This window comes from Mixophyes fleayi, chromosome 8 (genome assembly GCF_038048845.1).
Source record: "Mixophyes fleayi isolate aMixFle1 chromosome 8, aMixFle1.hap1, whole genome shotgun sequence".
NCBI classification, from domain to species: Eukaryota; Metazoa; Chordata; class Amphibia; order Anura; family Limnodynastidae; genus Mixophyes; species Mixophyes fleayi.
The window spans coordinates 27,677,133-27,749,221 of NC_134409.1; the positions used below are offsets into that span (position 1 = coordinate 27,677,133).

The 72,089-nt window shown below is 38.8% G+C and overlaps 1 protein-coding gene and 1 long non-coding RNA gene across 3 annotated transcripts; one reads left to right on the forward strand and one right to left on the reverse strand.

Moving 5' to 3' along the window:
* Window positions 1-4,387: 4,387 nt before the first annotated feature.
* Window positions 4,388-38,490, reverse strand: LOC142099089 (histo-blood group ABO system transferase 2-like). Its single transcript, XM_075182210.1, has 5 exons — window positions 38,296-38,490; window positions 38,028-38,202; window positions 15,718-15,861; window positions 6,590-6,718; window positions 4,388-5,470 (listed from the first exon to the last, which is right to left on the reverse strand). The coding sequence occupies exons 2-5, from the start codon at window positions 38,093-38,095 to the stop codon at window positions 4,780-4,782; spliced, it is 1,032 nt and encodes a 343-aa protein (XP_075038311.1). The 5' UTR covers window positions 38,096-38,202; window positions 38,296-38,490; the 3' UTR covers window positions 4,388-4,779.
* On the forward strand, window positions 36,370-51,144 carry LOC142099090 (uncharacterized). 2 transcript variants are annotated; one of them, XR_012678472.1, is made up of 4 exons: window positions 36,370-36,567; window positions 37,144-37,216; window positions 44,679-44,922; window positions 50,905-51,144. It is a non-coding gene; the product is annotated as an uncharacterized LOC142099090 (long non-coding RNA). The 2 variants fall into 2 exon arrangements; XR_012678471.1 differs by lacking the exon at window positions 50,905-51,144 and having other exon boundaries at window positions 44,679-45,294.
* Window positions 51,145-72,089: the final 20,945 nt, after the last annotated feature.

Genomic DNA, 72,089 nt, shown 5'->3' on the forward strand with positions numbered 1-72,089 from the left:
AAAGTAGTGTCTCCAAGCCTCCAATGTAAGGCCTCATATTTTAGCACATTATGGTTAAGGAGGCATATTCTTTGAGTAGAGGAGCATGTAATTAATAGTTATCCAATCAGTGTAAATGCCAAGCTAACCGCCCCTCTGTGTAAGGGTGCCAAGATTATTGTTTAAAACATATTGACAAATGTATTATTGTTATCATTCTGATCTGCTCAGTCAGATGGTCCGTGTTCACGTAACTTAATAAACTTGACTCTATTTAAAAATATCAGATCCTCTGACTATCCTCAGACTACTTTATTTTAACGGCTACAACAATCCACATGACGGGTCATAAGTTTCTCTTCATTTGCATATCAGGCATGAATCCTGTAAGTATGGTATTTAAGAAAATATGATAGTTTCCTTATGCCTTATTTCCTTTCATTCAAACGTAGCCCGTCTGTTACTCAGTAGAGATGTCCTGAGATATCAGAGAACCCCAAATAATATGAGGGGTCTGTTGTTGGATATTATTTATGGATATAACTTTAAAGGGTAATTCCAAGAACTTTTAGCATGTACGACCTTCATAAATTGGTATCGGAGACTCTGCAGTTAAGAACACACAGCTGGATCTCTCTATACATAATTACATCATGGGTAGAGCACAAAAATTTGGAACAATCAAAAGATTGGCACCTGGTAGGAATTTTTAATAATCCAGGGAAAATGTAGATCCATTGATTAATCAATAGAAATTATACAAAAAAAAGTTTGGCATCAGCAGTAATGTGATACATTCTAAGTGAAAGAAGGCACAGCTGAAACAACAGGAGGAAATATGGGTCAGAGTGAAAATTGGGACAGTTGTGAGGGTGCATTAGTGTGAATAGTGTTGTTGGGAATAAGGTCACCTATTGAAAAGAGATGGGTTTTCAAAGAGCTTCTAAAGGTTTGAAGGCTAGGGGAAAGTCTAAATGAGCATGGCAGGGAAATCCATAAGTAGGGAGCCACACGGGAGAAGTCTTGTAGGCGGGAGTGAGAGGTGGTTACCAGAGACAAATCAAAGCGAATGTCAGATATAGATCTAAGAGGGCGAGAGGGAGAGTATTTTGATATGAGATTTGAGATGTATGCAGGGGTAGTGTTGTTTTGAGAATTGTAGGTAAGATGAGTAATTTGAATTTGATTCTGGAGGACACAGAGAGCCAGTGTAGGGATTTATAAAGTGGTGCAGCAGATGTGAAGCGGTGAGAGAGGAAGATCAGCCTGGCAGCAGCATTTAGGATGGATTGAAGTGTGGATATATGGGTTTAAGGAATGCCAGATAGCAGGAGGTTGCAATAGTCAAGACAGGAGATGATGAGAGAATGGATAAAAGTTTTGGTAGCATTTTGAGTTAGAATAGGGCGTATTCTGACAATGTTTTTAAGGTGGAGTCAACAGGACTGGGAGAGAATCTGGATGTGAGGAATAAATCAAAAGGTAGAGTCAAGTGTGACACCAAGGCAGTGGTTTTGGGAGACTGAGGAAATTGTGGTGTTATTGACAGTGAGGGAGATTTGAGGGCAGGTGGTGACTCTGGGAGGAGGGGATTATAAGCTCTGTGTAGGACATGTTGAGCTTTAGGTAGCATTGGGACATTTATGTGGAGATAGCAGAAAGACAGTTGATTGCACGAGTCAGTACAGAAAGAGAGAGATCAGGGGAAGAAATATAGATTTGGGTGTCATCATTGTAGAGGTGGTATTGGAGTTCGAATGAGCGAATTAGTTCTCCAAGTGAAGAGGTGTATAATGAAAAAAAGAAAAGGGCCAACAACAGAGCCTTGTGGGACTCCAACAGACAGTGGGAGTGGAGGGGAGGTTGTGCCAGATGTAGAAACACTAAAAGAGCATTTTCTATGGGTAGGAAGTGAATTGGAAAAGAACTGTGTCACAAAGGCAAATGGAGTGAAGGGTGTGTAGGAGAAGAGGTTGATCAGCAATGTCAAAAGCAGCAGACAGGTCCAGGAGAATGAGACTTTGCAGTTAGTAGATCATTGATCACTTTTGTGAGAACAGTTTCAGTGGAATGTTGGGGACGGAAGCCTGACTGCAGAGAGTTGAAAATGGAATGAGAGGAGAGAAAAAGAGATGGGTGTTTATACACTAGTCACTCAAGAAGTTTGGAGGCAAAAGGGAGTAGAGAAATAGGGTGGTAGTGGGAGAGAGAGGCTGAATCAAGAGATGGTGTCTTTAGAATTGATCAGATGAGCACATGTTTAAAGAAGGATGGAAATATGCCAGTGGAGAGAGACAAGTTGAAGAGGTGAGATATAGGTGGGCATGCAGTGGAGGAGAGGGAGCGGAGAAGTTGGGAGGGAATAGGGTCGAGGGGATAGGTTGTAGGGTGAGATGAATAGAGGAGTACATAATCTTCGTCTTCAGTGACTGGAGAGAATGAATTAAGGGTGAATTGAGGAGTGTAGGCACAGGTGGGTAGAGTAGGTGGAGTGAATGGAATTTGGCATGAGGAAATATCTTGCCAAATGGTATCAATTTTGTCTTTCAAATAAGTGGCAAAATCATGAACTTTGAGGGAGCAAGGGGAGAAGGTGCAGGTGGGCAGAGTTGATGGTGGCAAAGAGGCGACGTTGGTTAGAAGATTGGGTGGATATTAGAGATTTGAAGAATGTCTGTTTGGCAATTGAAAGGACAGTGCTGTAAGATGAAAGGATGCATTTTTAGTGGAGGAAATTGGGATAGGAACGAGATTTCCTCCAGTGGCGCTCTGCAGTGGTGGAACGCTTTTGCAGGTAGTGAGTCACTTTGGTGTGCCATGGTTGTGGTGTGGATCTTCGGAGACTATATTTAGTAGCTGGAGCTGCATTGTCAAGGGTTGAAGTAAGTGTTTTGTTATAGAAAGAGGCAGTCTGATTAGGACAGGACAATGCAGTCCTTGGAGAAAATAGTTGTTTTAGTGAAAATGAAAAGTGTATTATTATTGTACTCAGCCTATGCTTGCCACTCCTCCCTACTCCATTCCGCCTCTACAGATGTAAGGACACTTAAGTCAACAATACACAGAAGTCTACATATGGACATATGCATATGCATGTTTTGTGTGTATGTGCAGGACAGAAATGCATAGCTTACAGACATATGTCCAACTCTTCATTTTAAACAAAGCTTAATTACATGTCAGCAATCCTCTTCATCAGATCGCTATTGAAGAGTACTGGAGAGATGGAGTTTGCTACACAGAGTGGGGGATGGTGACAGATCATATCAAAGCAGTAGATGTCCAAAGGTGTGTCCAAAGCTAGCTTTGAAAAAGTCCTAACTCGAAACGCGTCGCTACAGCTACATTTATACTGGATTCTTTAAACCACTCATACTATGTCCCATCCTTTCATCTTATACTGACCGGAATCTTTGTATCGTAGTCTTCTCAGAGCCCTGAGGATTTCAGAACGGAACTCAGGTGAACTACTGCGTGATTACCCGGACAGCTGAGAGGTTAGCACTTTCACCGAGACGCTGAGACTGAAGTTGGAACTTTTCCCTCCGTGTGGACGCTGGAAAATTGCAAGTATTTGCTAAGCACTAACTGTGTGAGGTCTGCAATATAACAGTGGAGGAGATATACATCTATAGGAGCTCCAATGGGCAATTATCCCAACAGTCGGGACAGCTATTTATTAATTTGAAGATTGTGAGATTCTATGGTCTGAGGAAATATCGGAACTGGGACTATTGTAATTGTGGTTATTTGAGATAAATAATTTTTGATATACATCATGCATTTTTTTCAGATTGATTCTGATATTATTATCATTGTGGTTATTTGAGCGGAATTGATACTGATATTAATATCCGGTACATGTCAGCGAGATTCATTATTTTTCCAGATTGATTCTGGCGATCTTATGCATTTTATATAATAAATATTTGTGTTTATTTGCAACCATTGTAGACTTATAATTTATTGAGGAACATTCATGTTCATTGTCATGCAATTTACCTTCTGGATGTTTCATATTAGCGCTGTCTCAATTTTCATAGCGTAGAGTATCATTTAGGGGAGAGACCTTCACCCAGATTAGCGGCGTTTTGATACATCCAAAAAGGTTTTTTCTATACGTTATTTAGCGCCAGGTAAATAGTATTTTTACAGATGTCCAAAGGTGAGCAATCCTTTTAAATAAACAAATTGCAGAACAGATAGAACGCGGGGCTGATTTTGTGCCTTTTCTCTTATGTCTTTCCACTTAGCAGGAACCTGATTTTTCTGGGTGAACCATCATTACAGTTAAAGAAAGATCTACAATATAGTAAGATAAATTGTTGCAGTGAACAGAACAAGATAAAAGAAGTACGTTTCTTTAAATAAAATAACTTACAGCAGACAATATTACAGTACCAGGAAATCATCATCATCAACATTTATTTATATAGCGCTAGCAAATTCCGTAGCACTTTACAATTGGGAACAAACATTAATTAAACAATACTGGGCAATACATACAGACAGAGAGGCAAGCTTACAATCTATGGGAATGTGTTTAATACTATAAAAGGTCCATTTTATTGTGCATCATCAAGAAAAGGCTTCATGGTGATCAGTTCATACCAGACTGTCACAAATATGGTCATATTACTATTCAGATAGTGTGTCCAATAGTCACCTGACAGGGTGTAGAGAGAAAGACATGACATCAACAGCTTCACACTGTGACTCTTCAATTACGTTTCTTTGCTGGGGGAAAGAGTTCTAGAAAATGAGTTCAATTTGGTCCTTTGTTTTGGTTAGAAAACCATTTTAGTTTCTCACTTCATTATGGTTTTTATGTACCGCTAGGAACCGTCTCTTCTTTATATATTCACCGTGAGGTAGATCAGTGTCCCACAGATATTCAGGGGAAAGCACTTTAGTAGGTTTATTGTATACCAGGTACCTGTTCAGATGAGACTCCTCTTGCCACACAGCTTCAATGTTCTTTTTCTTGTCCTCTGTGATACCTTTCTGGCAAGCCATGCTGAGCTTGTAAATTTCTTCCACTTTTCCACCATATAAAGCTGCCATGTAATAGAAATCTCCTTGGCCATGGGGTACATATGCAGCAGAAATTGGTCGACGCTCATAAGTAAAAGACTCTGGTTCGGACAGGAAAAAAACTGGGTGGAGTGTGGCTACCAGGTCTCCAAGTATTTCAACACCCATATGATCATTAAACACCATATCCACATCAGCACATATCAAGTAGTCTATCTCTTTAGGCATGTGTTCCTTGGTGAAGACTGTGAGGGTGTCCATCCTTCTCATTGACACATCCTGCCAGCGTTGGTCGGCAGTAACTTCATGCAGTTGCAAGATACGACCATTAGCTATTGCTATTGCGGGTTTAACTACATCACTGACTTTGTCTGTGAAGACATAATACGTAACTTTGTGACCGACCATGAAGAAACGTTCTGCTGACTCCAGGAATGGCTGAAGGAACCGAATATACCTGGAAAGAAATACTTCATTATTGTTCAAAAATACTCACCATGAAAGAAACTCAATAAATACTAATACACTATAAATATTCATATAATAATCTATATTTATGTTGTAATTTCCTAGTATTACATAAAACTTACAGGTGCTATCTATGAAGAAACCAAGCGTACCATTATACTCAGTCATTTTATCTTTGTTAGCGATGGCACATGACGAACATCACTAATACATTTAAATAGCCTCAGTTATTACATATAACCAAGCTAAAAAAAAATCTGATGTTATAGGTATATATCATTGTTTGTTGTGAAATATGTTTAGAAATATTGAGAAGATTATATATATATATATATATATATATATATATATATATATATATATATATATATATATATATATATATATATATATATATATACACACACACACACACACACACACCGGTGTCATAAGGGAAATTTTAATAATAATTGCTCTATAATCCTATATATATATATATATATATATATATATATATATATATATATATATATATATATATATATAAACAAAAACAGACATAGATCCTTTGCACTCACCATGTACAGACTGGGGTGCAAGAGGGGGTTGCCCACATTGTATAGACAAGAAAACAGGGATACTCTGCACTCTCCAAACACATAATTAATGCTGTACCAAGTACTATATTAAAAACAGGGAATGTTAGTTCTACGTATTGCAATATATGTTAAGCTGACCAACTCACGCCAAAGTCTTCCCATTCTGGTCAGTCCTAACATGATCAAATGCTATGCTATTGCCGAGGATCTATGTCTGTTTTTGTTTATACAATGTAAGTCCCATGACTCTTGCACCCCATTACATAAGACTTACAGGTATTATATATGAAGAAATCTACAAGCGTACCATTATACTCAGTAATTGTATTTTTGTTAGTGATAGTACATGACAAACACCACTAATAATGTTTCAATAGCCTCAGTTATTACATATAACCAAACTAAAGAAATGTTAACTTGCAGTTATATATCTTTGTTCGATCTGAAATATGTCTAGAAATATTGAGAAGAAAAATCTGAGCTGTTCTCTTCCGTTTACCCTTATTTAGTGTAAAACTACTACTTACTTTTTCACAGCAAATACAAACAATCCTATCCTTGTGTCCTTATATTGGTCATTTAAGATGTTAATGTTATATAATCCTTCCCAGATAACCGGGGCAAGCCAGGGAGTAATGGCATTGAGTCCTGCTTTCCTATAGAAGGAAACACAAGCATACTGTTAGAAAAGTCAAAACTTTGCATAAAGTGATTTTCAAACCAGCGTCAAATAAAAATGTCACTATAGACAGGTTCGAATATTTAGAGTAACATTGAGAGAAGCTGAAAGACTAATAGATGCCATTTAATAGTCAAATTGGGAAGATCATAGCCACATCACTTATGCTCGAAATTTCTTTTGGAGATGTCTATGTTTTTAAGAATAAATATATGGTACATCAACCATTGCAAACTGTTAAGTGATATTTGCTATTTGGAGGCGTGGTGGAAGTGGGCTGATATATGCCATACCGCCACTTCTACTGTTTTCATTTTAAAATTTAAAATTCCATTCACCATAACGCCACTTCTAAATTTCCAAACAACCATTCTGTTACCTCTTTGACCACTGATTTGAAGTAGTGTAAATATGTTGTGATTAGGGATTGAAAGGAATGTAAGAATCAAGGTGCAATTGATCTGAGAGGGTTTTGTACTAACGGGGCAGCAAGTTAAATTTATATAATACTCATTGAAAGGATCCTAAAATTGCAGAAATAGTTACTATTCTATCTGCTCGGATGCAAAACAGCTTATAGCCAGCAGGAGCTATTATACCTATTAGTTGCGATCAGTGTTTACGGATGCATGGATTGCCAGTAACTGAGGAACATTGAGATGGATTGTGGTTCCTGACAATGGAACCCTTGCTTTGTCATTTATCTGTATCAGGTGAGCCATACTGACTTTTGTGTGTGCACATGTTACACAAACGTTTTGGGTCACTGTACTCGGTCAAAGTACAAATAATGAGAGAGACAGACAGACTCCTACTTGAGGCACAGTAAGTTATTATGGGAACAAGTATCTAAAAACAGATTATTAATAGTTAGTTAAAATAAATATTTCTGTTTTCATTAATTAAATTTGCAGGTTTACTTTGTGTTTCACAAACAGTTGTAGCAAGTTACTATAAGCTGTATAATACATTCCTAGTAATAAGCAGAGAACCATGAGGATTTTCATGGTGGAGCTAAATACAAAAGCTGCAGTGAAACATATAGTGAAACAAATATATTTAAAAAACAGAATAAATAAAGTGTACTTTTTTTACTTTAAAAGTTGGCTTTTAAATGACTTTTGTGATCCTGCATATTAGAGGATTCTATGCTAATAACTTCCCATCTGCAAACTTCCCAGATGCACCCTTACATTTGTGTATATTTATTACATTTTGGATGGGTCAGCTATTTTACCTGTCTTTTGGATGGGGTGTAATAATTTATAGGGAGGTCACCTCTGCTCCTGCAAGAAGATTTGCAGATAAACTCATATGTACTAAGGAGCGTTTTACATTAAGTTAGATGGAGAAACCTGCAGCTTCTTTGTTTTGTACGACAATAATTATAAATCATCCAGAAAACCTCAGGGAAAAACCACAATATTTATTACAAATAGTTTAGAAGGAAGATAGTATTTCTGTATTACACACATCACGAAGATCATCAAGACAGCCTATCTTCACCTAAGGTAAACTCACCCTGTGATGCTCTTGTATCTAGGTTGAAGGGTTTTATTAGCGTTACCATTGGTTACAACACTAAGACTGCACTTCTTTTAGTAACTCTAGTTATATGAAATATGCTGTACATTCTGTAACATTTGGCAACATTAGTCGTCAGATAACAGACTGCCGTTGTGTTATATGCTTACAAATTAATATGGGTTTCGTACTGTATAAATATATTCTAAATAGGACAAAGACCTGCTGCATCTGTGGATTTAATGGGCCTGGTGCTGAGTTGGACATATGTTGGACATAATTTCTGCTCAAAAAACCTGCCCAAAGAAATAGCGTATTTACGCCCATACGCAAAGTGGGAGGCATCTCAAGATCATACTTGCCTACTCTACTCTCCCGGAAATTACAGGAGGCTGCCAAATTTCGTGAAGTCCTTCTGGACTCCCAGAAGTCTAGGCATCCTCCTGGATCCTTAGGGGGGGCAGGGCTTAATTAAGTGATTGCGCCATTAAGCCTCATGTCCTAAATGATGTGTTTCATTGAGCACCACCCCCACACGCCCACCTCCACCTAACCCTCCATATACCCCAGATGCCAACTTCAAAATGTTGACAAGTATGCTCAAGATGCAGCCCGCTCTGCAGCTGTAGCATAAGGTCCAGGTTTATAACAGTAATATATATACCCACAATCACATACACACAACCAGGTCATAAGCACAACAACATTTTTTTTACATTTGTTTTGATAGCCAGAAACATGTTCACTATTAGCCTTGATAGAATACCGCTGATATAATATTCCTGCCCGCCTATGAATAGCAATACTTTTACTATTTGGAGTCAGTTACTATGACAACAAACAGCATAACGCTGGGCTTAGCTTTAGCGATAGTTTTATGTGGATCCCCACAGAAGCTGTATTCTCCAATTAATCTCCACCTAGTGCCATACCGCCACTTATCACCATTTTATGTTATTGACCGACAGATGTGCAGACATGTATTGAATAAACATTAACAAAAGGGGGGAGAAAGAAAATGTGTGTACTGGGGTACTCCAAGATCCAGAGTGTTAAAACATATTTCAAACTTTATTGATATGCATTAAAATGTTATTTCAATAGATTTTCTTTGTAAATCTTTAAAAACAATTACAATTAGCGAAATATATAAAATAGGAGTATTCGAACTGTAAGCCAGAGAGAGTAACTGTTAAGAATAGCACATACACACTGCTATACTGTGCCACAAGCCCCTATAATATTACTAATATATATTCCTATATATATAGGTTGTTCTTTATTAGTCGCTTACAGGATATTAATACTGCCTAAATATTACTGGCAAAATGTTTTGTATTAACTCTGGTTAAAATATATATAAAGTTCCAAGAGATATGATCTGCACATTCTCTGGTGTTTTGTCATTTAATAATAGAACCGGAAGAATGGAGCATGTTGTACTAACTGAAACAAATGCAAAGCATAAAGTACTTTGAAAACAAAATTATAAACTGAAGAGCTAAATCAAGCGTTGGTTCTCCACATATATAAAATCAGAACACAGGGGATTGCACACAGTCAAAAAATGTGCATTTTAAAATTTTGCTAATTTGTCCTACGGGCCCGTACTCCCAAAAAACCAGCCAAAATAAATCAGGGTGCATTTGATTGCTCCCCGAACCAAGCAACTATGTCACCAATGCTTCCTTGTCACTCCCCCAACCAATCAGTAGCTCACACCACTTTGCCCGTGGCAAAAACAGGACTTTCCCACCAAAAATAGGACTGTCCGAACAAAAACAGGACTGTCCCACCAAAACAAAAACACAAGCACTCATCGTTTCCATCGCTCCTCTGTTATGTTTTAGACAGCTGAATGGAGAGGAGATGGAAAATTACAGAGAGCATCGATCTTTATAAAGAGACTCTGATGCAGTGCACAAAAGAGACATCAGAGCATGGTCAGTGAAAATTAGAACATTTTCTACTTTCTCCTATCGCTGTTCTGTCACCCGGCTTAAAGATACGGAAGTATGCACAGCAGCGCTATCATTCTATAAGGATCAATGATCTCTATGAGAAATTCTGTTACCCTTCTTTTCAACTGTCACAAACAGAATAGAGTAGAAATTGAACTTATGTTTGCATGCACAATACAACTTATTCTTATAGCTCTAGACTACGATAATTTGTATATTATCACACTTCAACTACCCACCTACTCTGTAACAATATGTGAATTGTTCTCAGTGTTCTATGGAGAAGGCAATGGTGTTTTACACATTTCCTGTTTTTAGGGACAGTTCACCAGGATTTTTTCGTTTTTTGCAGTCTTAATTAAAAATGTATGACATTGTGTATACATCCGAGAGCAAGCTATTGTCTTATTTCAATGAAGGCTCCTTTCATTAGATATACAGGAAGGGCTTACGGTGTACATAGGCTTACCCTGTGATCACATCTGAAATATGTCTAGTTTTACATACATATTTCTGCTATTAGAAGCCATCTCATAAAAAGCTGTGTGCTTTTTAGGATTAGTGGTACCTTAAAGAAATTATAATCTCTCACATTGTGCTTTATTGTTTCAACAGATGTACACCAGGCAGAATTTTATACTCAACTTTTTTTCTTTTAAATTTGAAACCCAAGAACAAATAAAAGATTCTAGCTTGAGATTAAATGCAGAGAACAAACTGGAATTCTACAAAGGGAAATGAACAAATAAAAGAGCTACAAATAAAGCCTGTGTATTAACAATAGAAATCTTAAGGTACAAAGGGTAGTTTCAAAAGAGTACTTGTACAACAAGCATTTCAAATGGGGAATTGTGGATATAAAAACTGATTTGCCATCCTCTTCCACCCAAACCAATCTCAAAGTCCGCAAGTCAGTATTCAAACAAATGATAAGGTATAGCGATAGTATGTTACAGAAGTAATAAAAATAGAAATATAGGTTATATATTAATGACAATTGGCATACACTCATGGTGGTGTTATATTGCATACAATGTTTATAAGTTATGGGAGAGAGAAAAAATGGACACACACAAAATAGATATTCATTTGTGCAGCTTACTTTGGGAATGCAGATTAGTATGAAAAGAAAAAATGTGTAAACGTAAAAAATAAATAAAAATTAAAAATAGAAATGAAGTGAATTTGAAAAATTAATTATGCTTTATATCATATGTTTCTTTTATTCTAAAACAAACTGATAGTGTTCCTTTAACCAGTTCACCACTGAGGCTTTCCTTACCCCTGTGTTGAGTATATTTTGACACTTTATTGGGGCTGCTTCCATTCTAACATTAATATTAATGTGTTTATGCATTACACACACAAATCTTACCTTGGATTTTTTTTCTCATTTGAATTGTCAGAAAATACCATTTGCTTGCTTATACTTCCTGCCATGGCAAAGAAAATGTGCCCAAAATGGCCAATAAAGTGCAAGACAATGAATTAAAGCAAATATATGTATGTTCTTTTCTAAACACCACCAAGGAATATGTTGTCATTTCTGCTTTAGCGTCATTCCACCTTTCCAAAACAGCAAAATGCAGGACACTACACATAGGTTATCATGATAAAATCTGAACTTGAAAAGGATAATGCATTTTGTTTCCTAGTTTACACCGTCTTGAATAAAATGCATAATGGAAAAAAAGATGGCATTTTTCTTCTACTTGCATTGCTTGTTATGTGGAGAGTTTACATTTCACCTGTACAGTTGCAGAAGTTGTCTGGCTTTTTATTGCTATTATTTAGACATTTCATCAGCTTTTTATATGTTTTTTTTTTCTAAATCATAATTTATATTAATATTATTTTATTTTTGTTGAATATATTCACATACAGTGCTCCATCAGGAAGGCATTAAAATCCAATAGGGTCTGATTCAGACTGAGACTTAGACCACTTTTCATAGAGCATCTTTGCATTTTTTTGCACTGCGCAAGCACAGGAATTGAACGTACGCACCTGCAACTGCGGCTAAACTTATTGCCACTTATGACCCCTGTGCCTGAAGAGACAAGGGAGGGAAGAGGTGTTATAACATAGGCAATGCAGAGTAGGGGCATGTTCAAGCAATTGCGCACACATTTAGGCTAGGGTATAGTTGCAGATACAGCTGAAAAGGGGATATATTTCCAGTGGTCAGGGGTAGGTATAGGTAGTGGATAATGATAAAAACGAACACCCAAAATAGTACACCTCTTGTAATTAGAGGTTTGCAAATGCTTCAGTGACACATATTGAGACTTTTGTAGTCACTCAGGCATAGATTAGTATTTGCCGAATGTGCTGTAGGAAAGATAAAAAAAATTATATATATATATATATATATATATATATATATATATATATATATATATATATATATATATATATATATATATATATTCTATATATTTATAATTCTTATATCATAAAAAAACACTAGCATATTCTCAAAAATGGATGAGATTTTAAAGAAAATCTTACCTGAAAATCCAGATATTGTTTTCAGGAAAGCGCCAGATTTTAAACAAGCATTGACTGTCAATCACATCAAAACAAGCAAAATATGACTGAAATATCTGTATTTATGTATTTTCTTTTAGCTATTTTTAAGATGTTTTAAGATTTTTCAAACATAACTGTGGTTTCATATTGGGGTTGTGCAATAGCTTGGTCTGTACTGTGGACTTTAAAGTATTTTTAAGTTTAGCACAATAAAAATTGTGATTTATCCCCATGTTAATTCATTTATGGTACATCACAAACTTTCATAATCATTTACACAAACAAAATAGGACTTCATTCCAATTAGTATGTTTGGTTTGAGCAGTTTTATATGTTTATGTATATTGTCTCAAAGAGTGACATCTTGAAATCTATGTGCACCAAATTAGCGTTTTTTGAAGTTTGAGCGCATCTCACTAAAATAATTTTATAAGTAACATTTATGCCTCTCAATATATTTTTGCTTCAACATTTACAGATGAAGGTTTATGTATTGTTGATACAATTTAATATTTCACATTGTATTTACATTTGATGTGAAACTATTATATATTATCAGGAATTACTGACATGAAGTCTGTGTTGTGTAGGAAAATATCTTTCTTCAGATCACAAGTTTATTTTAATGTGCTGAGCTACAGGGTCTGTGTCCAATTCGGCAACACAATCAGGAGGATGAACTAGATGAGATCTGACAGTTTGGTACCGAGTCTGAGCAGACGTATCTATTCCAACTTCACAGGGCCAGTAAGCATGATCCGAAGATAATCACCAATGTGTGTGGGGCCAAACTTGTCAGTGACCAAGCAGTGCATTAGCAGTTTTGAGTGGAATTTCTTGTATATACAACCGATCAATAGCAAATTTCTTTCCCTTATCTGTAATTTATGCTATACAACACAAGATCTGCAATCAAAATTAGTTAAGTGGTTTAATCAGTGAATATGTGGTGTAATTCCATATTTATTGACTTCCTTGTAGTCCTAGAGGCAGAAACTATAAGCATAATTTCTTAAATGCCTCTTGGAAGGTTATCATCATAAAAATTTACCATGTTGTGTAAAATCAATAGGATTGCACTTTAATTCTTTTTTATTATCATACTATTATCTTGTCATGATGGAACATATGGCCTTTGAACGGTTTGCAAATGTCACAAATCTATGGACAAATATGAAGTTTACATCATCCACTCAAGGTTCCACTCCTGTCAGCTAAGAACAGGAAACTAAGGCTAGTGAGGGCACAGGCTCCCCAAAACGGGGCTCTGACAAATGTGACAAAGCTCTCAAAAATCCTCTGACAAATCTTGATTTCTATTGCGACATGCAGATGATGGGGTAAGAATTGTTAACAACATGGCCACAGTCTACCCATATTCTAATGGCTACTTCCAGCAGGATAGTGTGCAATGTCATAAAGAACACGTCATCTCAAGCTGGTTCCACAAACTTAAAAATGAGTTAATTGTACTCGAATGACCTCCACAGACAACAAATGTAAATGTATCAAGCTGCTAGTTTCCGGCGGGTTTGAAAAGTGGAGATGTTGTCTATAGCAACCAATCAGATTCTAGCTATCATTTATTTAGTACATTCTACAAAATGACAGCTAGAATCTGATTGGCTGCTATAGACAACATCTCCATTTTTCTTTTTATTTCTTTTATTCAATACTTTATTTGTGAAATGTTTGTCACGCATGTTATAAAGATTTGATATAATTCACTAAAGACTTAATTAAATAATACCTTAAAAGGTAAATCGGAATAAAAGGAACAATCCTAAATGAGGTGATAATTATAAATAAATTATGCTAAGAGATATGAGGGTGTGTGACTATATATAAGGTTTAAATAGGGGAGGTAAGAGGTAAAAGGGGGGGAGATGAGACTTAATCTGGGACTCCCGATGAACTGATATTTTGCAATATGATTTTATGTTTATCCATATTCAATATTATTTATAGGAAAATGGATGATATATTTTGAGTTTTGGTCAGGAGATGGTTAGGGACCAGAGGGGTGAGTGTAAATGAACCAATCTTTCCAAACTTGTGAGAATTTATGAGTTTTCCTATTTAATTATGCTGATATTTTTGTCATATATGTCAAGTACCAAGTTTTATTTAGGTTGTTGTCGAGAAAGGGGGATCTGGGTTTTCCCAGTATTTTGCGATAAGGCGTCTGGCTACGTTAAGAATCTGAACAGACAATTTCTCTGAGTATTTATTTAGGATATTGAAAGAAGATCCAAGGAGAAAGGACCATGGGAATTTAGTTATATGGTCATTAGTAATATCGCTAACATCTCCACTTTTCAAACCTGCCGGAAACTCGCAGCTTGATACATTTACCCCAAGATCTTAAACCAATAGACCACCATTGGGAGGTGGTGGAACAGTAGATTTTCGGTATGAATGTGCAGCTGACAAATTTACAGCAACTGCGTGATACTATCATGTCAACATCAGAATCAGAATCTCTAAAGAATGTTTCCAGCACCTTGTTGAATACATGTTATGAAGAATTCAGTCTGTGTTGGGGGCAAAGTGTGTGAGGGGGAGGGGCTACCTAGTACTATAATTTTATACCTAATAAAGTGGCTAATGAGTGTGTTACCTGAACATTATAAAATTACTAAAATTACATTAAATTATTAACACACCTTTTATCTTTAGCACTGATGAAGAATGAACCCTACCAATTCGCTGGGAACTGGTGATACTGTTGAGGCACGGAGAACAATGTCAATATTTCCTATTGAATTAACAAATTGCAGTCTCGTTAACACTAATGGCTGCCTACATTGTGTATAGGAGGCACTTTTAGTGCCTGGTTTAGCAACATGGAATATTTAATTCAGCAACTCTGAAACAGAGGGTCAGTAGGAGGTTTTGGGTTCAAATGATTAGTCATCTAGGCTGTAAACTTGCTATAGATTATGAAGGAAACACCTACCTAACACCAGTGTCCTTTAGAAGTAGTTTCCTCTCACAGTGCTCCAACTCTATGGATTTGTCAATGACTTTTTTTGAACAAATTAGTGACCAATTAATCTGCGGTTCTTGTTTAACTGGAAAAAATAGTTCTGGGTTCTGTATGCTGCAGAGTAAAACAGAGGTTACAAGAGGTTAGTATGGAGATTACCAGATCAAATATAGATTCACAAGTAAAGTTCACAGGCAATTAGTATAATGCATTTGTTGTATGTTCTGTAAATGAGTCACACTATTATATCCATTGATAGGTCATTCTCTTTGATTTACAAAGGGAGGGAATAGCAATGTACAAGCAACACTTACAATTAATAAGTAATAACACTAATAAAGTGTTTGTTCTAACTATAATGTGTTTATTAAAGCTATCACACAACAGTTAAAGCATCCTAGAGGTAGGTTGCATTGAATATTTAGCTAACAAAATGTGTTAAAAATGAATTGCTAGGGATTTTTTTTTTAAAGATTTTATTTTTTGCAAAGATCAATAGTAAGTATCAATCAAAGACGCCATGTGTTACAAACAGCATATGAAAATACACGTAATAAAACAAATAGCGTCCATTAGATAAAATAAAAGGTGCAGATGTTGACCCGATTTTACAATAAAGAAAGATAGGAGAAACTACAAAACAAGACAAAAGAAAGGGGGGTGGTGTAGCGAGGTGGAAAGGGGGGTGGTGTAGCGAGGTGGAAAGGGGGGGTGGTGTAGCGAGCCACTTGAAGGTGAAAGGAAAGAAGTATGGAGGTAGAAGATTGAAAAGAGCAGAGGAGAGATGGGAAGGGTGAGGTAGAGGTTGAAGTGAAAGATCTAGATGGAATGATGTTGAAGAGTCATGAAAAGAAAGGAATTTGAATTTGGAAGTCCACGGTGCTCACACTTTATTAAATGATTTAGAGGTATTGCGGATGATACATGTCATATCAGTGGCGGATCCGGGGGGGGGGGGGGGCGATCGGGGCTAGCAGGGGCTTGCTGCCGACAGCCGCACACTGTGCAGGTCCGTTCAGCAGTGACAGTGTGCTGCCCGGCTGCTCTGATTGTGTTTTAAACACAATCAGAGCAGCGGGGCAGCACACTGTCACTGCCGAGCGGACCTGCACATAGTGTGCAGCTGCCGGCAGCCTTAGAAGTCGGAAAGGGGGCGGGGCCTAAATCCCCCCCCCTACATCGCCCCGGGTATAGCAATTTCCTAGATCCGCCCCTGTGTCATATATTCCCTTTTATATGTGTACCATATTCTGCTGATAATCGTCTGCAGTGTTGGTGAGAGGGCCTGCGTTCAATCAGTGGTGATTTGACACAGGGCAGCAGAAACAATGTGACGGAACATCTTCATTTGATGTTTGGTAGCAGATGGAATCCCAAGAGGGAGAAGGAAAAACCTGGGACAGTAGGGAATGTCAATTTGCAGTAGTTGTGATGCAAAGTTCCATCCAGAATGGGTCAAGTCTGGGACATTGCCAAAAAATATGGAGGAAAGATCCTTCCATCATGCATCCTCTCCAGCATGTGCTGGACGAGTCCAGGAAGATTTTTTATAGTTTGGTTGAGACCAAGTACCATCGATAAATAAGTTTCTATGCATTTTTTAAAAATTTTACACAAATTTACCTGGAGGCTGTGTTAGATCTTATGTCTTCCCAGTCTTCATTATCTAGGGGTCCTCCCAGGCCTTCCTCCCAAGCCTGATCATGAGAACCTCGACCGTCCGTGTCAGGGACCCTTAGTTCCCAGTGTAGTAGAGATATGAGACCACCAGAGGGAAAATGACTCAAAAAGGTCAACGGCCTGATATCTAAAGTTTAAATTTAGTGGTAGAATGAAAATTTCTTAGCTGTAGGTACTGGAAAAAGTGTCTGTTGGGAATGTTAAGATTTGTTTTTAAGTCATTAAATGAGGGAAAAGAATAGCTTTGGTGATATCATTGAGGTAGCGAACATCTTTCCGCTTCCAAGATTTGAAGGATGGTATTATACAACTTGGTGGAAATTTAGGGTTGTCAAAGAGTGGAATGATTGGGCTAAAAGCAGGGGCGAGATTAAATTTTGTGTTTGCTCAGTCCCAGGGAGATAGTGAGTGGGCTAGAACTGGATGATGAGAAGTGGGCTGCGGATGATTAGTGCAAGTGAGTCACAGGAGAGAAGAAATGCCCAAGCTCTCCGCTTCAATCGAGACCCAAATTCTTGAGGAGCTAGGAGAGTTCCATAACACACATTGGGCAAGCTGCGTAGCTAAAAGAAAATGTTTAAAATTGGGGACCCCTAAGGCGCAACCCCATGTCGATCTCTGTAGGACAAGGTGCTGGACTCTTGGGTGCTTTCAGCCTAATATGAATTGTAATGTGTAATCTTGCAGAAATTTGAAGACATATGGAGGGATGCATATGTGTAGGGCTTGAAAAATATAAAGTAATTTGAGTAAGATGTTCATTTTAATTGAATTAATGCGACCTATCCAAGAAATGAGATATTGACTTCAAGTTTCTAAGTCAGTTTTAATCTGGGGGAGAAGTTTTGGGTAATTAGCCTGGAAATGCTGACTATAATGTTTAATGATGTGGGGTAGGGAATTATTTTTATTCAAGTCTGAGTCAAATTGAAAATCAGTTATTAGGACACATTTTTAAAAACCATAATAACTTTATTAAAAATAAACTAAAAAATACAACAGGGAAGGTCTCAACACACTGATTGGTGATTGGCCAGTGCTATCGAACACTTAGGCGGTGTACACAACAAAAACATTTGACCAATTTGTTATCACCAACGATGTTATAAATGACTGAAGATCCAATCAGTCTGCTGATTCATGTGTGCACACTACACACGATTTACCTTCAGATCTGTGCTCTTCATCTAGTCCAAGAGCAGTGTAGTCGGTCATTCCTTTCACACTGCTTTACACACAAAATAAACTTTGACTTTTCCACAATGTCATTATAAATTTTGTTAGCTTCTGTTACTCTGTAACAAAATATTCAGTCTCAGAACGAACGGACAAATTATTACACCTACGGCACTCTCTACATTTAACAACACAGACACAGTGATAGGTTCCTACTCTCTCTCTTGGCCGAAAGTCGTGTGAGTGCGTACACAATGCAGGATTGGGAGGTGTTTGGAACAAGAGTTTAAGTTCTGCTGAACAATCAAATGAAACGACGATTGGTACTTTGGAACGTTCTTTCTGCAAGTATGCACACGAATGCAATATCGGCCCAAACCGTTGTTTATTGGGTGTTTGGCCCGGTAATTGGCTAAAAAACATGTAGTAATCCTTGACACACAACTATCATTTATTCCCCACATGGACTCTATATCTAAATCATGTTACATACATCTAAAGAAAATTTCCAGAATACGCACATATCTCACACAAGACACTGCAAAATCCTTAATTCATGCACTTATCTCCCGCATCGACTATTGCAATTCCCTCCTTGCTGGTCTTCCCAAAATCAGACTTGAACCCCTACAATCTATTTTGCACGCAGTGGCTAGATTGATTTTCCTTGCAAACCGTTCTTCCTCTGCTGAGCCACTCTGTCAGTCTCTACATCGGTTGCCTGTAGTTCAACAAATCCAATATAAAATTCTTTTACTAACATACAAGGCCAATCAACAAAATTGCACCGACATACATCTCCTCACTTGTCTCAAAATATCTCCCGACTCGACACCTCCGTTCTGCACAATATCTGCATCTCTCTTCCACTCTCATCACATCCTCCCATTCCCGATTACAAGACTTTTTTCAGGCTGCACCCACTTTGTGGAATTCCCTCCCTTGCACAGTAAGACTTTCCTCTAGTCTTCAACCCTTTAAGCGTTCTCTGAAAACCCACCTCTTCAGACAAGCTTATAATATTCCTCAACCAGCATCTTAATCTCCCTAGGTTACCCTATTACCACCCTCTACACAGCTAACACAAGACAACAACCCTCTGACCAAAATTGCTGTGTGACTGATCACACAGCCCACTGAAATCTTTTTGCCTTTGCATTGTAGCTGATCCAATATGCAATATGATGTAGTACATGCCCCTGTGTTTCAAACCGCCATTGTCCCATAGATTGTAAGCTTGAGAGCAGGGCTCTCTTACCTCTCTGTCTGTATGTATTACCAAATATTGTTCCCAATTGTAAAGCGCTACAGAATTTGCTGGCGCTATATAAATAAATGATGATGACGATGACTGCACGTGTTTCCTTGCAGAAAACCAAGGTTAACAGAGAAGGAACAATGATTTCAAGCACCACCCTCCTTTATAAGCTTCCAGTCTGTTATACTAATTCAAGTCAGCATGACAGAGTGATCTCCAGCCTTGTCCTCGTCAACACTCTCACCTGTGTTAACGAGAGAATCACTGACCTGATGTCAACTAGTCCTTTTGTGACAGTGCTGAAATGCAGTGGAAATATTGCTTTGGGGATAAAGTTCATTGTCATGCAAAGAGGGACTTTGAAATTAATTGCAATTCATCACTCTTCATGACATTCTGGAGTATATGCAAATTGCCATCATAAAAACTGAGGCAGCAGACTTTGTGAAAAATAATATTTGTGTCATTCTGAAAACTTTTGGCCATAACTGTAGTTTGCTAAAGACGAGGGAAAAGGATAAGAGCTAGAAAAGTGTGTCAGGTTTTTTGATTTTTTTCTCCACTTTTTGAAGTTTTTTATTAATGATTCCTCGTCAGTCCCAAATATACCTCTGAGGACACTATTAATAACTAATTATAGATGGAGAAGTGAAATTTGCTTTCCTTGGTTTGCCAACCTGCACTATCCTGTACACCTGAACATTATGTCTTGAATATTCTGCCAAGGTCAGGTAACAAGTGTAGGGGGTAGTGTTGATGTGATCGCATCACCGTGTCCCCACCCCCCTGCTGTTCAATGCTATAATTCAAGCTCCGCCTCCACCCACTTCAATAGTGAAGTGGGTGATATCCAAGAGGAGACTCCCCGAAATTTGGAAGTCTCCTGGAGTAGACAAGCATAACCTAAATAGATCTCTCCTAATTTTATAATAGACCCAATGCAAATGATTTAATTGTTAGTGAAATAGCAGCTAATGTCAGCTCAAAATGAGCATTGATATTTTAGTAATGCCTAGCAAAGAATAGCTAAGACTCTGCTTACCAGGAGGAAATACCCAGTGACATTACATGATGACCACCTCTTATAACAGCGAAAAAGTTACTTTTGCATTATACAAACATCATCTTGCACATATCTTGAAGCCAGAAACTTAACAGAGTGGTTCCTGGCTTCACCTTTGAACCCACCAGCAGTCATTAAAAGCTGCAGTGTAGTGTACTATTGCTGCTGAAAGTAGCAGCAATGATGTATTTATACAAAGGGGCACTACAATTAATTATAAGACTACTGGGGGCACTTTGTATCAATTATAACTCTATATTTTATTACTGTTCCTAATGGGGGTAATATTATTTATTTGACAAAGGGGCTAACATTTGTTGTGACACAAAAGTGGGTATTTATATTTAACATTGCAATCCTGAACCCACTGGGCAAGTGTACGAGGGGAGCCAGGCCTCTCTAGGTGTAGGAGCCTGAGATCGCCCCCCCCCCACTCCCCGCCCCCCCTTCCCAATCAATACCTTGAGGACTGGACCCAGCGGTAAGTGGTGGCCTTTTGGTACATTAACTTTTTTTTTTACACATTCTGACAAAGCAAGATAGCTTGAACCCTCAAATCATTTGCTGTTTGAGACAGCTTGACTATCAGAAACATGTCTGAAAAACCTGCCAGGTTTATGTGCATTTTAGAAATTACTTTTCATTCCACAAAGTCCATGCATAAACCACCGGGAATTCTGAAGAGGACATGATCAGTACCAAGGCAGGAACTTAATTACTAACAGCCTGTTTTGTCCTTTGGGTCATTAATCTAGGGTAGGGGTTTTCTGGTTAGCTTTCAAATCTCTACAGATATTCTTAATGCATAAAGTGAATAAGGTTTAGGAGACTTTTAATGCTTCTCCCTCAGTACAACATATAGGTCAGCATGTACATTATAGGAACTGTCATACTGATTGTATATCAAAATCTTATGATTGAGCATTATTATTATTATTATTATTATTGTTTATTTGTAAGGCGCCACAAGGTTACCACAGCACCGTACATGGTACAAACAGTAGACTATACAGGGTGAGACAGTACAGAACAATAAACACAAAGTACCAGTACTTCAGAAACTCCAGGCAGGCAGATACAGTAGAGACGGCGCGGAAGAACAGGTATGGAGACAGGGGGAAAGATGGGCCCTGCTCATACGAGCTTACATCCTGAGGGAGGGTAAAGAGAATCAGGTTCATAAGGGAGCCAGTGAAGCAACGGGGAGAGATAAAGGGGGCAGGGGAGAACCAGAAGAGGTGAGAGGTTAAGTGGATGGTTGGTAGGCCTTAAGGAACAGGTGAGTTTTAAGAGCCCGCTTGAAGGAGCACAGATTGGGTGAGAGACGAATGGAGCGAGGGAGGTCGTTCCAGTGAAGGGGGGCAGCACGGGAGAAGTCTTGGATTCTAGAGTGGGAAGAGGTGATCAGAGTGGAGGAGTTGCATTGCCCCTCAAATTAGACATGATGACCCTTGAGACTTTTCTATACACATCCATCTATACACTAAGGGTCTGCCTTTCAAGCTTTCTTCTTCTATATATCTTGAAGTTACCCTAGGCAAGATTAAGGCTAGGTACATACTGAAGAATTTTCTGACCGATGTGTTATCTCAAACAATTGTACCTACGACTGAAAGTCCAATCAGTCTGACGATTCATGCATACACACTGATACGATTTACCTTCAGATTTGTGCTCTTCATCTGGTCCTTCATCTGGTCCTCTAGTCTTCAGAGAATGACAGCACAATATTCAATCATTCATTATTGTCACATTGTCACACTGATTAAAACCACCTTGTTATAGCTATCCACATGTCCTAATGAATTTCATTAGCTACTGTGACTCTGAAACAAAACATTCTTAGAACAAACAAATTAATTGTTCCTTCTACAGCACTCTCTACATTTATTCACTTTCACATTCATCGTTAGCATCGGCTGAAAAGAGCCCGACTCTGTAAACTCTATGGAATTCATGACCATGAGGGCATACACACTACATGATCGGTTGGTGACTGGTCGGAAAATATTGAACCGTACGACCAACCAAATGAGCCGACAATTGACACTTTGGAATGACTTTTGACTATCGTGTCACTATACACACTAGCCCGACTTCCAACCAACCGGTCGTAGGTCGTTTGATTTGCCCGATTATTGGACGAAAACGCTCCAGTGTTTGCCTGGCCTAACCTGACTGTAGCCCCAGGCTATCCTACAGACTAGAATCTCCCCTTCACAGTTTGCACACACTGTGTATTATTTTACACCTGAATGAACAATAGAACCTTAATCTCATGAGCTCAGTATTGGGCCACTCTTTACTTATGCTACATCTAATATGTTATTCATACTTTCTTAGTTAGTCAAGGGTAGCTGACTGTGGATGGATGAAAGCAAGCGTAACAGGTGAAGGTTCATTTTAAAAAGAGGCTGCTGGCATAGCAATAAAGTTACCCAGCTCTGTTAGACAACCTGCAACAAACACTCAAGCCAACTTCTTAATATGCATTTTATTAATAAATGTGCTCAAGTGCTTTTCCCACAAATGTGCCACAGTGCTTTTCTGTATGTACAAGTGCATGTAGTAAGTCAGGTGGCAGTTTACAATGTCAAGTCCTGGTAGAAGACAAATATCTCACTATTCTGAAGACTCCAAACAAGATTCGGGTGGAAGTGAGATCAAGGTGAGACTTTAGCCTTTGACACACCTAGACACATTTATCCCAGGTACAAGAATATGTATTAAATAAATGTTTAAGATTCCCCTGTGATGCCCCCAATTGCAGCAATATACACATTAGGTTAACATCCAATTTAATATTACAAAGTATCCAAAAAAAACAAATAAAGTGTACTGTGCACTATTGGTACATTATAAAATGCAATAAAGAATAGAATATCATTAATTATTCTTTAGCCTACAGTGCTTGGTATTCTCAGGTGTTCTCACATCCAAGTACTAACCCAGCCCAATCCTGCTTCGCTTCCATGATGAGACAAGTTTGGGGTTGATCAGGGTGATGCAGCTGCAGTAGGCTTACATTAACACAATGTGTGCCTTCTTCTTAATAGAGGTGTGTCAATTCCTTTTTCCTGCAGTGTTACAATATAAACAAAAAATGTCCTTTACAATGATGTGTGCCCTCTTCTTAATAAAGATGTATCACTTCCTCCTTTTCCTCCAGTATTACATATAAGGAAACTAACAATAAAAGATCTTAGTGCAAACTGTGCTGGAAAGTGCAAGAACAATGCGGGAGGAAGGATTCTAGTTCTTTATTAGCACAAACAGAATTAAGTTAATATACTCTTTAGGTACATTATCTCCTAGAGGATTAAATAGCAATTTTGAGCTCAAATGGTTCTTTCAGAATTAAACTTATTAATTAATAAATTATTAAAAGGGATATAGCTTGAAAAAATCATTAAATCATTAATCATTAAAATGAAAAAGTTCTGAATGGTTTTTTTGCTTAAAAAATATATGTTGTATGTATCTGTGCATCCATTGATCAAGAAACCTATTGAAGGAGGACTGTAGTATAGAGAGTAGAGGCTCCCGTTGGTATACAAAAGGTTATTAGTGCAACCCCAACAGAAGTAAGCTGGGCGTATAAAATGTAACGAAGTTCCCACATATTCATTTATTTTGTTAAGAGCCCTTAAATAGCAAGTGATTTAGTTTGATGGAAGGTGCATTTCAAGAATAAAACTGCTTTGAGAGGTTGTTGTAATAGTGGTTGAAAGCACATGATATTCTTTTCAATATGCTATATAATATGGGATAACATAAGATGATTGTAAATATTATATTGAATAGATAGATATATTTTCGAAAGAGTTATTTTTTTCACTTGTATACTCAGAGAAAAATTATGCATTTGAATGAACTAGTTCAGAATGCACTTAAAAGTACATGTTGCAAGTATTAAGGAGTCTATGGACTAATGAGTCTGTTAATTGAGCTGTAGTAAAGAGGGTAGATGTTCGAACCCAACAGAAGAAGTTTGGGCGTAGAAAATTTATTTTATGTAATGCTCAATGTCTCATATGTATTTTATTTTAGGATTAAGCCCTCATTATTATGAATTTATTAGACATATGAGCAATATGTTATATGTTTTTTAAGATCAAATACAAGATGAATGTTACTGCAGAGATAAATGTATTAAAAAGAACAAATGTGTAATATAATGGAAAAGATGATGTTAATTAATTAATCAGATTAACCTGTGTAAGCTACATAGTGATTGGTGTATAGAAGTATAAAATATTGGGATAACCAATTCTCCCCCACAACCTTGAGAAAGATTCACAAAAGCGAACTGCGCTGGTTGTGAGAATGGGGGATCTGATATCAGGTAGTAACTGCTCCTGAAAGACTTGTGGGACTGTGAGGCAATGTGGCCGGCACCTGCTGTTATCATCTTGCGCTCCTTACATGCCTGTTATGTATTTAATGGGGTAAGAGTCCACCTTCATAGGGATCGGTGAGAAATTTTAGAACTGGATGTTGGAATGTTTTTATATTTTTTATATATTGGGAAAAATAAAGAATATTTGTTTACTTTTTAAGCAAATCGCACTATTGTGGCTTTATTTGTTTATAAACCCAATCTGTGGACTGACAAGCAAAATGAAACACAGAAATGTTTGGTTCATCTGTAAAAAGTGAATAACTCAAACCTCTCTGAGAGAGAAAAGAAAAAGAGATTGATATTACACTTGTGGATGAGAACATTTATGGGTCTGACATTTAATTGGATTATATCTGCTGTGAAGATTATATCCAAAGGAAGATTGCAGTTGTTTAGGTTTAAGAGTTTGCACTATGATCTTTTTTTGTTTGTTTCTTTATATGTAACACTGGAGGAAAAAGAGGAAGTGATACACCTTTATTAAGAAGAAAGCACACATCACTTAAAAAGGACATTCATCATCATCATCTATTAATATAGCGCTACTAATTCCGCAGCGCTGTACAGAGAACTCACATCAGTCCCTGCCCCCATTGGAACTTACAGTCTAAATTCCCTAACATACACACACACAAACAGAGACTAGGATCAATTTGATATCAGCTAATTAACCTACTAGTATGTTTTTGGAGTGTAGGAGGAAACCGGAGCACCCCGAGAAAACCCATGCAAACACGGGGAGAACATACAAACTCCACACAGATAAGGCCATGGTCAGGAATTGAACACATGACGCCAGTGCTGTGAGGCAGAAGTGCTAACCACTAAGGCACCGTGCTTCCCACGCATTTGTGTTAATATATACCAACAGCTGCACCACCTTGATCAAGCCTGATCTTGGAAACTAAGCAGGATTGAGCTGGGTTAGTACTTGGATGGAAGACAACCTGTAAATACCAAGTGCTGTAGGCTAAAGTATAATTAATGATATTCTATTCTTATTGTATAATGTACCAATAGAGCACAGTACACTTTATTTGTATTTTGGATACAAGAATATGCATGTTCCAGCGATCACACATACTTTTCAGTTAAAAAGGAAGAGTTAAATTTAATTAGGAAATAAAAAATATGTGGCTGAATGTGTTTCTGATCATGAACATTTTAGAGTTAAATGTCCAAACACCTTTCTTTGACTTTGGAAACATTATAGCTGCATTTGCTACAGAGACTCAGTTTTATCGTCTATGGGAATGTCTGCTATCAAGGAGCAATTTCAATTATAATCGATCATAATTAAAGGCATCATGAAAGAACAAAAATCACTGTCCTCGTGAAATAGATTATCATCCAGATGAGCTTTAAACATATGCGCTTTACTTGGCACAAGTAGACAAAGAAAAACTTTAAGGTTAGAGTTCCAGCACAAATATAAAAAGTTGGAGATAGGGTAAACATAAAAAGAAAAGAATCAATGGCAAGTTATATAAACTTATTAGAAGCGTTAAGAAGAAAATCACAATGTAAGTAGAATAGTGCAATACATGACAGCACACCAGAGATCTTTTTAAAGGGGTTCTACCTTTTGTAATTGACAGAGAACTCCTAGATTTACCATCCTCACTTCATTAATGGAAGACCTTTCCATGAGATATCCACCTTCCTTCCTTAACCAATATACCAATACAGGATACTTCTCAGGGGCATCCCCCATATCCCTTGTACTGAAAGTATGCATAAAGCCAAAGAGTCTGACACACTGGTTGAAATGATAGATGATCTGATTGGATGGGTGAAACAGCTACCCAATTATGTGACATCTGTCATCTCCATTAGTGAGTAAGACCCTGTGGTTTTCTACTACATCTGCAGCATCGATGAGTGCTCAAAATTGGAGCTAGCTGTATTGTACTGATGTATTTGTCTAGAAAAGGGAAAGAATGGTGTAACACCTCTAAAGAATCAAATATATTTCAGAGAAATTTAATAAAAAGATCAGTATGCTGTGGACAAAGATGTCGTTAGATACAAACTAAACCCTAAAATAATAAATATGGGGTACGGCTTACATCAATATAACTGAGCACATGCTGTTTCTGTAGAGCATAAATTTATAAGCCCTTAGATTGTACGCTCCTTTGAGCAGGGTCATCTCTCCTCCTGTCTTCATCACTTTTAACTCTGCTCTCCAGCTACCAGCCCTCCTCCTCGAGGACCCTCTTCCCCCCTGTCCCCTCTCGCTCCCTCCTCTCCCTCTGGGAGTTTCCCTGTCACCAGTGCCCTCCCTCCTGGGCTCCGTCGTATGCGGAGCCTCCCCTCTCCCCTCCCTCTACCCTAGCGTTGAGCTCATTGAGTTACTGTGCTTATTGTTTACTGTACTGTGCTGTCTCACCTCGTATTGTTATTTTGTTTGTCCCTGTACGGCGCCACGGACACCTAGTGGTGCCCTATAAATAAAAATTATTAATAATAATAATAATAATAAGCCAATGGTTCATTCTTTAAATCGCACCACTACTACTGGCTTGCTTCAGGCACCTGTCAGTTTGGAGTAGGAGATGATTGATAATGGTATGGGGTATATAATTGCCAACATTCCCAACAGTCAGGACAACTCTCTACCAACTCTCAGAATGGCATACAGTGCCCTCAAACTGGAACCTTCAGTTAGGAGGTATGAGACTAATGTATATTTAAGCTGTTGTGTTCATGATGATATTGCTTCTGTTGTGTGTGAAGCGACACCACTGAGCTTGCATTTCTATAACCGCTGTGGAGAAATCAAAACTGTACTCCAAGATACATGGTAAAAAGTCAGAGGTATCTTTATGGTAACATAGCAATTGCCAAGAGAGATCTAATAACAGTGCATACACTGGACAGTCAAAGGGGTCTTTCTCTTAACCCAGATATCATATACTTGGTATAGGCATATAGTAACAGGCAGTGCTTGAAGTGAGGCGGTATATACCAGTATAACATACCTGCACTTCTTCACATCCTTGCAGGCAGCCAGGGCTGGTGGAATGATTGCCCCATAGGCCTGTAAATACTTCCTTGGTTCTGGTGTCGATGCCCTGCTCACTGACTGTCGGGCGTGACGTTCTCACGTCCCGACACTGTCAGTGAGATGTGGCACAGAGAGGAGCTAGCACACTGAAGAGAAGAAGACAGAAGAGGAAGAGAAGAAAAAAGGTTATAGAAAGTTAAGTAAAGAACAGAGGGGGCACAAGTGTGATTAAAGGGGCACCATTGTGTTGAAGGAGGCACAGTGATGAAAGAGAAGCAGTGGAATGAAGGGGCCACAATGTGATGAAGAAGGGGGCATGATATGTTTTAGGAAGGGGCACAGTGTGATGAATGAGGGGGCACATTGTGATGGAGGAAGGGGCACAGTGTGATGGAGGAAGGGGCACAGTGTGATGGAGGAAGGGGCACAGTGTGATGGAGGAAGGGGCACAGTGTGATGGAGTAGGGATCACAGTGTGATGAAGAGGGGGACACAGTATGAAGATGGAAGATTCGGTGTGATGATGGAGGGGCAAACATGTGAATTCACAAGTGAGAGGCTATAATAGAAGCAGGAACAGGGATAGAAAGAGAAGATCAAGTAGTAAGGGAAGAGCGAGAGAAGAAGGCTGTGAGGCACAGAGGAAAGTGGGTAGGGAGGATACCTGCAATGAGGGACACATAGGAACTGAGAAAGGAAACAGATAAGGGAAAGATGAAGGGTAACATGGAATATATAAGGGAGAGGTGAAGGAACACAGATGAAAGGTAATTGGACACAGTAGAGGTGGGGGACCCAGGGTGGATAGTCAAGTTAATGCTGCAAGAACAAAGTCTATTTTTATAGAACAGCTGGAAAAAAACTGAGATACCCTGATCTCCAGTCAGTGTATGAAGTCTTTTATTATTTAAGTATCTATTTTTGAAAGGTGCGCAATGAAGCAACTATTAAAGTTGTTGTGACTTATCCCACTGAAACCTGAAGCTCATAACGTAATCAATACATTTACAGAAACATTTAACTTTAACATTTCCTTATTTAATATAAAAACTATAAAAATAAACAATTCTAAGCGATAGAAGTGATGTAAATCTCCTCTTTTCTGGACGATAGACAACAACACTGAAGAGCATATATCACATTTGTACCATTACTCCATGCAAAACCATATTTACCCTTATTACTCTTAACATCTTAAACTTGAGGCCACTGTTGTCATCTACACCATCCTTGCGAAAGCTTTCCCTTTCTTCAAACAGAGAATAACCAGTGGTGAGCATCCCCCAAACAGCGGGTTTTCAGTGGAGACATTTGTGTAGCAGTAAACATAAAAATAGGTAATTATGCCTTTAAAACTAGCGTCAGAATTTAGAAACAAGCACTCTACATGTGACCGTAGTACACCTCCCACCAAACCCGCGCAGTAATTGTGGGAATATCAGATTCAATGCTGAGGAATGTGCCTGTGGAATAGTCCATGGAGATACTTCGAGGTGATGTCCAAACTGAAATCTTCACTTGTATTTGCTAGCACCTCATTGAGGAGTGAGCAAAAGTAAGTGAAGACTTCAGTACTGTATTCATCGTAAATGTGCACAGCTGGACATTGTGGTGATGCTCGAAGGCCCATCGACTAGAATTTAATGTGCCCCAATGAGAAACATGAAAGAGGGGGAGGCGACTTCCTGCACATGGGTAGAGCAAGAGAAGAGCTGTTGAAGAAAGCAAGAACTGCTAATGACAGTCATCTACAAAAGGCAACAATTAGTAATAGGATGGTTAGGAGTGAGAAGCAAGTGGCAGCCGTTGCTAGAAAGAAGTGCTTAAAGGATCATTTGGGATATCTTTCTAATTGGGGGTCTTACCTCTCTCTATGTCAGGGTAGGTGACACTCTATAAGGAACTAAGCAGAGTATTCACCATCTACATGAACCCAGCAGAGCACAACAGTGTAAAAAATGATATACAATATGCAGTGTATGTGTGTATATGTGTATATATATATATATATATATATATATATATATATATATATATATATATATATATATATATATATATATATATATATATATATATATATATATACACACACACATATACATAGAGATAGAGAGAGATAATCAGCTAAGGTATCAAATTAAGTTCCTTTTCACACCAAAAACAGGAAACAAAAGAATGGTCAGCAATGTCTAACCAGCTTCGGTAACAGCAACGATTGAGGAAAAAATTATTTATTTAATGTCATTTAAAATTATTTTAAAATAGTTGGGGTTTTTTTCTATTTTTTTTCTATTTTCCTCTATTTTCTATCTGTTTTTTTGCCATTTTCTTTGACTCTGCTACTGAGACCGGGCATCCAGTGAAGTGCGCATGTATGACCTGGCACACATACACAGAAGGGACCCCGACTGGCCAGCGATCTATTGCTCAGTTGCCCCAGCAACCTTTTAATGATAAATAGCAGTGATAGAAGAGTTTCTATTGATGCAGAATTTTGTTAAATACACCCCATACTCTTTAAAAATTCAGACATAGGTAATATTAGTGAATGGTAGCTTAGTTTTTGCACTAAATCCTTCTTCACAAGTGTACTTAAAACGATGGAAATTTCAGCGTGAATGTGCATATGTAATTCACTTTTCAAAGGCAAATTACATTATTGTCTTATAACCTGAGCACCTACATGTAGGTAAATATATGGGCTGCTGTGACACAGGTCCCAGTGGTACCTGTACCATGAACCCTGTGTGAGGGCTGATCACTTCTATTTCCAACAACCTGTGCATCATGGGATCAGCAGCTGTCACAGGTGAGCTGCCAGAGGGCAGGAAAATAGCATGAGAATGTGTGTGTATGGACAGACAGAGGGCGGCTAGGGGCCCACATCTATCTGTATTCAGCACAGCATGAAGAATGGTAGAAAGAACATGTTTGGAGAAATGCATAGTCGAGACTCCCTTCTGGGTTGTGGTATTGTGTGAACTGTGTAAAGGGCAGTAACAGTATACCCTAGGGAGATTAAGAGGGTGGTTGAGGAATTTTATAAACTTGCCTGAAGAGGAGGGTTTTTAGTAGAGATGTTCACTGACCCCCGTGTTTTGTTTTTTTCCTTTTGGATCTGGATTAACTTCATGTTTTGGTTTTGGTTTTGGCAAAACCACCCTCCTGTGTTTTGGTTTTGGTTTTCGATTCTATTTCTAAAATCCTATTTGTTTTGCTAAAATCACATAATTCGGCGCTTTTTTTGTTCCTACATTATTATTAACCTCAATAAAATGTATTTCCAGTCATTTCCAGTCAATTTTTGTCAAGTGAGAAGAACACTACTACCCATCCTGTTTCTGCATGAGCAATGGCACTGGAGACTGGAGAGTAACAAGAACACTGCTACTCCTGTTTCTGTGTGAGCAATGTCACTGAGCAATGTCACTGGAGAATGGAGAGTGACAAGAACACTTCCACCCCTGTTTCTGTGTGAGCAATGGTGCTAGATCTCCTGGGGAGAGAGGTAGTTATGGAATCCAAAACCTGCGAGATCCAACAACGCAACAATTACATTTTGCCTCGATTCAGATGCGAGGACGCACGAAAGTACAGAGCAGCCTACTCGGATCCCCTAAGTTTGGGTGGGTTTGGTTTTCAGAAAATGGAGCCCGAGCATCTCTAGTTTTTAGAGAATGTTTGAAGGTTTGAAGACTAGAAAAAAGTCTTATTGTGCGAGGGAGAGAAGTATACAAAGTGGGTACAGCCTGCAAAAATCCTGTAACCAGGAAAAGGAGCAGGTAATGAGTGTGGATGAAAGACGCACATCTTGTACAGAACAGAGGTGTCAAATTAGGAGATATTTTAAGGCAAGTGAAGAGATGTACGGTATTCATTGCTGTTGATAACAGAAGAGATCCACTCATCACCGTCTCCCCTTGTTAAAATAAATTAGTAAAATAAAAGATATTCCTTTTTAAAGCCTCTATAATAGAGTCAGAACTTGAGTATGTCTAAATAACCTTTCGATAGATAAACTGTTTCTTTGAAGTCGAGATAGGCTCTCACCATATTTGTGCAGGTAGGCATATAATCTGTATACGCACATATAAACAGTGGGGAACTGTGGGGCCCGGTCTTTGTAAACTCAGCTTCTGAATTAAAAGCCAGAATGTACGTGAGAGATTCACATGAAGAAGGATTAAATATGAGTAAATGTTGCATATAACCAGGTTAGCATTCATATATCATATTTTGCATATTGATTTGCAGATGATTTTTCCTTTCCTTTCCTTTGAACTTCCTTTTGTCGTGATGTGTTAATCAACAGCGATGGCCTCATACTGTATGTTTTGCTTGTGCTTCTTTTGGATTACAGAACACTGGAGCATGGGTAAAACTATGTGTTTTCAGCCATTGCAAAACTATTACAGCCTATTAATACCACACCTTATTTCCCAGCCAGCCCCTGGTCCTGGGACCATTACTAAAGAATCAGGCTTCTTTAACTAGTACAGGTGTTTCAAATTATACTAAGCATATATGAATTCTGCAATAATATCATGCTGTACATGCTTTGCGTTGTCTGAATGCATTGCAAAAACGTTTACAGTGCCAACAAGTTGGAATTAAGAACTTTGCTTCATAGAGGTTGATTTTAGCACTAAAATGTTTCTGTTTCATTATGACAGGAACCTCAGATTTCTAATCTGTGATGTGGGTGACCCTGTTACTTCCTGTGGAAATTAAATGAGAACCTTAGGGCTGTATTCAAAAAAGAACTTAACAAGTTTGAGGCCTCCAAAAAGTCTGGGCAGCAGCAGAAGATGTGTATGTTCCAAAGTTGTGGTACTTTGACCATACTTGCCAACTCTCCCGGAATGTCCGGAAGACTCCCGCATTTGAGTCTCATGGACTCCTGGGAGAGTGTGGCAATCTCCCGGATCTGCCCACTTCACTAGGAAGTGCCCCACTTCCTAGTGAAGTGGGCAGAATTAGGTCCCAAATGCCGTGATTACCGGTGAATCGTGGCGTTTGACCCCGCCCCCGCTGCAAAATGACGCGTTTGCGTCATTACGTCACAGGGACGGGTCCAAAATGACGCGCATTTTGGAGCCCGGCCCCCCAACACGCCTACCTCTTCCGGAAACCAACTTTCTAAAGTTGTCATGGATAAATGAAACATTTTATTTCTGTTACTCAGCATTCCAAACGTGTTTTCCGCAACACGCCTAGCTCGTGACAACCTATAATTAAATATCCGCCTTTCGGTTGACAGATTGCGTTGCGGGTAAGGTTTCAATACATTATTGTGTAATGCAAACGCTTCATCTGCTACAAATACAAAATTTAGTCCATATTTTGTGTCACTTCCTGTTGGTAGATTAAGTTCATTGTTTTTTGGTTTGTCATGGAAGGGAGTCTGCTCCAATGCGCCTTCATCTGAGACCTTCCCATTTGTCCACAATTACCAATTCATAGTTGGCATCCACAATGGCCATGAGAGTTATGCTGAAAAAACATTTATCATTGTAAAAATAAGATCCACTTTTGGAGGGTAACATAATTTGTACATGTTTCCATCAATGGGGCCACCACAGTTTGGAAAATTCCATTGACTTTCAAAATCTTCAGCAATAAGTTGCCTTTGCTCTACCATTGCAGGAAACTGAAAGACAAAATGTTTGAAATGGTTAAATTGGTACGTGCATGTAATGTTATACTCACTACTTTACTTTATTTTTCATGACACTCAGCTAACAGCAGGCAGCCAGGACATCACAGACGTAGCAACAGAGCAACAAAGTTTGCAAAAGAAAAAGAAAAAAGGCTCCGTGATCTTGATCAAAGTGAAGCGCTAACAGAAAAGATGGTAAATGTGCAAACCATTACATGTCTGAAAAACGTCAACAAGACTCAGTTGATCTGCTTGCAGCAACGCTAGCAAGCAAAATGAGAAGTGCAAGCAGACCAATACACATACAAATGAAACGTTTGGTGTGAGACCTAATTTGTAAGTCGCATACGGAGGATTTGTGGCCAGACACAGTTTTGACACCATTCAATCACACGCAGGAGCAAAAACATTTCAGTCAGGCACCATCATATACATTTCAGCCTAGTCACATGCAGCATTCCATTATGGGAGGACAATGTGTTACCCCGAAACCCTAGGTGATGTCCACACCAATTCCCAGCACAAGTCTGCAACGGTACATAGGGAGTTAATCCCCAATTGATAATAGCGACCTGTTGCATTATGAACAGCTGTGAACCCCTGTCTTGATTTTATTGTATTGTACATTTTTTAATATAATAAAGTTTCTTTTGTAATAAAATAATATTTAAATATTTGTTTTACCTACCTTCATATACTCTTCACGCAGAACTTGAACTGTAGTGTCACAGGTCTCAGGTATGATTAAATCCAGAGCTTGAGGTGAAATTGAGATCATCCAGTGTCCTTCCTGTGGCCAATGATCTCAAAGTAGCAACCAGTCTCTGCTCTGCAGATATGGGCCTCCTTAAACAGGTGTCCCCCTTCTGGATGTGGGGGGTGACTAGTTGGAGCAGTTCCTGGAATGTGGGTTCATTCATCCACAGACAATTCCTGAATTCATCAGGGTTGTTGTCCTGTATCTCCTGCAGGGTCATATGAGAGAATGAGTCTCTCCTCTGGAACCACCCTTTGGTCCAACAAGACTGATTATTTCTCATTCTTTCCCTTCGGTTCTGTGCTTGCAGTCTTTTTGTCATAGTGATTAGCAAAAGACCAGTGGCTTGCTCTACTTCAACAGTATCCATAGTATTAAAATAAATCAGTGTTGTGCTATTGCAAAGGCATGTACACTGTACACAAAGATGTATTATGGAATGAATGTTACATACATCAGTCAGTTACACACATCAGGCAGTACCATTCATCAGTCAGTTAAACACATCAGTCAGTTACACACGTCAGTCAGCTATACACATCAGTCAGTTACACACATCAGTCAGTTATACACATCAGTCAGTTATACACATCAGTCAGTTATACACATCAGTCAGTTACACACATCAGTCAGTTATACACATCAGTCACTTACATCAGTCAGTTATACACATTTGTGGGCAGCACGGTGGCTTAGTGGTTAGCACTTCTGTCTCACAGCACTGGGATCATGACTTTGATTCCCGACCATGGCCTTATCTGTGTGAAGTTTGTATGTTCTCCCCGTGTTTGCATGGGTTTCCCCTAATAGGTTAATTGGCTGCTATTAAATTGCCTTTAGTCTCTCTCGGTCAGTGTGTGTGTCATATAGGGGATTAAGATTGTGAGCTCCACTAGGGCAAGAACTGATGTGAATGTAATACAACAAGGCGGCTTATGAGATAATACTGGTGGAAGGTTGCAGAGCGAAGAGTCTGTCTTCTTGCATTAACCCTTTTCTCAGGCTCCTGTTTCAGTCATGTGCTAACAGCATGTAATATTGCAATGTCAACAGTCACTTCCAGGGCTGCAATTCTGTGTCTACAACCTCCTGTAACCTGGATCACTGTTTTAAAGACATGCTCATTATCATGAACCTTTATGTTTTTAATGCTTCAGAGAGAATACAGTTTTGTTAAAAAATATATTTTCCCCCTTTACCCTCTCCCTCTCCTACCCCTCTTCCACTTTTTTATCTTTCAATCAAAAGAGAAAAAGAAACAGCAACAACTTGATGTTCCATAACAGCAGAGACCTATACCGCTCACAGCTGGATCAGGTCAAATACTTTGGTTCAGTATTTTCATAGATTAATTTACAGTGAACTCATAACAAACTACAGTACTACGCACAGGCCCAGCACTCCCATTAGGCAACCTTAGGCAGTTGCCTTAGGCGCCAGGACATGCAGGGCGCCGCTGACTAGATTAGAAAATGGGGGAGAGAAGTGTCCGCCGCCGTCCTTTTCACTACAATCAGATGATCACTGACAGACAGTCTCACTGTCCGGTGGCGCCTCAGTGAATAATAGTTTCACACTGTCTGTCAGTGACAGACAGTGTGAATAAAGTTATTTCCCGACGCCCCCCTCCCTTCCACCATGCACCGCTCCGCCTCCTGTGTGATGAAGCCGAGGAGCAGCCATTAAAAAGAAAAGAAAAGAGAAGAAAAGAGAAGAGAAAAGAAAAGTAAAGAGAAAAGAAAAGAGAAGAGAGGAGAGGTTTGAAGAGCCCCCCTGCATCTGCTCACCAGACTTCAGGAGAAAAAAGAGGGAGTAAATACAATCTAATTATTTATTTATTTATTTTTTAAAAAAGAGGGCGCCCAAAGTCCAATCTAGCAAGTAGGGAGGTAAAAAAAAAATGAAAAAAAAAAAATGGGGGGGATATAATTTTTTTTGGCACCTCATGCGCTATATTTGACTTGCAAACTATGGGGTAGAATTCTACCCCATAGTTTGCAAGTCAAATATAGAACATGAGGTGCCAATAAAATTGTAATTTTTTCCACCATAGTTTGAAAATCAAATATAGAGCATGACGTGGAAAATAGTCATTTTGATACCATTTGCCACCTCATGCTCTATATTTTATTTCCAAACTATGGTGGAGAAATGACTATTTTATAGGCACCTCATGCTCTATATTTGTCTTGCAAACTATGGGGTATAATTTGTACACTATAGTTTGCAAGTGAGGCAGAGGGGGGTGCAGTGGTGTGAGGCAGGAACTTATGTGTGATGAAGGGACATGTTAGGGCCGTTCATTGCCTTTAAAAAGTGCATAATTCATAGGCTTATTGTGTCAAGTTTTTTGTTCCGAAATCTAACACCTGGATACCTCCCCTCTAGAAATCCTGTGTTTGCAGTGGAGTCTGGCCAGCGTTCTGCATCAAACATCACTGCATCTGGACCGCTGGAGGAGGTAAGGCTTATCTTTTTTTCTTTTTTTTAAACATGAAAGCAAAAAATCTAGTATGTAAGGGTCTGTGAGGCGGGTATTTGGTGTGTTCACCGGGAAGGGGGGGATTTTGAAATTTTGCCTAGGGCGCCAAGAACCCTAGCACCGGCCCTGACTACGCAGGGTATTCCCCTTCAACCTTTATAGACCCTTAGAGGTTGACCCTCCAGATTCAAATTTTTCCAATTAGAGAGGTAAAATGTATACAGTTTTATGTTCTGTGCTGGGTTTTTACTTTGTATATCCTCAATGACCTGTTATGAGCCTACTGTCTCAGTATACTCGTTGTGTATTGTTTGCAACTCATGTTTTTGCGGAAAATAAAGAGTTTAATATATATATATATATATATATATATATAAATTTCCTCAGCTATAAATCAGTAATGTTTTCATCCAAATCACGTGAAGACAGTAAAATGTAATGGACTGTAATTTATCACTCTTTCTCTGTATTACACTTTAACTACCTTAGTTTAATATTAACTTGACTTTAGTGTGTTTTTTTAGGATTTGATGTTTAGAACATAAATATTACATTTGTTATAATGCAAATTACAAATAATGCATTAATTTAAAATGAGAAATCAAATATTTTCACAGTAAAAGAAAGAACGCATTAAATAATACAAGTATTAATAATACTATCTGGTTATTATACTGTTATATACACATGTCTGACATTACATTTGCTATATGGAAAAAACAATAAGCAAAGAACACATAAGTAAGTATATATAGGATTACTATATAAAAGACATGCACATCTCACTTACTAGAATCCCACGATAAACAGTATCAACACGACCAGGGTTCCAATTACATAAGGTCTGGATGGCAGCATTCTCTTCTTACTAAGTAAATATATAGTCCAGGTGAGTGTAACAGCTGCAGCTTTTTTCCACGTCGATATAGACTATAAATCCAAGTAATCTTTCATAGGGGAGTCAGCTAAAAAAAAACATAAGGTGGCACGTGTGTCAATGAATAATATTATCAAATTATCAGCATTCAATACTGACTACTAATAGTAACTACACATACATGCTCTTCATTGTGCTATTTTTAAATGATCAGTGAGGAAGTGTGTCAAACAATCAGGGCTGAAGGGAGTTAATCTTCTGTATGTACCTCCTCCAGCTAATGCTTCAAAACATTTTTTTCCTAGTATTTAAAAGCACACAAGTACTTGCCAGTACTTGTCATAACTTTTTTCATCTTGTAGCTTGATATAGTATAACCAGGTACAATTCTAAGAACCGTTGCAAGAGTGCCCTGCGGTTTCTAAACCAATTCACGCAAAAAAGGGAAGTGGAACAAAAGCTGGTTATAAAATAATGATAGGATGCTTAAGAGTTAGTGAGCTACAGTGCATAAATATATATTGACAAATTAAGCTGTTTTTTTTCTTTTTCAGTGTTGCTTAAGGTGTGTTGGGAAACATGTCTAAAATGTATTGCAATGCAGTAACGTATTTAACTGGAATGTGCCCTTCGTTATACATGTTAGGCAATAGGGAAGCTGTGGTACAGTAATATGTGGCAAGATTAACTTAGATTAATGCCTATATCTGGGGGGGGTTGAAGGGAGATGTTGGTAGTTCCTGATATGTAGAGTGATATTATTGGTCTAAAGTCTTATATGATGCTTTTATCTACGTATTAGTTTGTGGTTTTAAGAGATAAAATGCTTGCAAAAGTAATATGCCATTGCCATTGTTCTATATTGAATTGAATGGTCTGCATTGCGCATACATAAGAAAGAGAGAATATTCTGAAGAGACTTCGTTTTTGGATTATTTCTGAATATTGCCATAACAGTACTGCCAATTTTTATAAATGTCACCTGCATGGTTCCCTGGAGCTCGTTGTACACCAGGTCTTACCACGTATTGGACAAGTGCCAGATTTTGCCGCAGTGGTTAACAGAGGTAAGCGGTTCGGATTCAGAGAAATCCAACAGATCTGAGATTTGGGCTTCCAAGTGAACCCAAGTCATGACTCGGTTTCGCGTCAATTTTGGATCTCAAAACGAAGCAAAACGTTATTTCTGTGCAAATATCGATGCAAAACTCGCAAGAGTTTTGGATAGATATCTTCCATATATAGCTCTTCCTCATTTTCTCTTCTGCCATTTTACAGCGCGCAACATGTAGGGAGGATGATAGCAGCAGTGCTCTGCTCTGAAAATAGCTTTCAGGGTGAAAGAGGGACAGAGAATCTTGTGATTATTTTAAAGCAGTTCTGTAGAAATCAGTCAGCTAGAACAGTCTGCTGATCAATTGGTTTTAATTTCAATCTGTCAGAGAGTTTACAAGGAGTAATGGCTACTGGTTGTTATTAATTCATATATCATAGTACTAGCATATAGACTGAGTCAGATATCATTCTGAACGCAGTAGTATATTTAGTGGAGAAAAACAGTGTGTTTAGCAGCAGAATACAAAAAACAAATCGATTTATTTATTTTAAAATTTTAAGTTTTCCTGGTGAAAGTAATCTTGTGTGGGGCAGAGACATCTGAATTAATTTTGAAAAAAAATGGATGTGAGTGTCAACGCAGCTGCACAACCCAAAAAAATGCTATATATTCTAAACTTTTTTCTATTTTTCAATACTTGTCAATTTTAAAGGGTCATTTAGTGACATCTATATTAAAAAAAGGGTAAGAAAGTTGTCAGCGCTTATCCTTTAAACTGCATATCTGTGTGTGTCTAGCAAAATGAAAACATGAGGTATTAGTTCATATTTTGATCAAAAGACTTAAGCCTGCATCCCACGTCAAGGGTACCTCATTATATGCAGGTCCTACACTGACCTATATGCTTTAAACACTATTAAAATGCAGTTAAAATCAGATGCACTCACCTCCCAGGTATAGGGGTTTACATCTAACAAAGGCTGGCTTGTGAGCCACACCCAAATGTGCCTTATATAGGCTTGATGGACAGCTGCTATGACAAAAAGGCAATATTTTGAAACAAAACCAGAGAAAAATAAGCCCGCGCTCGGTATATCCCACATTATATATGGTACCAGCTGCTTGGCAACAAGCCAGCGCTCGGTATATCCCATATTGTATGTGGTACCAGCTGCGTGGCAATATAAATGCCCATATATGTATACAAAACAGAAAGAAAGTTGTCAGCGCTTATCCTTTAAACTGCATATCTGTGTGTGTCTAGCAAAATGAAAACATGAGGTATTAGTTCATATTTTGATCAAAAGACTTAAGCCTGCATCCCACGTCAAGGGTACCTCATTATATGCAGGTCCTACACTGACCTATATGCTTTAAACACTATTAAAATGCAGTTAAAATCAGATGCACTCACCTCCCAGGTATAGGGGTTTACATCTAACAAAGGCTGGCTTGTGAGCCACACCCAAATGTGCCTTATATAGGCTTGATGGACAGCTGCTATGACAAAAAGGCAATATTTTGAAACAAAACCAGAGAAAAATAAGCCCGCGCTCGGTATATCCCACATTATATATGGTACCAGCTGCTTGGCAACAAGCCAGCGCTCGGTATATCCCATATTGTATGTAGTACCAGCTGCGTGGCAATATAAATGCCCATATATGTATACAAAACAGAAAGAAAGTTGTCAGCGCTTATCCTTTAAACTGCATATCTGTGTGTGTCTAGCAAAATGAAAACATGAGGTATTAGTTCATATTTTGATCAAAAGACTTAAGCCTGCATCCCACGTCAAGGGTACCTCATTATATGCAGGTCCTACACTGACCTATATGCTTTAAACACTATTAAAATGCAGTTAAAATCAGATGCACTCACCTCCCAGGTATAGGGGTTTACATCTAACAAAGGCTGGCTTGTGAGCCACACCCAAATGTGCCTTATATAGGCTTGATGGACAGCTGCTATGACAAAAAGGCAATATTTTGAAACAAAACCAGAGAAAAATAAGCTCGGTATATCCCATATTGTATGTGGTACCAGCTGCGTGGCAATATAAATGCCCATATATGTATACAAAACAGAAAGAAAGTTGTCAGCGCTTATCCTTTATTGCCACGCAGCTGGTACCACATACAATATGGGATATACCGAGCGCTGGCTTGTTGCCAAGCAGCTGGTACCATATATAATGTGGGATATACCGAGCGCGGGCTTATTTTTCTCTGGTTTTGTTTCAAAATATTGCCTTTTTGTCATAGCAGCTGTCCATCAAGCCTATATAAGGCACATTTGGGTGTGGCTCACAAGCCAGCCTTTGTTAGATGTAAACCCCTATACCTGGGAGGTGAGTGCATCTGATTTTAACTGCATTTTAATAGTGTTTAAAGCATATAGGTCAGTGTAGGACCTGCATATAATGAGGTACCCTTGACGTGGGATGCAGGCTTAAGTCTTTTGATCAAAATATGAACTAATACCTCATGTTTTCATTTTGCTAGACACACACAGATATGCAGTTTAAAGGATAAGCGCTGACAACTTTCTTTCTGTTTTGTATACATATATGGGCATTTATATTGCCACGCAGCTGGTACCACATACAATATGGGATATACCGAGCGCTGGCTTGTTGCCAAGCAGCTGGTACCATATATAATGTGGGATATACCGAGCGCGGGCTTATTTTTCTCTGGTTTTGTTTCAAAATATTGCCTTTTTGTCATAGCAGCTGTCCATCAAGCCTATATAAGGCACATTTGGGTGTGGCTCACAAGCCAGCCTTTGTTAGATGTAAACCCCTATACCTGGGAGGTGAGTGCATCTGATTTTAACTGCATTTTAATAGTGTTTAAAGCATATAGGTCAGTGTAGGACCTGCATATAATGAGGTACCCTTGACGTGGGATGCAGGCTTAAGTCTTTTGATCAAAATATGAACTAATACCTCATGTTTTCATTTTGCTAGACACACACAGATATGCAGTTTAAAGGATAAGCGCTGACAACTTTCTTTCTGTTTTGTATACATATATGGGCATTTATATTGCCACGCAGCTGGTACCACATACAATATGGGATATACCGAGCGCTGGCTTGTTGCCAAGCAGCTGGTACCATATATAATGTGGGATATACCGAGCGCGGGCTTATTTTTCTCTGGTTTTGTATTAAAAAAAGGGTGTCTGCATGTGAGGTTTTTTTTGGGCATTTTCGACATTCAAAAAGCTTTTTAATGTAAGGTGCAAGAGATTAAAATGTTGAAACGCAATTCACACACTAAATTTGGAACAATAAACAGCATTCATCATGGAGAGTGAAGAGGCAGTAACAATCAGATGTCATTAGATGGACAGAGGCACCAGTAGTTATTTAGACAATTGTAAAGCGCTACATAATTTGCTGTCGCTATATAAATGATGATGATAGACAAATGTGGCCTGCATTCATACCAAAAACATTAAAAACTAGTACTATGCACTTGTCGAAGTCAGCAAATTGGATAAAGTAATTTCAATTAATATCTAGCAAACTTGATCGTCTTTGTCTGAAATTATGCGTAGACCACGCTACAGCGTGCAGAAGCGTATCCAGCCACCAACATGTGGCAATAACAAGTTTTACACATTTATACACATTCACACGAACATACACATTTGCAATTAGTACACATTAATTGTAGTTGCAACACATAGTTATTTATGTCAAAATGTAGCAATATTTACGGTTAATATTATAAGTTATATACATGTTAGTGAAACCAAAGGTTCAGGATACAGAAAATATGTCATGTTTAGTATCATTTTAATCCTCTATATATCCTCAGTTGTCCGAATAATTCGCCGAAGAGATCGCACATTGCATACTCTAGCTAGCGATGATAGGGAATAAATGTTTAAAATGATACTGTCTGTGTGATGCAAATAGACTAGTTTAAACTGGATTCTTGGTGGGAAAATTGGAGTGCATCCTCTGGAGAGCTGCCCCCACCTTTGGATATTTTTGTTTGAACTGGCCTATGACCTGCATTACACTGGACCCTCCTTAAGCCTGGACCTATAGAAGCAAGCCACATCATCTGCATTGTTTTACTGTATTCACTGACTGTATATAAGCAGGGGCTCTGGACCTAGTGGACAGTCTACTTGACCACAGCCTTCAGACCTGAATGACTGTACACTGGATCCAGGGCACCTGAGATAAGTAATGGCTGTACTTATTTTATTCTGACTTGTTATTCTGCTACTTTTGGCTATTAAATCACATTGTGCTTTGGAACCACAATACGGCAATCGACAATCGTTATAGGATAGCAAATAGACGTGCATAACACACTTCTTGAAGGGCAGAGAATTTATCATTAACCAAGGTTGGAGCTTTCCTAAACCTTGCTGCTATATAAATGTTCATGTTGAAAGATGAAGGTGGCCTGCACACATACTACAAAACTTCAAAGACTACGCGAACAATATATTTTGAATGTTACAGGGCATCCATCATAGTCAGTGAAGCTATAGAAGCAGGCAGAAGTAATTGGATTAACAGTGGTATGAATGAAAAGAGTTTATAAAAGTAAATAGACAAAAGTAGCCTGCACCCTTACCAAAAACTTCAAAGACTAATACTATGCACTTCTCAATGGGCAGGGCATTCATCGCTAGCCAAGAGTGGAGCTATGAGTAAGGTAGATCTGTGCTGTAATGCTGCCCTTGTGAATCAAACACGGAAATTCTCATATATATGCCATATACATCCAGTTACCATGTCCATTTTCAGATTAAAATGTCACCCTTGATTCATCCTTTTGGCTAAGCTCAAGTGTAGTATCTGACCTAGTATGGTTGGTTTGAGATTAAATGGGCGGGTCCTCTTCATTTAAGGGAGGTGGTGTTTGGAGCTCTAGGATCCTGTGCCTCCAGGGGACAGGGACCGTAGGTTACCTGAAAATGCAGAGGTGGTGGGACTGAAACCCTCATTTTGCAAAACAAGGGAACTGTCCAAGACTTGCAGCGGAGGTGGTCTCCAGGACCTATGTATATAAATATGGAATGTATATAAATAATATTCATATGTTCTATTAGTAAAGTATTTGTGTGCTACATGAAAAAACAGTCAGTATTTAACTTATGTGCAAAACAGAAAACTAGTTTGCACCCCTTGCATTGTAACATGGTTTTGTCCAGGAGACTGAAAGAAGATCCCTCTTCATTTAAGATCCTTAATGAATCAGGCCCCTAGTGTCCATCGCATCGGAAGAATACAATTGTGATGCCATAGGGCAGTTTACATCATTTACTAGATGTAAGTTCACATACTTGCAAATGGTTATAACCATTGATAACGGTCATTTTTCTACATTTATTTTAATTGGAAAATATCTTTTTGGCATTCTTTCCTTGTCAAACACAGCTCTTTAACTAGATAGATATTGTCTTTTATACGAGATATATTTATACTTAATTTTTTTCTGACAAAACCTAAATTTGTGATTTTCATTTTTGCAGCTCCTAAAGAATAACATTCGACGTTGAATAATACAGCATCTATGAAGCAATGCTGAAATTATCTAATTGGGACACTAGTGCAGAAAGTTCTGGACTGACAGCATGAAAAACTCCTGGAATAAAACTATTTCTTTACAAACTGATTTTCTTTATCACCACTTTATAACCATGGAAAGTGCAGCAACAACAAATATTGACACTATCCATCTTCAACTAAATGGATAATTCAAGAATACTTGCTAAGGTAAAATACACAGTATGTTTATTCTTCAAAATTGAGTGGTTTATATACAAAATCATTTTAATCCATAATAAATATAAAGAAAACATTTAAAGATGGACTGCAGTGTTATTTCAGAATTTTACTTGTCCTTTTGTCATACTGTCTACCTGTTTGTGTATGTGTGTTTTTTAAAGGATTATTGGGTCTGGTTTATAATTGTGTAACTTAGTTTCTTATGGCTGCACCTTCCATAATTTCATAATTGCAAAAACATTTGTACGGTATTGATTTGATGCAAAAAAAAAATAAGCATTTAAATTTTTTAAACACATCAATTATTAGATTTTTCCTCTGCAAAATTTTTATTATATTACTGTTCATTAATGCACCTATCCAGATTTATCATTAAATGTAATGTTATATACATTTATGTAATGCTTCCACTAAAAAGTAAAAATAACTTATATGCAACCATTTGTGGAATCCTTTATTTTATTTTTTATAAATAATGTCTTGTATCATTGAGACCATCGTGCTGATCAAGGATCAAAGGCAAAAACTGGGGTACATTGTTTCCAAAACAAGCCAATTAAGTCTTCCAAACATTTTTTTAATTGCACCCAAGATAAATACAATCTGTCTTTTAATGTAAAATTTACCTCTCTTAAGTGCAACATTTTTTTTTCCAAGGTGAAAATTGTATTCCTTTTGATGACTATTAACTCAGTACGAGTCCTGAACTGTTTGCACAAACACATTTATCTCTCAGTCTGTATCATGCCCTCTGAGTTCAAAGAGTACACTGAAGGTTGATAATTAATCTAAGAAACAATGCACTGACATGTCAGGGACAACCTAAACGATGATATATTGATAAGTTTAAGGGTATGCAGCTCCCAGAATAAACTGCGCATGTTTTAAAGTATTGGTAGACAGTGGTTATGGATGGAGCCGTGCTTCCTTATGGTTGTATGTGCAGCCACTTGGTGGAACCTATGTGATGACAGAGGGGAGTCCCCACCCTCCAAGGATATATGTAAAATAAAAATATACAGGAACGCATATGGCTATTGGGTTTCAAAGTATGGATATGGTGTATACCAATATAATATATGTTATAAGAAATGATCTTTATTAACAAATATATAGTACATACATAAATTCTGTCCATAATAAAATAAAATAGAAGTTATAATACATAGATATGAAAACCCCAATGGATGGTAGCAAATCGTTCTAATGGTGTTCAAACAAAGTAAAATTGATAGTACATGAGTCTGAACACTGCGATGGGTGGTTTTTTAATAATGTTCAAAACCTGTGCGTCTGGGTATACATGCAATCACTGTGACGTACAGAGATCAAATAAGCCTCAAAAAAAGATAGGTCCAATTGAGGAATTCCAATATAATATTGTCCCAGAGTACAATGTCTTCCCCTATCCGGATGATTGTCAATGTAAATAACATTCTAAACGGAGCTCGGAATGGTTTGAAACAATCATAGATATCTCCAAGTATAGGAATCATATATGAGAGTCCCATTACATGCGTGATGTAAAGTTCCCAATAGATAACTCATGTTTGTGTGGAGATGTAGATCAGCGAGCTTTAATGCCTCCCTACTGCAGGGACCCTGCAGTAGGGAGGTGAGTATGTTGCTTCAGCCATGGCCCCATAGTTGGTATGCAGTGTCAGGAGGTGTGCATGGTGGGCTGCCTTGTTTAAAACCGGCCTGGCAGAGCATCACCAGGGATGAAACCCAACGTCTGGTGATGTCTATGCCTTCCAGACTTCAGGCTGTAATTGACTGCAAAGGATTTGCAACAAAGTATTAAAAAGTGAAATATTGATGTAGGATTGTTTAGTTTGTCCCATTACTTTTGGTCCCTTAAAAAGTGGGAGGCACATATAGAAACCGTTGTAATTCCTACACTGTTCACCTGATTTGGATGTAAATACCCTCAAATTAAAGCTGAAAGTCTACAGGTAAAGCACATCTTGTTTGTTTCATTTCAAATCCATTGTGGTGGTGTATAGAGTCCAAAATATGAGAATTGTGTCGATGTCCCAATATTTATGGACTTGACTGTATATAAACAGAAATAGTGTGAAACAGAAAATATCTAATAATCTGCACAAATCAAGGTTATGTCCAAAAAGCAATATAAAATACTCTTAAATATGTCCTTCTCGTTGGTTCCTATCCCTCTGTGAAAATACTTACAAGAAGATGAGATAAAGGTAACTTCTGGATACTGGATCAAATGAATAGCAATCCTGGGTAATCATGGCAGCTGGGCTGGAGAATGGAAACAAACTATTTTCTTTCTTTCTGCGACATAGTATGCACCGGATCTCAACGGTCAAAGCTGAACCTCAAAAGGACCCAGGAACATGGATAGCTGCATGCAGTAAAGAAAAAAATAATATAGTGTAACTTCGTAACAATAAAATGTCCAAACTGCTTTATTGAAGCACTCACATAAAAAAAACAAATGGATGCACAAATATCACAATGACCTTCGTACCAGATGGAAAAGGTAGTCAAAGCCAAACAGTAAACACACGGCTGCGGCCCAGGATGCGGTCATGAGAAATGGTTTCTCTGAATGGAATGCACATTGATATAAGGTCTCCACAAAGTTTCAGAATAGATATAGAAATGAGAAAATCCCTGCTGCGCTTGACGCGTTTCAACTTTAACAGTTTTTTTCAAAGTGATGCTGAGGAGCAGAAGGGATGCTATTTAAACTGAACTTATTCCAATCCAAACAACTTCTTGAATTACATAATCAATTCATTCGTTAACTAGAGTAAATACAATATAAAGCATGCATAAAAAACACACGCATAAAAAACACATCTTATCACTGATAATAGGATAATAAGCAATAATAAAAACAAAGATAGTGTTTCACCAAAATGTAAACATAAACATTCATAAAAACATGAAGTGCCCCTGTGGAGAAATAAAGGCATCAGGTGAAAAATTAAGTTTTTGAGTCTGAACATAGTCCAGCAACTAATCTCAGAGGTCACAACCTATTTGGGTAGCAACAAAAGAATGTAACAATGACATTGCAAACGGACCCATATTGACAAAAATAAGAATCAATACAAATGGATCATAAATGGACGAATACAATAATAAAGTCCACAATAAACAACAACAGCAAACCGGGTTGTATAAGAAATTAAATATACAACCAACAAAATTAAACATAGATTGCGTACCTCATACACACAATAAAAGCAATTAGAAAGAGGGTAGTAATCTGATGCTACAAAATTTAAACTTCTGAAAGGATAAAAAATAAATGAGTGATATACAAACACAATAGGATGCATATGCTACATTACCATAAACACATACAATCCGAAGATAGCATGTATTTAAATAACAGGAAGCTACGGATCCTTCAGAAACCATTTCAATTCAAACTCTAAATTTAAGACTTCAGGGGAAAGAGTATTGAAAGCAAAGATCCACTTCATTTCACATTTAGCCAATATAGTAGAGGCATCCTTACACCTCCAATTGTTCTCTATTTAATCAATAGCTAGAAAGTTTTTAAGACCACTAATGGAGCTATTATGGTAAATCTTGAAATTTGAAGAAACGGAATGATTCTCAAATCCTCTTTTAATACTGCGAGCATGCTCCGCCAGTCTTATCTTAAGAGGCCTGTATGTACATCCAACGTAATATAGTCCACACTTACATTCAAGCAGATATATATAACGTTAGAAGTATTACAACTCAGAAATGTATTGCTCTCATGGCGTCTACTATTAACTAAAAAGTGAGTAACTTTACTTTTCTGACCTGAGAAAGTAGCCCTACAACCAGCACAGAGGCCACATTTAAAGAATCCCTTTGAGACAATGGGAATTTGATCCTTTTAAACCAGTTTATCACATAAATTATGGGCACATTTATAAATTAATTTGGGTCTATCTGATACAAAACTCCCCAGGGCATGGTCCTGTCTAAGAAGATGTCAATGTTTACAAAAGAAACATTTTCTATAAACTTATAGTTAGAACTATATTGAGTAATGAACTCAAGATCACACCCCTCAATCTTCTTTTTGGGACGTGTCTTGAACATTAAATTTCTATCAATAGAAGAGACAGTGGCTAAAGCCTTATTTAAATCAGCCTCCTTATAGCCCTTAAGGAAAAAACTGTTTCTTTATCTCTGATGTTTGTTCATTTAAAACCTCGCTATTAGCACAATTTCTTTTCAACCGAAGCAACTGACCGACAGGTACATTTTCCAACCACCTCGCATGATGTTCACTGGTAGAGCATATATAGGAATTACAATCAGTGGGTTTCCTATATGTCTTAGTGCAAATTTGATTTTCTGATATATAAATGGTTAGGTCCAAAAAGTTAATGGAACTTTGACTAATATTATATCGGAACTCCACATTAATATTATTCTGATTTAAAACAGCACAAAATGTATCAAGACTCTGACGATTACCCTTCCAGGCAAAGAAAATATCATCTATATAACGGATCCATGGCACCAGGTTCGCCCCATAGCCACACTCGTCCCAAATATGGCAAATCCTCCTAATATGCCAGGAATAAGTTGGCATAACACAGGACGAACCTGGTGCATATCGCCGTGCCAACCTGAGTTCCTCAAAGTGAAAAAATTGTTCATCAAAATGAACTCAATACCTTCAATAAGAAATTCACTAACAGTGGGTTCAACATTCTCCTTATCTAGAAAATATCTAACTGCTCCCATTCCATCCTCATGTTTGATACAGGTATAAAGAGATTTAACATCATCAATTATTAAAAAATAACGATCCTCCCATGCAATTTCCTAAAGTTTAAGAATTACATCTCCTGTATCTTTTACATATGACCTGTTTTTATAGATAATCGATAAACTCAGATAAACTGGCCGTTATGGATTTTGTACTACCCACTATTGGACGTCCTGAAGGATGTGTGGCATCTTTATGCACTTTGGGTAGGATATATAATACCGGTGTCAAGGGATACGGGATAGTAAGATAATTAACCTCCTCCATACTAAGAACTCCACAAGCACTAAATTTATCAAACAAGCAGGATAAATTAGATCTAATATTGTCAGTAGGATCTGTTTTAAAAACTTTGTAAGTAACCCCATCTTTCAATTGTCTATAAACTTCTTCAATGTAAGATGTCCTGTCCATAAGGAAAACTCCTCCCCTCTTATCCGCTGGCTTTATGACCAGATTACCATTGTCCTGAAGTTGTTTTAAAGCTTCTCTTTCATTTTTAGTAACGTTGGAATTTTTATGTTTATTTTTAATGTTTACTTTTATTCCTAACCCCTGAAAAAGATTTGATTTCAGCCTCAACCATTTTGCCAAAACATTCAACAAAACAACCCCTATTGTTTATAGGGTTAAAGGTAGACTTATTTTTGAAGATCTTATTAGAACCTGCCTGACAATCTACAGAATTGTCGGTATCTTCCAAGAATTTTTTTTTAAAGACACTTTCCTTAGAAATTTCTGTAAACCAACAAATCGTCAAAGGAACTAATATGCATAGTTGGGGCAAACTTGAGTCCTTTCTTAAGAACCTGAGTTTGTTACTCTGTCATAATATGGGTACTCAAATTAAATATTTTGTGCTAGGGAGATTTGGAGGCCCCTTTTTTACTTTTCTTGTATAGCTACGTCTAATCTTTTGTCTCTTAAGTTCCCTAGACGTTCACTACAACCTGTGTAGGAATATCTAAATGTATTCACATCCTTTTTGTCCTGAACAGTTTTCTCTCTTGATGAAAAGAATCTGTCGATCTCTTTCCCCTATTAGTCAGTGGTTCAAAATAATTTTTATGTGTAAAATGTTTATGTTTACATTTTAGTGAAACACTATTTTTGTTTTTATTTATTGCTTATTATGCTATTATCAGTGATAAGATGTGTTTTTTATGCATGTGTTTTTTTTATCCATGTTTTATATTGTATTTACTCTACAGCTGTTGGAGTGAGCTGCCCCCACCTTATCAGAGGAATCCTTTGAACTGACCTATGATCTGCATTGTACTGGACTGACTTGAACCCTGGACAAATAAAGATATACCTTAGTTTATCTTTGTGTACATTGTGACATCATCACTGTATTTTTGTTAACTCAAACAGTATATAAGTAAGTCCCTGGGCCAGTATTAAAGCTCTCTCTTCCTTGACTGCAAACTACAAGACTGAATCTGGACCTGGGCCCAGCAGCATTTGCATAATGTATTCGGATATACTTTCCAGTAAAATGCTATACCTTTTATGAATCATCATGGTTTGCTGTTATCCTGCTATATTTTGCTATTAAATCTCATTGCGCTTTGGAACCACATTAATTGCATCGGACAAAATTTATTGGTAGCGACAACATGAACATTACAGTCCGTTTGGGTGCAGTAGTGTGAAATAGCTCTGTACAGAAACAGACCTTACACCAATGACCGCAATTGCTTGCAATTAAAGTCAGAATGCAAATGACACTTATGCCTGCAAGTTGAGAGATGAATGGGGGAGGGAAGGGGCAGACTAACCTAGGCCATTTACAGTAATGATGTGCCAAGGATGTGCCGAAGCAAATGCTGCAAATTCAAGTCCGGTGTTTCTTGGAAGTATTTTTATATTTCAGCCGTATCACACTTACACTTGCAGGTGTAAGTGCCAACTGATAGTGATGACTGACATGGCATAGTATGCCTGCTACTAGCTAGCACAAAACATGTGTAGGAATTTTGATTATATCAACGCATTGTATGTACAGTACTCATTAAAAGCATATTGATTTGTGTATTTAATGTACACAAAAATGTTTTATTCAAGCAAAAAAATTTTGTAAAATCCATATTTTTATTAATGATTATGCTAATTTATAATTATTCATTTATTTTACAATGTAATTTTGCTTACCTTGTTGACCTTTTAATAGACCCTTGTGCGTATAGTGTAGTCTGTTATACGTATATATATATATATATATATATATATGGTAAATAATGTTTAGGCTGAGCGAACTTCCACCCAGATTCAAATTGAAAAGTATCTTGATATATGTTTGGATTGGAATATAGTCAGAACTACACCCAAGTTCCGTGCTCTTCTTCAAAACGCAACTTGGAAGTTATGTCTAAACATGAATCAGGCCCAAAATGGTATTTTTATGTGTTTATTTTGATTTGCTCATATCTTAAGAGTATTGTATGTTAAATGTGTCTGCATAAAGATATGCTTAAAGTGCATCAAGATATGCTTTAAGCATATTCAGATGCGGCCTCATAGTAGAGACTCCAGTCATCATCATCAACTTGATGTATATATTACACAAAAAAGGGATATGCATCCAAATTTAAATGAGGCCCTTTTAGTTAGAAGAAAATCCAGGTAAGGTGTAAATTTACACCTGCAAAAGCATGTTGCGATGTGAGGTGTGCACACAAATAATTTAATTTACACTGATTTAGAATTGTGCTAGGATGTGCCCTTTCTTACCTCTAAATTTGTCCACACATTTTAATTGCTCGCTCTCCCTTGACAGCACAACATCACACCTTCTAGTTGGAATTACTCAATAATCTAAATGAAGTAATATCAAAGATGTGACTATAAAAAGTTGCTTCTTGTAGTAAAAAGAATTGGCACGCACCAATGTTGAACTTGGTGAATTCAACAGTAGGGGCCCATGAAACAGTTTGTGCTGAAGGGGCATTGCCAGCCAACAGAGAGTGTGTGGCCAGCCACTTGAGTGGGTGTGGTTAGCGGTTATGCCATAAACCTGTGCCCCCCCCCCCCGTTTTATTCCACATAGTTGATAGCTCTGGTGCTCTGGCGTGCCAGATAGAAGGGGTCTGCGTGCCACGTGGTGGGGGTTGCCGACCCCTGCCCTATATAATATTAATAGGGTTGCTTACAGTGATAACCCCTGTTGGTGGAGTCAAATTATTAAACATTGAGGCAGTACTCCCTGTTCTGTTTATGCCATTATCACCAATAATATCCAAAACAGATCCCTCACATTCTTTGTGGTTCTGTGTTATCTCAGGATATGTCAACTGTGTAACAGGAGGCTGAGCAGCTGGGATAAGTTCGAATGAAGTGAAATAAGGACACAAGGAAATGTTATATTTTCTCATATGTCATAGTTACAAAAGTCACATCTGATATGTAAATAAAGGGAAGCTTATGACCTGTTGTGTGGAGGTATCATCATCTTTGTAGGACACATTGGTTAGAAGTTAGGCCAGTATGAAGAATCCCTGACTAGAAATGTGTTTTGAGGGTTGTAAACCTGTTTACACAGGCTTCCTGCCTCTGAAGTATGTTTAAAATGTCCTGTCAATCTAACAGCTTTTGTTCACTTTTGGGACTCAATTTCATATTGAGAAGTTTTACAGTGAATTCCTGCACTACTGACAGACTGAAGTTTGATCATTCATGTGTACAATTTTTCCGTGTTTAATTATTTTTCTTTTACAATAAACTATTGTATTATATCTCTGTATATCATCTTGGGCTGATTTTGATTAACCCTTTGTCACACATACATCACGCAGGCTCTGATGAGTGCTGGAACGTGACAGCCATCATCAGATACTGTTGCATGAACAGAAACATAAAAAATGCTTAATTTTAATAAAAATTTTAATAGACAGGTACAGTTGAGTATCATCTGAACAGCAGTGGTAGTCCAGGACAGACGGGTTTCCATATGGGTTGCAATCACTTTCTCAATAGCTTCCCTAGAAATGGAAGGTTTGATATCAGTCTGTAGTTGTTCATTCAGTCTGGGCCTAAAGAAGGTTTCTTTGGAAGAGGTCTGACAATTGTTTCCTTAAGTGGTGCAGGAAAGATGCCAGTCTGTAAAGAACATTGTTCTATTTTGGCAAGTACTGGGCTGTTTACATCAATACACCCTACTAGAAAGTTTGTTGGGGCTGGGTCTAGATCACAGGAGCTGGGATGCAATTTCAACAATGTCATCTACATTCAGGGGCATTAAGTGGTCCAAGAGGCCAGATAGCCCACATTCGCAAACTTGGGACCTTGGCACCTATTTGACAGCACTTTTGGGATTCCAGCCTGGATGGAGGATATCTTAGCAGCAAAGACAATTGCTAACTCATTGCACTTAACATTTAGAGAGTTGTATCTGGCTGCAGACTTGCTGGTTTGCTAAGCCTCTACACCGTAAGGAAACGGTGAGCTGGTCTGTTTACCGCCATAATCTCACTTGAGAGAAAGTATGAGTTCTTATGTGATTGTTAATTATTCAGTATGTTTGATTGCGTTTAGGTCATCCTCTACAATGTAAGTCTTCTGCCACTATCTTCCAAGCATGTCACCCATTTTCTTCCCCAATACTATTGTCAAACCAAGAAGCTTGGCGGTGTGGTATGCAGAGTCATATACAAATAGGATCAATACCATCCAATGCCGCTGTCACTTCCCTATTATCATAATCAGGGCCGGATTAACCCGTGGTCTAAATGGCTACAGCCCAGGGGCCTCAGGCATCCAGGAGGCCCACAGAGCTCAGCAGCATTATTGATCACTGCTGGGGCGCCCCGAGCCTGTCACTGTTGTCCTTCCGCGGCGCTCAGTAATCTCCATACTGAAGAGATCTCGTGAAAGTGTCATGAGATCTCCTCAGTAAGGAGCTTACAGCGCGCCGCAGAATGACAACAGTGACAGGAGAAGGTAAGCGCTTGGGGGGGTGGCTGGCTAACGGAAGTGGCCTCACAGGGGAGTGGGGGCCTCCTTAGCCCAGGGGCCTCCATTCCCTTAATCCGGCCTTGATCATAATAGACAAGGAAACAAATATCTTTACAGGAACCCATTACACCAGAGAGATCCATGTTTGGTGTCAAAGGTAGGAAAGTAAGACACCTCATCTGATGATACCTGCTCATCTCCAGGGGTAAAGTTCTATTTTGAGGGGTTAAGACTGAGAAGCAAATGGGGTGGTGATCTGATTAGGAAACTGGGTTTATCATTAGGTCAGAGATTTCTAATCTAACCTGATAAACAAGATCAAGTGTGACCACTTTGTAGTAGAGGGAATAACTTGTGTGAGGCCCAGACCATTAATTGTGCAGAGGAGGTCTTGGCCAAGGTGTGAGAGTTTATATTAGACACATGTATTGAAATACCCCAGGATAAGCCATCATTTATACTCCAGGACTAGACTAGCAGAAATGTCTGCAATTTCTTATAGAAATAACTTCTCAGCTCCAGGTGGATGGTAGATGAGAAGGATTCTGAAACACAAACCTGGAATCCTCAGAGCAACAATGCATTCAAATGAGTAAGTAATGCCCACTGGATGGGCCCTACATTTAGACAAATTTTTAAAGCAGATTGTCACTCCAACTCAGCTGCAGTCATGTCTTGAGCAGTGGATCACAGAATATTTGGTCATTACTAGAGCTTCCAAGATAGGTATGGTGTTTTGTCTAGGCTGGTCACTGTGATGCATGCTAGATGTGATAGTTTAATAAGATCATATATGGGCTTCAGATCTACTAATTAAAAAAAGCATTAACAGAAAATATATATATAAAAAATAGATAAAAAAATATTTTCTTAAACACCATGCACTTTTGACCAATGAAAATACTAACTTTTACCTCCACCTGGCTGGCTAGCAAGGCTGCAGTCCAGATATACTGATGTCTGGTGCAGAATGTTGCTCATACTCAACTGCTACCCAGAGAATCTGCAGGATTTCTAGAAGGGGTTCCAAACATTTAATGTTCATGCAATGTTCTTGGCAGAGTACTGCCCCCAATGTGATTTTGGGGCAGTACTCTGTAGCACAATATGAATTGGGGGCACTACTGTGCGGCATAATGGGAATTGGGGGCAATACTGCATGGCATAATGTGATTTGGAGGTACTACTGCGTAGCATAATGTGAACTGGAAGCAATACTGTGTGGCATAATATGAATTTGAGGCATTACTGCGTGGCATAATGTGAATTGGAGGCACTACTGCATGGCATATTATGAATTGAATCTCTCATTGAAACACCCTCATTTCCACCCAACTAGGTAAGTTTACAAACCTAGACAGCTAACAATAGGGGAAACTACCAAGAGCCCTCAAAGGGGTATTTACATAAGCCAGCACTGTAAAATTATTCAGTTATGCAGTTGTCAAAGCAGAATAAGATAGTTTAAATTAATTAAAGGGGTGGAGAGCTTGTATATACAGAGGCATTCCCTGCAGTGCAGGAGGTCACACGGCCTTGCCTCCCCCACAAAAGGAGTTTAAGTCTCTACCACATTTTTGCACATTCAAGTGTATTTGTTGGTGCACTGTCTAATGTAATAAAACATTGTAAACACATAAAAATGAGTAATGTAATGAACATTCCTGATGATCCTTCACGCTAATGATAAATTTGAGATATAAACGAAGCTAAACACAGCAGTAATTTTTACGACTAAAACTGTAAAAGCATAAAAGAATATAGGGGGTGGTCCTAAACTGGTAGCATTTCTGGTTTCGATTTTACTCTTTACACCCGAGGATATCTACCGAACTGCAAAACTAGGCACAGATTAATTTCATGTTGGTGTTTGGAAGGACCATGAAGTCGGGGTTCTCCTTTAAATTCACCTTGGCAGACAAGTAGTCACTTGCGCACATAAAGGAGCATTGCTAGTTCACAGTTCATATATTGCTTTTAATTTGTTCACTAAAAAACATTAAAATAATTTTTTGTGTGTAAGTTGTTTAAACAGATTCTCTCTATTCTTAACACTTCACTGTGGGTGTTATCATGTTTTAGATCAAATTAATGCAGGAATACAGATAATTATATAGGTTTCACACATTTTCTCACACCACTGATCATGTATTTCATTATATTGTACTGTATAAGAACCTGTATGCCCCTTCAAAACAGAAAATGAAACATGTATACTGCAATGCTGTGTTAATTAAATGAGTAATGCATAATTTATAGACAACATGTAATAAATAGGAAATTTGTTACTTTAAAACTATAAAGAGCACAAACAGATTATGAATTTCCCTTTTTTATGCTTGGGTAATTATAAGCACACATGTTCTCATTAATGTAATCTATTGACACATAGCAGGAACCCAATGCTACTTTTCATGCACGTAATTACTGGAAACTCTGCACACCTGTCTTTTCTTTCATTATAATAAAAAGGCATTTTGCACCTGGTAGCCATACCAGACAGATCTAGAATCTGTAAACACGAAAAGGAAACTGAAAAGAATCACCAGATGCATTGTACAGATGTTGATTAATAAATATCTGTAATAATAATGACAATTGCTGTTCTATAGTAGTATACAAGAAAAATATGATGATTATAACCAAATTGATAAAGTTACAAATGAATGAGTCAGACAGCAAAATACTGGACCAGGGTAGAGAGTTATAAGACATGCTTTGCTACCATTAATTAATTTATTTATTCTAATCTATTCTTAATTTTTGTTCTGGACCAGGCGATATTATCTGTGCTGCACATGTAGCATTGATGGGTATGATGTGGATCTCTAGGAACCTTCAATAATAAATTAAAAGGAAAAAGATAATTTTAACAAAGAGGACACGCTGCTTAAGACTCATGGACTGGCTTCAGCATCATACTCTAGCTCCTCTACTCCGCTACTACTGTTCAAAAAGCGTTACCTGGAAAACAAATGAGGAATGAACGTGACTTTTTATTTCAAATCTCGGTAGGCACCTCTTAACACTGCCTTCTGAGTGTGTTTGTGTGCCGCTCAGACTTACTGTGGGGTTGATATGCAAATATGTGGTGTAGCTTATGGGAAATATAGAAAAAAGAGCATACGGGCCATTCTCAAAATAAAAAATATTCCACCTCTTCAAACCAATTTCATCTTAGAAACCATTTTTTTCATCCTCATCATAACCATTTTTGGTTCAATGGAACACATGACAGACAACTACAAGGAACTGCAATGGGCACACATTTTGCACCAATTTATGCATATTTATTTGTTGCCCAAATCTTTACATCTGGACCAATAACCCATTTCAAGACAACATTGTTATATGGAAAAGATATATCATTGATGTGATCTGCATCTGGAAAGGGGATCATCCAGGTTTAAAACAATTTATTGAACATGACAATTCCAATAACCTCAATTTGGAATTTACAGCAAACATCAGCCAAGAAAAAGGTTTGTTCCTAGATCTGGAAATTTTCATCGACAATGAACTCATTACTAAGACATACATAAAAGAGGTAAGCGGCAATTTATTGTTGCCGGCATCCAGCAATCATTACTCCAAAGACTACAAAGAACAAATTCTTAGAAAGAAACTACTACACAGAATGTAGTCCCGACATTCAGTGATGAACGGTGCAGAGAGGAGTCAGCAAGCAAGAAGCAAGAAGACAGAAGACAAGAAGAAAAGAAAAGAGAGGAAAGAAGCTGATAGAAAAGGTGAGTGAAGGAACGGAGGGAGAGCAAAAGCAGCATGGCAGAGTGTGTAGGGGGGCAAAAGTAGCATGGGACAATGTGAAGAGGGACAAAAGCAGCATGGCACAGTGTGAAGGGGAAGCAAAAGCAGCATGGCAGAGTGTGAATAGAGGCAAAAGCAGCATGACACAGTGGAGGGGGTAAAAGCAGCATTGCACAGTGTGAAGGGGGATAAAAGCAGCATGACTGTTATGACTAACCTTGTCTGTTGCTCCGTCCGGAAGCCGCACTTCCGGTTTTCGCGATCACGTGACTGCAACCCGAAGGCGGTCACGTGATCGCATCCAGAGGTGGAGAATTTGAATCCCCAAATGTATTTAAACTCCTCTCTGACACTCGAGTGTCAGAGCAACACTTACCTGTTCCTGACTCCTGTTCTTCGTGGATTCCTGTGTCTCCAGTCTTCTGTGTCTGCCTGTGTTTGACCCTGCTTGTTTTCACCATTCTGGCTCTCCAATCCCTGTGTACCGACCCAGCTTGCTGACTACCCTTCTATTCTTGTGACCCGTGTACCAAACCGGCCTGATTGACTCCGAGTTGCCTCCTGAATCTGTCTACCACCATTCCTGTGTACCGAACCGGCCTCATTGACTCCGCATCTTCTGCTCCTACCCCACTGCACTAAATCTTGGGGCGAACCTGAGGACCGTGACCTGCAACTCCTGGCAGCAAAGCCCACCCCGCCTTGCGGCAGTTCTTGGTGAACACCGGGGAGATCGTTAGACTCCGCACCTCAGGTAAGCCAGCGCTAATCAAGATTAGTGATAAAGACCCAGTATCTGTTACAATGACACAGTATGAAGGGGAGCAAAAGCAGAATGGCACCAAACTCTTTCTTATAACATAATCTAGTTTTCGGTACCTCTTTTATTGTTCTTACTTGAGTATTAAATGCATTAACTATTAAACCACCTTTTTGTACACTTAAAATGGTCATTAGGGCAGAGATCCGGTTGTTCATTTATTTGAATCCCACCACTGCTACTTACCCATTATTACTCAAACTACTTAGCAGTCACAAAAAGACCAGTTGTTACACAACAACAAGCTGAGACTTTTTTTTAACTATAAGTAACTGAAGGGCATAATTAACGCAAACTATATGTTGTTTATAATGTTACTGTGTACTGTTTATATCATTTAACTTTTTGAGTTTGTGCATCAATATGTATGTTATATTTGTATTTTATTCCATATAAACATATCAGCCCCACAGTGCTCTTAGATCTTTCTTGTTTATTATAAATCTGTTTTTATTTCAATTGCCTTCTCCTCCTGCACAGGTCATAATGGTTACAAGTTCAACTTCTTCCAAACGCCTTCAACACAGAACTTCAGCAGATGTAATTATTTTATAATTCTCTTTTACTCGACCTGCACATCTCTTACTTAAGTCCAATATGCATAATTATACAGCTGCATACCCTTTGTTGCTGGGTGCAGTAGTTACACACTTCTTCTTAAAATATTGGTCTCTCTCTCACTGGTATTGGCCCACAATAGGCATATTTTGCAGGTTCATGCTCACATTTCAGCAAGGACAGAATAACATGCCACTATCAAGGGATTCTCCTTGTCACGGTCCACCGCATCCAATACAGGAACCCTCTTACTCCAGCCCCACTGCTGCTGCTGGCCACACTCAGGTTTAAGCAGCTGTCTAGGGCGCCGGACTCTGGAGGGGTGGCACGGTGGCAGAGGAAACACATTAATAATGTCTCAGTCTGAGACATTATTAGTTAATAGGTGTTAGTGGGTGCAACGGCCACCTGCTATTTCCCCATGCTGCAGACCCCCATGAATATTTTAACGCATGTCAGCATCCGTACAGCGTTTGGCTCCCATCAGTGTCGTGACATCAAAATGCTGTCAGTGGAGAGGTGCCGAGGAAGGCAAAAAAAAGAAGGAAGAAGCAGAGAGGCAGCCAAGCAGAGAAAAGAACAAGGTAATTGCATTACCACAGAGAAAATGGGTGGAGGAGAGGCTACAGAAAACAAGGGGAAGAGGTAGCTGGTAAAAACAGGGGTGGGGGAGGTGTACATTTTGAATGCAGGGTTAAGCAATCATTTATTTTTTTTAACATCTGTCCACTATTTGGCTGTCCTCTGCTGCTTTCTATTAGTAGTTAACTTAAATCTGCAGAAAACATCAACACATGCAGATAAAAAGAGAAAGATCATCTAAATGACATAGAGCATTAAGCAAGAGGGTATGTTAGAAAAGTACTGGTTAGCAAGGGGGCATGTGAGAGGAAATTGGTTTGGAAGGGGGGCTGTCACAATCTGCCTCAGGCTGCAGTTCAGTTTCTCCTCTCTAGAGGCTGCACTGTCTTCGTCTGATCCTACCTGCAAGGTTTTTAGCCTTCATTCTTAATCCTGGATTCTAATGAGCTGTGTCTGGCCTTTAAGAGACTGCCTTTCCCAGCAATCTGAGTCAGTTCATCAATTGTCTTTGCTTCTGGTGGTCTCTCTGTGAACCTCCTGTTTGAATCCTGACTTGCTTCCTGGTATTTGACTTCTGCTTTGTTCCTACATTTTTCACCACCTCCTGTGATCCAGATCCTGGTTTTGTGTGACCTTTCTCCTGCTTACTCCAAGTTACACTATATGGACAAAAGTATTCGGACACTTGATCATTACACCAACAGGGACATTGTATTCAAGTAAATTTACTTTAACATGGAGAAGGCTTTCCACAAGATGTTGGAGTGCTTCTGTGGGAATGTGTGCCCATTCATTCTGTCGAGCATTTATGAGGTCAGGCACTGATGTTGGACAAGAAGGTCTGGTTCGTAATCTTCCTTCCAGTTTATCCCAAAGGTGTTCAATGGGGTTGAGGTAAGGGCTTTGTGTGGGCCAGTCAAGTTCTTCTACATTAAACTCATCAAACCATTTCTTTGTAGTCCTTGGTTTGTGCACTGGGGCACAGTCATGTTGGAATAGAAAAGGGCCTTCCCCAAACTGTTACCACAAAGTTGGAAGCATAGCATTGTCTAAAATGACTTGGTATGATGAAACATTAAGATCGACCTTTACTGGAGATAAGGAGCATAGCCCAAATCTTGAAAAACAGCCCCATACCATTATCACTCGTCCACCAGCCTTCACAGTTGACATAATGCAGTCAGGCAGGTAAAGTTCTCCCGGCATCTGCCAAACTCAGATTCGCCCATCTGACTGCCAAACAGAGAAGCATGATTTGTCACTCCACAGAACATGTTTCCACTGCTCCAGTCGTTGACACCGCTCTATGATTTTATATGGTCTTCCGTTTCGTGGCTGAGTTGCTGTTGTTCCTACACGCTTCTACTTTCTAATAATATCACTTACAGTTGACAGTGGAATATCCAGCAGGGATAAAATTTCATGAACCTGGCCTTATCTCTGAGGATTTTGTATGTTCTCCCTGTGTTTGCGTGGGTTTCCTCCGGGTGTTCCGGTTTCCTCCCACACTCCAGAAAACATACTGGTAGGTTAATTGGCTGCTAACAAATTGACCGTAGTCTGTGTCTGTGTGTGTGTCTGTGTATGTTAGGGAATTTAGACTGTAGCCCCAATGGGGCAGGGACTGTGAGTGAGTTCTCTGTACAGCACAGCGGAATTAGTGGCGCTATATAAATAAATGGTGATGATGATGATGTGGACCATCCTATCCCAGTACCACGCTTGAAGTCACTGAGCCCTTCAGAACGACCCATTTGGTATTACAAATGTTTGCTAATGGAGACTGCATGGCTAGTTGCTTGATTTTATACACCTCTGGCACCTGGTCTAATTAAAACACCACAATTCAATAAGTAACAGGTGTGGCCAAATACTTTTGTCCATGTAGTGTATAATGTGGATCTTCCGGTTTCTGATCCCTGGTTTGCCGGACCCTCCTTCTGCCTGGTTCTCCCATAAATGCAGTGCCTCGTGCCTCCTGGTTAAACCTAAATATCCAGTCTCATTGTGAATACACTTCATTTGTTATACCTGGCGACCAGTATTTCCGGCTACTGTGGCTAAACCTGGTAATCCAGACTTCTACGGCGATCACTGACTAAGTTCCCTGTTATGCTGAACACTCGTTCAGAGTACACACTGGAGGGTGGGCAGCTTAAGTATTGCAAAGCAAGTTTGTACATGGGTTTCCAAATTGCCTGCTTTTCTTCCCAGTAAGGAAAGGGACTGTCTGACATTTCCATATCAATTACCTCTTGAAAATAATCCTTCACCATCCTTTGCATGTTAATACTCATATTGGATGGAGTTATGGGCAAGGTCACACATTTTTTAGAAAAATCCTTCAAACCAGCCCAGGGGGTAAATGTATGAACCTCCGGATTCTTCAACTCCGGCGAGTTCGGCGTCTTCAGCGCTTAAATTTAAATCGGCGCTGCCTTGTAAAGGGAGACTTCCCTTTACAAGGCAGCGCCGCTTTAAATTTAAGCGCTGAAGACGCTGAACTCGCCGGAGTTGAAGAATCCGGAGGTTCATACATTTACCTCCAGATGTTAAGCTATTCTGGTCTGCCCTCTTTCCTGCTTCTTTTTTGAAAATTTAATTTTTTACGAGCAGCAGCTGCTTGAGAAACTGAAGGAGGACACGTCAGCAAGCCAAGGCCCAGTTCAGCGGACAACTTGCTGAGCAATAGCTCCTTGCAAAAGTTCACATCTCGTTCATTTTGAAGCAAAGACTCAATGTAGGTCTTAAACCTTGGATCAAGCACTGTGGCCAAAACCTACTGATCCGAGTTCAAGATCTTAATAACTCGAGGATCATTGTGAAGCGAATTAAGTACTTGATCGACAAGGCCAACATACTTTACGGAATTGCTTGCTTTCATCTCCTCCTTCAGTTTCTTAAGCTGCTTTTCCAATAGTCTAATTAAAGGAATTACTTGGCTCAAACTAGCACAATCTGCATTCACTTCACACGTCACAACTTCAAATGGTTTCAGCACCTTGCACAGCACTGAAAGGATTCCCCACTGTGCAAGAGTGAAATACATGCCCCCTCCTTTCCCAATGTCATGGCTTGTGCAATACGCTTGGATGGCTTTGCGCTGTTCCTCCATCCTCTGCAGCATGTACAGGGTGGAATTCCACCTAGTTACCACCTCTTGCTTAAGATGGTGGCAGGGCAAGTTAAACTGCTCTTGGAGCTGCTGCAATCTCCTACATGCTGTGGCAGAATGCCTGAAATGGCCTGAAATCTTACGGGCCACCGAAAGCATCTCCTGCACCTCACGGTTATTTCGTAGGAAGCTCTGCACCACCAAGTTGATGGTGTGAGCAAAACAGGGTGTGTGCTGGAATGCTCGCACTACATAGTTGGCGTTATCAGAAATGACATATCCTGGGGAGAGTCCAAGTTGTATAAGCCATATAGCAATCACATCTCTTAGTTTGCGTAACACAGCTGTATGCCTGTTAGTGAAGCCGGTGATACAAAGAGTGGCCTGCCTGTGACAAATGTTACGTAGTGGTGTATATGCTGCTGCTGTTCCTGCTGGTGAAGGTGAATGACCAACCCAGTGGGCTGTCACAGTCATATAGTCTTTGGTTTGACCACTTCCACTTGTCCACATATCTGTGGTTAAGTGGACAGTGGGCAGAATGGCATTTTTCAGCGCAATCTCTACATTTGTACACACTTTTTGGTAGGGTTGTGGAATAGCTTTACTGGAAAAATGGTGTCGCGATGGAATTCTGTAACGCGGACACAAAACCTCAATTAACTGTGAAAAACCAGCTGCGTTTATTGTGGATATTGGACGCAGATCTAACACTAACATGGCGGCAGCCATGGCGTCTGTGATTCACTTGGCGACTGGGTGACTGCTGTCATATTTGCTTCCCCTAGCAAATGATTGTTTCACAGTTAATTGTTGAAATGTAGGACTGCTCATTTTCTTGCCCTTCCTCTGGGCTGACGATTTACCCCCAGCAGTAGCAACAGCAGCAGCAGTGGGACTAACGCTTTTTTCAGAGGAATCAATAATAGTGCAGGAGTCATCCAGTCTTAATAAGTGGGATGCAGGGCTAACTCCGAGCGCTACTGAAGATATTGATGAGGATGGTGTGGTGGGTGTATTTTGTAGCCGTCGGAATGTCGGTTAGCGGAGGGTCCTAACTGATGATGGAGAGCTTGTAATTTTTTTGGAAGAACTTTCAGCCTTTCCCAACACTTTGCCATGAACTCTCGTCAAATGGAGTAACATAGACGAGGTTCCAAGATGGTTAAGGTCCCTTCTTTGACTGACTGTGGCTTGACATACACTACAAATGGCTATACAGTTGTTGTCTGGATTGGGGTAGAAATAATTCCACACATAAGAAGTGGATTTTTTTTGTTTTATGGCCTGGCATGACAATGGCCTTTTTCTTGTCACGTGCCAGAACTGCTGCCACTGGTGCAGGACTGACACAAACAACCTCATCCTCATCAAAATCCTCATTAGCGCCCTCGTAACCCACACAAATCTCCCCCTCATCCTCTTCTATTTCCAAAGTGGCATCCTCAATTTGTGCATCACCGGCTACACTCAGGCTGTTCAGGCACACATCAGCAGAACTGCTGAAAGGGTCCCTCTTTATGGGTAAACTAACAGAATGCTCACGAGTAGACATCCCACTGTTGGATGGACTCTCCACAGGGATTGGTGTCAATTGTGATTCAAAGCAAACATTATCCTCTACTGCCTTACTGTTATCTTGCAGCTCGGCTTTGACGCGTAACAGTAGTTGTGCACCACTTGTAGGCTCAGTAACATTTTTTGATCTGCCACTAATAGACAAAGGTGAAGGCCTCATTCTCTCTTTGCCACTGCGTGTGTAGAATGGCATGTTGGCAATTTTTTTTTATCGGCACTTAACTTTTCCTCAGTTACACTTCTTTTTCGCTTCAACACGGCAAATTTTTTTTTTGGTGTGTGGTTTTTTTGACTGATTTCAAAAGACTGTGTACTTTGACATCGCCTTTTCCAGATGACGTACTGGAAACACTACCATCAGGACTGGTGACAGAACCTGGTTGCTGATTCTGCTCATATGTGGACTGCTTTGAATCCATTATGAGCCCAAAGCACTTGTAGTGCTACAAATTGTTTTAGATACTGCTGACAAATATGACTTTTGACAGCCAGAAAAATGAATGCAAAAGAATGGGTGACAGCCCAAAAGCACTTGGGGCTAGATTTACTAAGCTGCGGGTTTGAGAAAGTGGGGATGTTGCCTATGGCAACCAATCAGATTCTAGCTGTCATTTTGTAGAAGGTACTAAATAAATGAAAGCTAGAATCTGATTGGTTGCTATAGGCAACATCCCCACTTTTTTAAACCCGCAGCTTAGTAAATCTAGCCCTTGGAGTGCTAAATATTATTTTTGTAGACTGCTGACAAACAGGACTTTTGACAGACAGAAATATTAATGCAAAAGAATGGGGCACAGCCCAGAAGCACTTGGAGTGCGAAATATTATTTTTTTGGCACTGCTGCAAAATAGGACTTTTTTGACAGTCAGATACATTTCTGCAAAAGAATGGGGGACACCCCAAAAACAAATGGGAGTGCTAAATATATTTTTTGGGCACTGCTGCAAAATAGGACTTTTTGGACAGCCAGATAAATTTCTGCAAAAGAATGGGGGACACCCCAACAGCACTTGGAGTGCCAGAAACTGAACAAAAACCCTCCTCTCTTCTCCTCTTACTGCTGAAACAACTGATTACAATGGTATTGAATACAATCAATCACTGTCCCTGCGCTGATATAGCCAGTGTGACCTAACCCTGCTTTCTCCCTCTGTCAAATGGCGATGGATTGCTGTGGAGGCTGGTATTTATGCTTTTCAAATCTCGCGAGAACCGAGCTCAGAAAAACGAATATGTCACAATGACGTTTTGCCTCGATTTCGAATCCGAATGGGCGGGAGAGTGCCGAGCGAGCTCGGCTCGGTACTCGGATACCCTAAAATCGGTAGGATTCGGATCTCGGGGAACCGAGACCGCCCATCTCTAATTTAAAGCCATAAAATGGGGAAAACAGGATTACCCTATTAAAAATGTGTTCGACCAAACAGTTCGTTATCAAAAATAAAATGATACATGGATATAAATATAGAGTTTGTAAGAAATAACTATATCAAACAATGAAAAGTGAGAAAATAGGTAATGTCTATAAAGTCCAAGTATACCAATAATCAATAAAAAAAAGTGTAGAAGTGTCTAAACACCAAAACCTAAAGTGAATTGTAAAGTGTTAAAATACATAGTCATTTCTTTTTGGACATTTAGTGGTGAATAAACATGTTGTCAGCAAGTGGTAAAATTGTACAATACTGGCTATGAAATGTGGTATGGCTCATTTAAATGATTTGCATAACTTTACTGGAAGTATACAACATTACCAGACATCTGCTTGGAGGCTGGATTACTATGGATTTTCTTTCAATTCAGATAAACTTTTGGTTTTTAAATGCACATTCATTACTTTATTTTATATTAGAGGTATTTAAATATCACTACACTATTTTGCCTTTTCAGGTATTTAATCTCTTTTGAGGTTGCTAACTACTATATCAAGACCTTGTTGGAAACATATATACAGATAAAACATCTTTATATTATATATAGCTGTCTGTTTATGTAGGACAGTAATAGTAGGTGTTATTTTGACTGTAATGTGCGTTTTATATATGGTTCAATGAGCTAATGTTGTTTTTATTATTGTTTTTATGTTTATTCATGGGGAGCATATAAGAACATCACTGCCTCTTATTCCATCTGAATATATGACAAACCAGAGTGGGTACACAAAGATAATATCTATTCACGCAAGTTTATCATCAGCGTATGTGTGAGAACGGCCACACAAAGGATATAATTGATCTGCGCATGACTGAAGTGCAGAACATCCAAGCCTCGCTGTGGGACACAACTAATCTTACTTCCGGATAGTCAATCATGTGACCGTGAGGAGAGTACACAAGGAGCGTGATTGGTTGAATTTATACATGTGACCAGATTGTGTTAGTTTAAAAGGATCTAAATTTCGTCTACCTGTTATCTTGATAAAGAATCCATTGGATTTGAAACGCGTTGATTCAACAGGGGTGACTATCGTTTAGGACTACCGGAGGAATGATGCAGCTTTGAGAACTGATTGTCGTATGGGTAATTGACCCCATCTTTAATATCTATCTGCTGTTTTTATTCCTTTGTGAGGTACGCTCCTAGAAGCAGGCCAATTTCTGCGTTTTAAATGTATTATAGCAATTTGTAATAAACGGTATTATGCTATGATTTTATCTTTTGTACACATGGTTTTTGCTGGAGACTACAGCACCAAAGGCCTTCGCATTCTTCACCAGTAATTTGTTTGATGTGCAGATTTTAAAGAAACCATCTTGTAAGCACATACCCTTCGGGGATTCCCACACGTGGTTATCCAATAATCAGCCACCTAGAACACATTGTGGAAGAGGGATCACCTTTAAAAGACATCCTATTTATCTCCATAATATGTTGAGACTGTACTGCTCTATGTATATTTTCTTATGTTACAGCTATCCATGTTAGATGCTGGCATTTTATGTATGTGAACCATTCAGCGCTGTGAGTTACCATTTTTATTGCTATATATACAGATAAGCCTATTTAATCCTGTTTGGTATGCAGCTACCTGCTGTATATATAAAAATGTGTTGGTCCCCTTGGCGCACAAAGCAAATTGTAAGGTAGAACTTGAGTAGGAAAAAAACCCTTTTAAATTTATTTAAGGTTAAATCAGACTTCAAAACTCTGGTATACAGAGATATTACAGACATAGGTTGAAACCTTGCTATAGTACAATAAACACATCCCAAACATATGAGTGAAAAGGACAGATCATTGACAGAGCATAAAGGCACAGATTATAAGGACTTAAATTGTCTGCAAATGACAACTACTGCAAACAAATGAAATGTCCAGCAAGGGAGGTAAACAACCATCGGTGTATGAGTGTGGCAGAGGTGTGGAACCCAGAGCATTTAAATGTTCTTTCTGGTGCCCAGTTAGGTCTCAGGTTAATACTTTGTGTTTGATCTCTTGTTTCAGTGCTGAAGGCCTACCTGTACCCTGTCGATATTGCAGAGTTAGGGTCGGGAGGACATTGGCTCTCTGTGTCCTCCAGAATCAAATTGAAATTACTCACCTTTACCTACAAAGCCCTCAACAACACTACCCCTGCATACATCTCAAATCTCATATCAAAATACTCTCCCTTCTGCCCTCTTATATCTACCTCTGACCTGCGCCTTGTATCTTCTCTGGTAACCACCTCTCACTCCCGCCTACAAGACTTCTCCCGTGCTGCTCTCCACTTATGGAATTCCTTACCACCTTCAATCAGACTTTCCAACAGCATTCGAATCTTTAGAAGCTCTTTGAAAACCCATCTCTATTTTTAGTTGCGACCTTATCCCCGATAACACTATTCACACTAATGTACTCTCACAACTGTCCCAATCTCCACTCTGAACCATATTTGCTCCTCTTGTTTTAGCTGTGCCCTCTTTCACTTAGATTGTAAGCTGTCTAATGAGCAGGGTCCTTAATACCCTTTGTTTTCATGTCTGTGTTTGTTTTATCTACCCTGTATGTCCCTGTTCTATGTATGTACTGTATTCCCTATTGTACGGCGCTGTGGAGCATTGTGGCGCCTTGCAAATCTACGATAATAATAATGTGTCACAGGTGCATATCAGCGTGAGATCCAAGAGACAGACTTTTGGATTCCACTGTAAAACAACCTGAGTTCTAAGAGGAAGGCTTCAGAATCCAGTGAGGTGCAGATAGAAAATTGTCAGTCACCTCTAAGAATTCCAGTGCAGACAGACCTACTAGTGACTTCAAAAAACAGGATTGTGGATGTCTGCTCTGCAAGATATCCTTAGAGAAGCATAAGTGAGAGACTGTTCACCTGTTAGTACCATGTGGAGAATAGTCACGGAGTAGGGTCTTGTGATAGTGTATTCACTATTCCAAGCTAAGGAGCTAAGCTTAGCATTGGCAGAATAGAGCCATAGAGTCAATTAGCCCCTCAGTTTTCACCACGGACCCCCATATGGAGATTTGGGCTTTGCGGCCCTCTGAACTGTCCTTTAGTGTGGCAAGCTGGTGGCTAATGAAAGCAAAGTGCCGCGACTGTAAGCTGGTAATGGGTCAGGCAGGCGAAGGTCGGGTACACTAGTGGACATGGAAGCACCAAATCAGAAACCAGATGAGTTGTCAAGACTAGCCAAGGTCAGGAATGAGGAGACGCCAAATGAAGTACCAAGCCAATAGGCAGAGGCATAGTCCAACAATCAGGGTAAGAAGCACAGGGAAGCACAAGCCACTAGATAGTGGTAAGAAAGGAAAGTGTTGGAGCTAGGAGACCAAATGGGACCTAATAATCTATACAGGTTGCTGCTTCAATAGGCTTGCTTGTTTTTAAGACAGATGGGCCTAAGATGTTTTTGGGCAGCTGACCACAGGTATAGGAATGTGGAAGTGCAGGACACCTGCTGCTCTAGGAAGAGTGAGGAAGAGGATGGGGAGAGAATGCCGCATGCCAGATATGGTAAATCACGGCCGGACCCTGGGTCCAATGTGTAATAGGAATGTAAGAAATTCCGGCCCACTTTATAAAATGTATGCAGTTCTATTTTGTCTGTCTATATCTATTTGAAGTTGATTTAAGGTAATTGTATCGTTTTAAGCGTAATCATATTTTTGAACATAGGCAAGACTTTCGCAATGTTAAAGAATGTTGAATAAGCAACCAGATGTCCAAGAACAGATTAGGTGTAGTGGGATTTGATGTATAGATGTTTCTTAAGATAATAAATAAAGAAGAAAAAAATCTTAGGGGGGTATTCAATTGACGGCGGGATCGCTGAAAACCCCGCGCTCGAAAAATATTACCATTAATACATTAATCCTGCGCGTAAATACCATTAATACGGTAATTTACTCGCTGGATTTCAGCTCGCAGCTCAGGGAGCCGGGAGCTGAACTCCAGCGAGATATTACCGTATCAACAATACGCTTATTACCGTATTAACGGTAATATTTTTCGAGCGCGGGGTTTTCGGCAATCCCGCCGTCAATTGAATATGCCCCTTAAAGCTTTAAAGAACAATAAAAGCTTTTCATGTAAAATATGTTGTAAAAAAGGGATAATATTCTAATAACCAAAGGTCATGCAGTTATTTATTACTTTGAATAGATTTCAATGTATATACATTTTAGGAAATCAGTTATTGAAGAAATAGTTGCTTTAGGCTTCATAGAGATTCTGAAAGTGCCACATTGACTAAGTGATGATCTTTATGGTGGAGGAAAACATTCTCAAAAATTAAAGTCCCTTTCTTATTGACATTTGATAATGAGTCTGCAATTGACATGCTAGAGATTATATTTTGATACACCTCTCTTCTGACAGGGATAATTTGTTCTGTATGGTTTTTATCTAGGTCCGCAAAAACATTATTTGTTGTGAAGGGATGAAAATACTTTTTACCTTGTTCCCAATCCAGATGTGCTCTTGTAGAAAGGCTGTAGTTGACAATGTGTCCTCATCTCCCCACCATAAAATGTCATCCAGATAGGGCCATATCATGGCTTCTTGTTTACTCAATTCCCCCACCGAGTAACTAGCGCCTTGGTAAATGTTATAAGAGATGTCACCAGCCTGAAGGTGAACTAAAATAAATCAATATATCATCTTTTGAATGTTGAGGAAAAATCATATATTATACACAATTCTGGTCAGAAATAGCTTTATGCACATATTAAAAATAAACAAGCATTTCTACATCACATAGCATATATTAAACCAAGTTATAAGTCACTGGTATATATATATCTCCCATATGGCTATGAGTCATTAGTAAACAAATGGTGAATCAAATAATATATGCCACTATAAAGCCCTCTTTGTTCCTAAAGGTCCATATGATATCTTGTAAATGTAGTAATAGTGATAATGGAACCGAATAGAAAAGTTCTTTAGACGTAAATGAGGATAGGTAATATGCACTTGAATTCCAGAAGAATGATGCAAGTCACTTACAATTAGTAGCAGGAGATCCTCCTATGTCCAGTGCTTCTGCAAATACTCTTACCTCCCATAGAAAAGAGGGGGCCTTGTATATAATTGGGTGAAGTCCAGCAGACTGAATTCCAATTGCCTATATATGCGCAATAAACCTGCTCATGTCCCAGCTGCTTCTTTTGACAGCGGGGAAACTGCTTGGATTTCTTTTAGCGTGCAAGCTGATTAAGTGATGTTAGTAATAGAGAAAGGGGGTAGTCCGAGGCCCAATGATAATGCCGGATGCTATAGTTGTGCTGTATGTAGTAAAAAGTGTAATTCCCAACGTTTCGCCCAAGTATCAGTCGGGGCTTCCTCAGGGAAATTTTTTTTTTACTTTCTCTCCCCTCCCTCAAATTTTGCTTATCAAGCTGAGATTTTTGTGGATCGAGATTCAAATTGGTCTCCTATGTATCTCTCCCCTTATACCGTTTTGGAACAATCCCACTGATTTATTGTTGGGGCTGGCTGGGGAGGCCTATTTATTAAATGTTTTTAGCGCATTAAAGTCCAGCAGATATAAATTACTTCATGAAATGTTTCCAGCACATCAGTC

Bases quoted from the DNA above. Each gene is read 5' to 3' on its own strand.
- LOC142099089 (XM_075182210.1), bottom strand. From the start codon at position 38,095: ATGCTGCCATCCAGACCTTATGTAATTGGAACCCTGGTCGTGTTGATA. The intron at 15,862-38,027 runs GTAAGTGAGATG...TTTACTCTGCAG, and splicing joins CTGTTTATCGTGGGATTCTA to CATACAGAACCCAGAACTAT. The intron at 6,719-15,717 runs GTAGGTGTTTCC...TTCCTTCTATAG, and splicing joins CTAAAGGACACTGGTGTTAG to GAAAGCAGGACTCAATGCCA.